Source organism: Pantherophis guttatus, chromosome 1, assembly GCF_059756535.1.
Source record: "Pantherophis guttatus breed Tessera chromosome 1, ASM5975653v1, whole genome shotgun sequence".
NCBI lineage: Eukaryota > Metazoa > Chordata > Lepidosauria > Squamata > Colubridae > Pantherophis > Pantherophis guttatus.
Genome location: NC_142063.1, coordinates 53,917,276 through 53,989,364, shown reverse-complemented (window position 1 = coordinate 53,989,364; position 72,089 = coordinate 53,917,276). Strand labels below are relative to the sequence as shown.

Here is a 72,089-nt window from a genome sequence, read left to right as displayed (position 1 = left end):
CCACAATCACACACAAGTAGATGAATAGTTTGAGCTCTGACATTGCAATGCATGTTTTGTTATATGTCCCCTGCCTGAAGGAGATGACCAGGCTGAGCCTGAGAGAGGGGTCAAACACACCATCTCCCTCACTGCCTAGATAGATGGGGTTCGTATAGTTTCTTAACCAGGCAGTGAACAAGTCAGTGTGCCTTGAACAGCATTTTCTCACAAACGTAACAATTCCCCATCCTCATAGGAAACAAACGTTCACAGGGCTTTATTATGCAGAAGTGTCAGAAGAGCCTTTTCTGCTTCGTGCTCTGTTTATACACTCTCTTCTTCCCTCCTCAAAAAATAAAATGTCCTCTGGTTCTTATTCAGCTTTAGTTCTTTTGGAATCATCGGTGCAGTCATTTGACTGTTATTTATGCTTGGAGGATAGTTTGTAATTAGTGTTAATGATATACTGATAAAGATTATGATGCCTTACGGATTTTTTTTTTCTGTTTATAATTTTTGAATACTGTAGTTTGCGACTTATCTTGCAAAAGGTTAAAGGTTTTTTTAAACAAAACATGGAAAAATATTGAAGAAGAATCTGAAGTGGTTTAGCCCTATTTACAACTATAGCTCACAACGTCTCATAACTTTAACCACAAATTTCTGAAAGTTCCAGTTGACACAAGCACACACAATAGGAAGATCCAATAGAAGGAAAACTGACAATGATGAATTACCCTCCCCATCTGAGTCTGGTTGGCACTGAGTCCTGCATATTTGTGCATGTCCTGACATTTCCCATTCATCAGAGCTTGGCTCTTGAAATTTCTTCCTTCTTTTAATGAAAAAGGAAAATGGAAAACAGTATGTGTTTCATTTAATTCCTTGAAACATTTCCAGGGATTTCCTCTGCTTCTTATTTGGGGTCCCCTTTCATAATATTTACTGGAAGGCAGTCTTTTAAGCATCCATGCAAGGTGGGCCAGAACAATATCCCTTTACCTCAAAGTTCAGCAGTTTCAAAAAGACCTTTAGAATGGAACAGGCCCAATGCCGTTTCCTTTACTTTGTTGCTTGTTTTTTTGAATATTGTGATCTGGCAAGCATACTAGTCAGCTCTAGACCAAGAATCGAAAGTAACCAGAGGATTGAAACCGCCATATCTATTAATATCATATTTTTTAAAAAACCTACAGACCCACCAGGAAGAAAAGTGTTTCAGAATTCAAACCACATCCAATTTACAGCATTGTAGAACATCCAAGGTACTAAATACAAGACTACAGTTAAGGCTGGTTTAAAATATGAAACAGTAACCAAGTGAATGCAACACCAATACAAAGAGATATTTTTTTAAAGAAACCTTGCGTAAAAATGCAAACCAGGCTGCCCTCCCCCCATGTTCCATTATCTCCTTTTTTCTCTGTGCTAAGACATAAATTGTCTGCATCTGTCACATCTGATCCTTTCAATATTTTAATAAGAGAAAGCAGAGAGCTGAAAAACGATTGAAATGATTCTCCAAGCCATGATGAGGCACTGATATTCTTTGCTGAACTCTTAGATTTGTTTGTTTGTTTATCAAATTTATATATAGCCACCCATCTCACAGGAGGTGACTCTGGGTGGCAAACAATTCTGCTCTACCATCAATCATAGTTTGTCAAATCCAATGAGCATCTTCTCTCTCTCTCTCTCCCTCCTCACCCCCCCTCTCTCTCTTACACACACACACACAAACACACACACACACACACAATCTCCTGGAGGAGAAGTTTCAGGCACTTTTCATAGATGAGGGGCTCCTAAACAGATGGAAAAGAAATACTGTGTACATGGGGGGAAAGTCATTCATTCATTCATTCATTCATTCATTCATTAATTCATTCATTCTTCCTCTTTGCTGCACCCTCCTATTCTTTGCTGCTAGAACACCTGAGACAAGGAGGTGGGCATGATTGTGTAGCTTCAGAAAAGAAAGAGTGACTACTGTCCTGCTTTAGGGGGGACAATCTTTTATTTGAAAGATCAATCTATTTAAGGGATTTCCTATCCAAGAGGAAAAATCAGACGGTCTACTTTTTAAAATTAATTTATTTCTAAATTTTGTTCTACTTTATCTTTACATTTTACATGTGTTTTTTTCCAGCACCAACATTCCTCAGAGTGGCTTACAACAGATTCCCATCAGGGGTGAAATCCAGCAGGTCCTGACAGGTTCTGGAGAACCGGTAGTGGAAATTTTGAGCATTTCGGAGAACTGGCAAATACCACCTCTGGCTGGTCCCAGAGTGGGGTGGGAATGGAGATTTTTCAATATCCTTCCCCTGCCACGTCCACCAAGCTACACCCACAGAAGTGGTAGTAAAAAAAATTGGATTTCACCACTGATTCCCATCAATAGCTAGCACCCCGGCAACAACTCAGGAAGCGCTCAGGTAATTTATTTACTATGTGGAGATAAATTATTTCTAAATGTGAATTAATACGTACAAATTAACAAATCGATTTTATGCAAAATTTAAATCTGCTCTTTTTCTGTCCTTTTTGCTAATGTAGCCTTCCTTCCTTCCTTCCTTCCTTCCTTCCTTCCTTCCTTCCTTCCTTCCTTCCTTCCTTCCTTCCTCTCTCCCTTCTTCCCTCCCTCCCTACAATGCTCATCCTAAACCATAACATAAAGATCAGAAAAACCTAATCCCAAGGATGATTCATCTTTCTTGTCTGTAGGAGGATAAGCTCCATTGACAGTTACAGATACTTGGCTGGCAGCACATTCTTGCCCAAGCTAAAGACAGAAATATCCAGCTGAGCAGAAAGAGAGAGATCTGCTGGAAGGGCTGTGCCAAGGCATCCAAGAATCAGGTTGCCTGACTGCAATGGGTGTGGTACTGACTTCCTTGCATCTTTGGAAGAAGTTGATCTCACTTAAAGCAACATCTGAGCATACTGGAGAAAGGAAAGTGGGAAGCAAACCAATTATTTTTTTTCCCCTTTTGACCCTGAATGGCAGAAACCTCTCACAGGCAGAAAGACTTCCCACTTGTTAAGCTCAAATTGAGACTGTGATAAACATATTATATGGCTTTCTTGAGCAATCCTGACTCTGTTTACTTGTTGTCTGGTTGGCTGGCTGGCTGGCTCCAAAGGGAAGCAAAACCATTCCAGATGATGATGTATGACATGTGTGCCAACTGGGGCTCCAGAATATAAATTAATTTTAAATAACCATTCCAAAATGCCATCCAATCCACAAAACAATTTGTGAGTGTACATGGAAAATGGATTTAGCTCACATTGATGGCAGCCTGCTCAAAGAATCAGGAAAACAAAAGAAATTATGGGACCAGTTCTCTCTACATACCATGTTTCCCCCGAAAATAAGACCCTGTCTTATATTTTTTTGAACCCTGAAATAAATGCTTGGCCTTATTGTCATGGTCTCAAAAGCCCCATTGGGCTTATTATCAGGGGATGTCTTATTTTGGGGGAAAATAAGTCATTCACTTCTCAAGTAAAAAAAAACCTATTAAAATGAAAAAAGTGCTCATATTACAGCGTACTGCCCTCTTTTATATGGTCTGAATTTTGCTAGGTCGGTCTCAAATTATCCTACTGTAGACACATTACAGGAAGACCTTGCTTTCTAGAGAAGACCTTTAATGCTGAAAAAGGTGGAAAGAAAAGAAGATGACCACCAGTGAGGTGGATGAACGCACTTAAAATGGAGATGAATGCATTTTTGGAAGACTGAAACATCAGGTTAGGGACAGCTCATTATGGAGAAAATCTACTATGTCAGGAGTGTCAAACTCAAGGCCCTGGGCCTGAATCTTAGGCCCAGGGTACCTGCAGGATCATTTCCTATCATCCTCCCATTGTCCGGTGCACTCACACAGAGCGGGCCTCCTCAGGCTGCCGTCAGCCAGACAATGTCGACTGGCGCCCCCCAGGGAGAGAGCATTCTCTGTAGGAGCGCCGACCGTCTGGAATGGGCTGCCCACCAGCCTCAGGACAGCCCCTGGCCTCCTCTCCTTCTGCCGCGAATTGAAGACGTGGCTTTTTCACCAAATGGGCTGAATCCATAGGGGTGATTTTAAATAATTTTAATTAATTTTAATTAATTTTAAATTGATTTTAATGTTTATGTAATTTTTTGTTCGTTCTTGTAAGCTACCCTGAGTCCTTTGGGAGAAGGGCGGCATATAAATTACATAAATAAATAAACAAACAAACAAACAAACAAATAAATAAATAAATAAATAAATAAATAAATAAATGCAAGCTCTGGTGGCTCAGCAGACTAATTAACATCCACTTACATCTGCTGCCTGCAATTACTGCAAGTTCAAATCTCACCAGGCTCAAGGTTGACTCAGCCTTCCATCCTTTCTAAGGTAGGTGAAATGAGGACCCAGTTTGTGGGGGCAATAAACTGACTTTGTATAAATATACAAAAGAATGAAGGCTATTGCTTAGTGCATTGTAAGCTGCCCTGAGTCTCCGGAGAAGGGCGGCATATAAATCAAACAAACAAACAAACAAACAAACAAACAAACAAACAAACAAACAAATAAATAAATAAATAAATCTGGCCCCTGGAGTACATAGATCTGGCCCATGGAGCTGCCCTGGAAACAGCGAAGGACCAGCCTGTGGTCCTTCTGCCAGAGAAAACGGGCTCCTGAGGGCCGCCCTCCCGACCTCCGTTGTCACTGGCAGAGGGTTGCAGGAGGCTGTGGCAGGCAAAAATGGAGCTCGGGAGCCTGTTTTCGCTAGCAGAACACTCGGGCCATCACAGGCACCCCCGACAAGAGTGAGGTCGAGCTGGCCACACCTATCCTGGCCACGCCCTACATCCCCACCCCAAGGTCAAAAACAACCCTGATGCAGCCCTCAATAAAACTGAGTTTGACACCCCTGTACTATGTGGTCACTAGGCGTTGATAGCACATCATCAATCAATTTTGAAAATCGTTAGGTAGGAGATTACATTTTGCTAACCTTCACAATTATATCTTTATAACCTAAATCCTTAATACAGTTATGGAATAGTTTTAAAACTCAAAATAGTAAATCAGTTCTCTTATCGTAGTTTGTGAATGCCTGTGCACCCCGGTAAAATTAAGAAAGAAGCAAAAAGAAAGAGGGAGGACCATGTTTTCCTTTTTACATGGCCTGTTAATTATAAATGGATTTTTGCATTTATGTGTGTATGCATGCATATATATAATATGCAATTTTCTCAGCTGGATTACATGGAACAGAAGCTGAATTTTTAATTATGTGCTGGGAGGAAATATAATTGTTTAGAGGTGTGGTCCCTTTGAACAGGTGAATACTCATTTCCTATAAGCAGTATTCGTGTCAGATAAACTTGAAAGGATTTGTGATGCTGTGAATTTTATTGTGCAGATTTTATCACCTTGTGCAGGGTGTTTACATCACTGAATTTCATTTATTTATCCTAATAATATTCATAGTCACCAGTTAGTAGTAGAAGCAGTGCCAGCTTCCTTTTTCCTGAACCGTAAGAGAATCTTTTGTTTGATGCAGTATTAATGAATTCTGTTGAAATAATTATCAGAACCCTCCAGGGCCTTGGATGTGAAAATATGATATGAGAAGTATCTTCCAGTCTTTGCAAAGAGGTCTGAGAGACGATTTGGTTATCATTGCAAAGAAAGGACAGAGAAAGGCAACCCTATCTGATTCTTTTCCATAGTCTGATGTAGTGTCAATGAATAGGTCGAGGAGAATGAGGCACAGGTCTGACCTCTGGCATAGAAATACACTTTCTCCGAGTCCAAAATTATTTACAGGATAGTTGTTGTTGGGAGGTGGGAAAGGAGGCAGGGGGAAAGCTGAAATATAAACCTAAAAAATAAAATAAATAAAAATATTTGTTAGGCAAGAGAGTTGAGACCACTGAAAAATCACAAGGTCAGGAGGAGCATACCTAAGTATACATTAGCATACAGAGAAGAGAGTATCAGCAAAAAGTATCTTCCTTCTCATAAAAAGCTGGATACAATTTTCCTTCCGTCAGAATTGGTGATATAATTACATGCAATCTAATATATTAAACATTATGAGCCTTTCATGGTGAATCAGAAGTTAAAAGGTCCAGAGCACGTTAGTATAATCGGATCCTTTTCACTCTGCTTAATACTCAGTGCATTCAAGATGGGCCACGAACAGCTACTCATGACCTAGGGGCCCTTCAAATGTGTGAGCTTCAGTTCCAAGAAATTCCATCAATGGTGATGTTTGAGTTCCATTAGAGAATTCTGGAAGTTCAAGACCACATAATCAGTGCAACAACTTGCCTCCAAAAACTGTGGGTGCTCTAACACTGGAGGTTTTTAAGAAGACATTGGACAACTATTTGTCTGAAATGATATAGGGGTTTCTGCTTCAGCAGTGGGTTGGACTAGAAGACCTCCAAGGTCCTTTCCAACTCTGTTATTCTGTTATAGCTGGAGGATGTTCAGATGGTGTTAAATGGGGTAAGTAAGAGGAAGGGAGCAGAATTTTCTTCACTAACAAATACTATCAAGGCTGGGCACCTCTATTTTATGTGGTATTAAAATAGAAAGAATTGGATGAAAGATGTAAAATGAGTTTTATTATTCTATTTATTTATTAATCAAATTTATATAGCCACCCATCTCTCCAAAGACAGCTCTGGGCAATGCATAACATTTCCTCTAACATAATGCCCAAGCAAACAACTGAAATAAAATGCAGTCATCTTCCATTATTATCCCTTCTCCAAATTCAGTGATTAAAACCTGTGATTAAAAACACAAAAAGTTAATATTAATGAAAGTAATAAACAAAAATGCAGGTAGTCCTTGATAAGAAGCCACAGCTGGAACTGACAACTCCATCTCTAAGTGTTACGATCGCTAAGTGGAAAATCATACGACAGTGATGGATTTACATCACTTCCCATTAGATCATTAAGCAAACCAGCGCAGTTAAGTGAAATATCATATGACTGCAATTTATGGTTTTACTTCCACGTTCTCCATGGCAGGCCTTGCTTTTTACAATTTTTAATGGGAGAAGGTTATCCATTGTCATTTTGGCTGTAGAAGAAGCAATACTTATTGTCCAAAGGAGCTAGCTTCTGCTGTAATAGACATACCTTGCTGTCTCATAATGATTAAGAATTACACATGAATCAACCGTATTACAACAGGTCACAGTATGGGGTAAAAATAGTCAACCCTTATTATGCTTACTAGGAAATATAACTTGACTGAACATGCTACAGTTTATTTTCACCTATACATATGCTCAAGATTGTTCTTAAAATATATGTTAATCATTTTTAGAAACCCCTTAGTTTAATTTCCAGTGGACTCCGTACTTCTAGGATTCTTGTTTTTAACACAGTTCTCTAAATATCCAATTATGATCAAAGTAGTTATGTCAAACCGCAGAAAGGGAAAGTGGAAGAAATAACTAAATTGGTAATAAAGGAATCAAGGTTTTGAAATGGTTTATTCATGCAGAAAGCGTGGTAGCTAGACAATTTTACGCTATCTTGGCAAGTTTCCCGTTCTGTTCCTAAGTGCCCATTGGGTGGCACTGTAGCACCAACTGGGTGGCTCTCCTGATCTATAGGACAGTTTTTAATTACTACAGTTATATGGAAATTTACTTTGCTGCACAGGGGGTGTGGTGTGTCTGTGTATGGAAGAAAGTGGTAAAGGCAGGCAACTGATAAAAACACAGTCAAGGGAAATTCTACTCTCAGACTATGTCTGACTCAAAACGTTCAAAGTTTACTCTGCCTCAGTACTGGCATTCTAATACTGGAATGAATTCCAGTGAGGAAAATGTAGCAGATGCCGACCAGTGATGAAGTCAACCATCTAGAATTCATAATTCCAAGGGGAAGTTTTGGAAAGAAAACTCCTTTCGTTTTCCATGAATAACTAGATTACAGAAATATCTAAAACTGATTACAGTGTTTTTAAATATTAAAGTCACATGAGGAAAATATCTAAGTGAACTTAAATTCCAAGAGAAGACATTTGAAGCAAAATCATGAAAACCTAGCTAGATTAAAGTTTGATTCCACTTTTGACAGATATTGGTCCTATTCAGTGGTGGGATTCAGCCAGTTCGCACCACTTCGGGAGAACCGGTTGTTAACTTTCTGAGCAGTTTGGCAAACTGGTTGTTGGAAGAAATCATTAGGGCAGAGAACCGGTTGTTAAATTTCTTGAATCCCACCACTGGGCCTATTGGAAAAGAGATCTCTACTGGCAACAGCAGAGATCCAGAAACTAAAATAGGAGAATACTGTGTATGACAATGGATAAACTGAGTATATATTCACAACAAAACTCTAACTGAATTCAAGCAGCAATGAATGGCTCCCTTATATACAATATATTACACTGCAAGGCAACCTAAGACATTTAAAATATGGGTTTTGGAGAAAAGAAGTAGATTAAAAAAGAATTGAAAAATGATAATGTAACTATTAAAAGCTTCTTTTTTCATTTTTTATTGTACTATCTCACTTTCGTGTATCTCCACTTTTCTACAATGTTTATGCAATAATAAAACCAATCAAATATTTTTCCAAGAAAATCAAAGATATTTTCCCTAATCAAGATTCATATTTGCCCTGAAATGTACATAGATATAATTTTACTTTATAGTCTTTCATTGTTCTAAGACAATTTGCATAAAATAAACAGAAGCATAAGTAAGCTTTCTGTGAAAAGGTTTTTCAGCACAGATTTGTCAACAACAAATCTTGCCAGATTGATTGATTCCATTTTCCGATCAGTTAATATCTTTAGTAGACTGCAGGGATGCTGTGGACATAAAATATTTTGACTTTATAAAAGCATTTGACAATGCACTTAATGACATTCAGATTAGCAAGATAATTAAGTGAAGGATAGCATATCTATTTTGGAGGATCTCAACTATACTCAGAACTTGGCAATGCTTCCCCAACAAGCTGAAAAAAGTATTGGTGGCAAATGAGATGCCACCAATACTCTTCAAAATTTCAGAATTGAATTTTGAGCAGAAACAAATATAATTATAATCTCCATCTATAAAAAGTATTTACAAATTATACTAAGTGATTATTTCACTATATTCTATATTGCTCTCATTCCATCTCTCATATTGTTATCCAGTTCTGGGTATCATACTTTAGTAAAGATATGTATATTTAATTTTTAAAAAAAGCAACTGAAAATATTTATGATAGATCACTTTTCAAATACTTGAAAGGAAGTCACAAAGATGTCTCTGTTGTTCCAAAGTGTAGGATATGGAATCATAGTTGCAGTAACATATGAAAACATGAAATACATATTTTATTAATTAATTTCTAATTAATTAATTTCTAATGATGCTTCTAAGCTGCCCTACATCCAACAGACCCTGTGCAATAAACATTAAAAGAGCACAATACAATTAAAACAACAACGTAATAGAATAAGATTCTTATGGAAAACCAAAACCAAAATAAAACCAGGATGGTTTTGGTAAAATGTGAGGTAAAACCCCAATAAGAATAGTTTGACAATGGATGCAATTATTTTCAAATATGGTTGCTCTCCTTTGTTGGAGTGTTCAAGTACAAGCCGGATAGCCATCTATTGGATGCTTTCATTTGGATTCTTGCATTGAGTAGGGATTAATTCAATGGTCTTAAGTAGCCTCTTACAGCCATGTGATTCTTTTATTGCACAGGAAGTAAGAGTTCTCTGTATACATCCTTTGTGCACGTGAGCCTTTGTTTCCCATATAAATAAAATGGGGTATTTTTATTCAAGCTCCATATATATATATATATATATATATATATATATATATATATATATACATACATACATACATACATACATACATACATACACTAGAGTATCAAGTGTTGCCAAATCAGAACAAAATGTCTGAAGATGAATGAACTAGAGAGATGTAGACAGAGATTTCTGCAGGCCTGCATTTTATTTTATTACCAACTTATTACCAACTTCCTCATGGGTGGAAGCAGACTAAGATATGGATTTTCTTTCTAGAGAGCTCCTAATTCTCTTATCACTGCTTTTGATTCAAGTCATCACATATTAAAAAAAATCAAGGAGAGAAACTAAAGAATCATTTTCAGTCTGTGCTCTGCAATGGCTAATAAAGCATAAGAGTACAATATCTGCATTAGCCTGATTAATAAAAATGATTAAGATTGTCCATCAAATGTTCCATATTTTAATTACTCAGATATTTGTATTTCACATAGATAGGGTTGTTTTTGGTCATATATTTTTGAAATAACAAATCAGCTTCCAAAAGGGAAAGCTTCTTGGTGGTTTGATTGGGAATTCTCTTGCTTAGAATTCTAATGTTTGGTAAGTCATCTTGGGTTGTTTTAAGAAAGTCAGAGTAGAAATGTTAAAGAAATAAATCTGTCAGCACTGGTGTGAGATACTCTTGTGGTCCAATGGATTTTAATGGAAAATCAGCAATTGGAAATATTCTCCATGCAAATCTTACCTAACAGCAAAACACAAAGAATGCTAGACTGATTTGGATTAAACACATATTTTTCTTTGGAAAGAATACCTATGCCAAAATACACATAAACTGGTATTATGGTAGTCTCTTGCAACACAAAATCAACATGAATGTTATAGATGCAAAACCATGAGTGGGCTGGCAATACCTTACATTTAGCAGCTACTCATCATCCAGACTTTTGCATTCTAATATATGAATCCTGACATAGCTTCTGCTTATATTTGCATAAGGAAACATATATTATTGGCGTTGATCCATAGATATCATGAAGCTTTTTTTTCTGGGTCTTGGATTACAAAGCTTTCGAGGTGAGGAAGACTTTGACAGGCTGCCCAACTTTAATAATAACATCTTCAGTTCTGTTATGAAGCTGCTACTCATTTTTCAGTCCATGATTTTCTGCAATCTTTTGTTGAGGAGCTTATATCTAGGCAAATGTTATTCAAAGCACTTTTTATTGGTTGTTCCTCTATGAAAATCAATGAGGCAGATGGGAAGAAGAAATAGTGAGAAAGAGAACTGATATATAGTTTCGAAAAATACTATTTTGGTGAATTAACAATGTCTCACTATAAGTAAACCATAACCAAATCCATTTGTAGTAGCTGTGTCATATCTCTCTCTCTCTCTCTCTCTCTCTCTCTCTGTCCCTCCCTCCCTCCCTCCCTCCCTCCCTCCCTCTCTCTTAGCTATATTTTAATTATACTTCTTGCCCAAAAAGGCTTGCAGGACAGCTCATTTTGATAATTTAGAGAGATGGTTAAAGCATCCCAACTGGGAGAGGCATTTGTTACTTTTTAAGCTGAAATAAAAGTTGTTGCTGAAAACATACAGCTGACTGTTTTAATTGACAGAAAATTTCTATTGGGTTTTTATTTTAATTGGTTTATTACTATATAATTTTAGTTTTAATTGTGAAGCCCTAGGGGAGCCTTATGAGTTAGAAAGGATAGGGGAATAGAAATTCTTCCAAAATGGCATGAAAGTGAAGCGCTTCAACAGAACTGCTATGCATATGCCCAATTTTCCTTTTGAAATCCATAAAACTTGCCTCACTGTGTATGAATCGTGACTTTGTAATTCAAGGAGCACAAAGAACAAAAATGCAATGTCTGTATAGAAGTAATTTCCACTGAATTAAACAAGACTTGCTTTCTAATCAGCAGGCATAGAATTGCAGTCACATGAAACAATTTATGCCAATTCTCATCATTATTTTTGCAGGTATGTAGCTGTGGGAAATTCAAATCTAATCCAAGAATGAATATTTAAGACATAATTCATGACCATAAAGCCAAAATGCTTCCGAGGGTTTCTATCTTAATAAAGGTTCCCTTATCTGAATCTGTCAATGATCTATACAAGTTCAGCCAATCCCCCACATTAGTATTTTTTTAATGTCAAGTCAGAACACTCCTGCATTCGTATCTCTGGCTCCTTCCTCATTTCTTCAGTTCAAGTTTTTTTTTCTATGTTTTGCACCAAAATGAGAACCTGAATGTCTTTATAGAGGCAATGCTAAGCATTTTTATTTGGGCAAGAATTTAATTTCCAGGAAAAATACATCATTTTTTACATTGTGAATGTACAGGTGTACAGTAAGCATCAATTATCTATTCTAAGGGAATAGCTGAAAGGCATAAATTTTACCTGAAGTTTTTAAAAAAAATCTTAGCAAAATACTGCTAAACATTTTCACTGTTAAATTCTTCTCTGCTTTCAGTTTTTCTCTCCTTTTTCTTTCCATTATGATCCCTTTCTTTGTTAGTTCTATATTTGTTATCATCTGTTACCATTCTGCTACATTGCAAATGACATGCAATGCACGGCTACGCAGTGAATGCTGACTAAGGATTGGCAGCCCTGAGATCTGAGTAACTACATATATGCCACAACTCTTTAGCATCTCATTCACTTGAGGAATGTGGCAGCAAAGCAGAGTCCATTTACTCCAGAAAAAGAATACCTGCTGATAATTTAACACATTTAACACATTTAACAGATTAACAGAGTTATCCTAGTAGTACAAAGTAAGATGTTTGGATCCTGATCCCCAAATCTGATCCTACAACTGGTTTACTACCCAATTATTCCAAGTCATACAGTGAGTGGATAGCTGAAGGGGAATTGAATCTTCATTCTTTCAGTTCGTCACAGTGCTTTCGATCCCACTAACTTACTGATGGTTTCCTTCTGCTTTAATTTCTAACCTGAATATCTGAGAACTTTTCAAGAATAGAATTTACTAAACATCTAAAACCAGGTGTGCTGTATACCCAATGATACATTATATATAGCCGACTACTCTAAGTACATTAGTAATATTTCTGTAGATCCAGGATCAGTGGTGGGTTGCTACTGATTCTCCCCAGTTCTTGCGAACTGGTAGTGGAAATTTTGAGTACTTCGGAGAACCGGTAAATACCACCTTTGCCTGGCCCCGCCTACAATCTATTCGCTGCCTCCCGAGTCCCAGCTGATCGGCTAGAAGGAGAAAAACTGTTTAAACTCTTGCCACGGTGCTTCAAAGGGCTGCCCTACAGCTGATCAGCGGTAAAAGGCAGTGTGGTGGTAGACCGGTGTGCTCCAAAAACAAATAGATAGACCTGTATGGCTCTGCAAGCAGTTAAAAGCCTGGTAGACCAGTACCTTGCTAAATCCTAAAGAATTGTCACATGACCATCAAACCATGCCCACAAGATAAGCCACACCCATAGAACCGGTAGTAAAAAATTTTAGAACCCACCCCTGGTTAATCCTATTATGTCCTGAAGGGTCATGTCTTAATCCCATCATCCTGGAGTTGAAGGACTTTTGTTTTGTAGATAGGCTGGCCCAATCTTTCTCAATGGGGACAAAATATCTGCTGGGGGGAGGGAGCTGGGGCTCTAAGTTTCTGTCTCCCTTCAGATTTTTTATTTCTCTTTTAGGGGAAATATTTTATCCCTCCTTTTTTAATATTTCTCAAAATATTTCATTCTTCTGGGAGCACGGTGGCTTCCCACAATATGGAGGCAGTTATTCTTTCTTAGGATGAAAGCAACATTCTCACATATTGTACCATTCTTTCTTTTGATGAAGTCATTTTAGCTCATGGATAAAAACTCCTGTTGTACAATGGAAATACCGTATTTGCTAAGACCAATGGCAGCAGTAGATGAGTGCTATTACACTGAAAACAGGCACCATCTTTCAAAGTATTTTTGCCAGTTACTCAGTTGTCGTGTTTTCTTTTTCTTCTCTCCCAGAAAAGCTTAGCAACAAGATCCCCTGCTGCCTTCAATGACCTTTGGCACAAAGCAAACAGACTGTGTGCCTCAGTGACTGTACTCTGACTGCTGGGGAGGGGAGGGGGTAGGCTGTTAAAACAGTGAAGCCCTTAGTTTGCTGATCCTTGACAACTAAAAATTGCAGCCAGACTCTCAGGCATCACGGAAAAACCCAGAATTGGGGGCTAGAATTTACATGTGAGTTTCAATTAAAACAAAGGTCTTTTTAATTGCTTTAAAATCATCTGTGTTAAATATGCACACACCCAGTATAAATAAATAAGTGCCTAACATTTTGTTCAGGCTATTTAATATACATTTATACAGTACATACAAACAGAGACATGCTTGTACTGACATCATAAAAATCAAACCAGAACTTTTCGTGGAATGGATGAAGCGTATCATAAAAATAAAATGTTCATAAACTATGTGGTATGTTTTGGGAATATTCTTTAATTTAACTAAGAAATATTGTGTTAAAAAACTGACCTTCCAAACATCCAGAATGAAAAGTAGTTTTAGTCTAGTTTAAAAATCAGCAGTCCGGAACCAACGGTTTTCTCCCTAGAGAACAAAGAAAAGGCGGAGGAAAATATTATAGGCACAAAGTCATGGTAGTTTTTGATAACCAAAATATTAGGATTCTGGTGGCACCCTTTCCAACTAAAGTTTGATTAAAAGGCATAAGCTTGCCTCTAGACAAAATGGGTGGCCCTCAAATCAAATCAAATCAATCAACAAACAAGCACACTTCTGTGAAAGCTACAGCTATGATGAAATGAGCTGTAGCTCACGAAATCTCCTACTTTTTAAAAATAAAATCTGTTAGTTGGAAGAGGTGCTAAAAAACTCCTTCAGAGTGAAGAACAAACAGATAGTAAAGAGAGAGGGTGGACAATAGTAGCAAGAATTTAAAAAGTACTACCCATTTCTACCTCAACAAACAGCCTGAACCTGCAGGAATGAAGTCAGGAAAGCTAAAAGATGGCTCAGAATGAACTAAGACTTGCAATAGATGCCAAAACAACAAAAACAAAAACAAAAAGTTTATATCAATATGTAAGGAACAAGAAAAAAGTAAAGGAAATGATTGGTCTACTAATTGAAGAAGATGGCAAGAAAAATGATGGACAGCAGGAAGAAAGTATAACTGCTTAATACCTTGTTTGCCTCTGTCTTCACACAAAAGGAAAAAAATAGTTCAACCTACCAAAAACAACACGTGAAAGACAGAACAGGAATGCAGGTCAAAATGGGCAAGAAATTGATAAGAAAACACCATGCTAAATGAGTTCAAATTGCCAGGACCAGATGGATTACTCCCAGAGTTCTGAAGGAGCTGGCAGATGTAATCTTGGGATCACTGAGCCAAATCTTTTACAGTTCCTAGAGCATGGGGGAAGTATCAGAAGACTGGAAAAGAGCTGATGTGGTTCCAGTCTTCAAAACCAGACCAATTTGCCATCAAAGCCCAGGAAAATCCTGGAAAAGATAAGCAGCAGATTTGTGAGCATCTAGAAATGAACAAAGCCATTACCAGAAACCAGCGTGGGCTTGTTAAAAACAGACCATGCCAACAAACCATATTGCCTTCTTTGATAAAGTCACTAAATTAGTGGATCAGGGAAACACTTGAATATAGTATACTTAGACTTCAGTAAGGCATCTGACAAAGTAGACCACAAGCTACTTTATAGTAATATAGAATAATGTGGGATAGCATCATCTCCAGACAGATTCACAGTTCGCTGACCAACCACATTTGGCATGTAGTCTTCAATGGAACTACATCTACATGGAGGAAAGTATGCAGTGGGGTATCTCAAGGTTCTGTTTTGGGGCCAACACTCTTCAAAATATTCAATGCTCTTTGGGTGAAAACTCACTAAAGAGAGACCCTGGAACTAAAGAGAAACTTCCTGACAGTGAGAACAATTAGCCAATGAAATAGCTTGCCTCCCAGAGAGGTGCACCTTCACTGGAGGTTTTCAAGAAAGGATTGGGCATTTGTATGGCATGATGGAAGGTCTTCTGCCAAGGACAGGGGGTTGAACTAAAAGATCTCCAAGATCCCTTCCAGCCCTATGATTCTATGATTCCACTTGGTCGTTGTCTCACACACACTCTCCCTTATCATGCACATATGCTGCCATAGATAGAGGGACATAACTCAAACAGTAAATATTATGGAAGATGCTTATTTGTTTATTTATACAATGTCTCAATTGCCAAAGCTACTCTAGGTAACATATAAAGAGGAAAAGCAATTTAAAACAGGCATAAACATAGCTAACAATAAGAAAATACAAAGCAACAACTGAAGAAAAATGGATACCCTTCCAGGCATTTCCTATCACTTGCTGTTTTGTTTGTTTGTTTGTTTGTTTGTTTGTTTGTTTGTTTTTTGGTTTTTTTGGAGGTAGGCAGTGTTACAAAAGTAGTTATTGAGACTTTAAAAAGAAGGAATATGTGCATTCCCTGGTCTTCATGAGGCACAATTTTTCTGTAGTCTGTCCTCAAAATATCAGATATGTAGGAGATAAACTGCTACACTGATCCTGGGTTAGGAAAACATTATTGTGCAGTGCTTATCACCAAACATTATACTCTTAAGGGAAATCAAGGAAGACAAACAAAAGATTAGGAACTAGGATGATTAATTTTATTATTAATTAGGCTGTTGGTTTATTTATGTAACCAGTGATGCGCATAGCTTTGTAAAGGCCTGTAAAAAAAAATGACTTGGTTACCCTTAGGCGCTAACAATCTGAATTATATACATACATAAAACCTAAATGCCTATTTATATCTATGAGGTAGAGAAGGGTTTTTTTGAACCTTCCCTGTACCAGGGGGTAAGAATCAGCAATGGCAAAAGTACCACTTAGAGCAATGAAAACAGAGAGTCTGAGGGGATTGGACCCACTTATATGCATAGCCATAAAGAGTTCTATTTTGGAATAAGCAAACCTATGCAGAGCAGAGAAAAACATAAGAAATACTAGGCCACATAAATTAATGGTGTGGAAGGAAGGAAGGAAGGAAGGAAGGAAGGAAGGAAGGAAGGAAGGAAGGAAGGAAGGAAGGAAGGAGCTAAAACAGGTTTGTGCTAACACCGTTCATTATGTGTTTCAACTCCCTTTTAACCTTGTAAATAATTTCATTTCTACTACATCCATATACCATTTCACACATTACCTTTTCCTTTTTAAACTTCTCACTTCTATTTGTAATAATCTTGTCAAGTCCATTTTACCAGGACTTTCTCAGTCTTTTCCTCTTAGAATGGCTATTATGGGGAAAATAGGAAGCAGAAGTATTATGTTCACTACCTTAAGTTGTACAAACTAGAAAGCAGGATATAAATATAATAAATAAATAAAAATATTCATTCTTCCTTCCTTGGCTTGGAATTTAATCCCCATCAATCCTCACTAGGACCAAACCACCTCAGTGTATTCCTTATATTGCTCACTTACTTTTGTATTCAATCCACATTCATTTAAACCCTTCCCTCCTGATTTTATCTCTTTATTTTACACCTCTTAAGAACTCCATTTCCATTGCATTCAATTTCCTTTTATATTTTGCAAGACATAACAAATTCTCACTTCCATACTATAGTTATGTACTTATCCATAGCCATTGTGACTATTTTTGACAGACATTTATTCTTTGCAACAAACTACATATTAACTACTACTTTTGTACCAGCCCTTTTGCACATTTTAGAACTTCAACATCCATTTTCCATTATAAAATTCACCCTCTTCCCCTTGCTCTAGATTTTTTTGCCATGTATGTATAACTTCAATCCATTGTCCATGTCAAACCAGCTACTGCTTTGGTCTTTGATATATTATTATTCAGATCAGTATTCCGCACTGCATCAAACTGCTTAGTTAACATTCACAGAGGTGAAGCATCACCTGCCTGCAAAACTGTACATACATTCACATTCCTAACCATCATACCTCTTCAAGCATTCTTTATACATTAATCTACAAATAAATAAAACTACAGATATAGACATATCCATTTCTTACTCTCTGCTTTTTTATTCTCACACATATCTTGCCTTTTACATTATATTCTTATCACATTCAGCCACTAATTTTATACACCACCTAGTCACTTGTTGACTTGGGCAGCTATAGAAATCAAATTTTAAAATACAGTAACTTTCCAGCAAGTTTATACAAAACATTTCATGATTCTAATCTGTTAAATTTATCACTACCTCTAAATGAAATAATATATAATAACTCACACTCATATACTTTTTGATGACTTACTGAATAACAAAAATCTGATTTGTGCTCACCCTGTCCCACAAAATCCCACTCTAATTCCCAAATTTTGTTCACTGTCATCTCTTGTACCCTAGAATACAATAGTGGGTTTCACTTACCTCCACTACTGGTTCGGAAGTGTGAGTGCATGCGCAGCGCTTCGGCACATGCGCAGAGCTTCTGTGATGATGTCCGGGCGGTGGGCGGAGCCTCCCATCACCGCCACTACCAGTTCACCCAAACTGGTGCGAACCAGTAGAAACTTGCCACTGCTAGAATATTGTTAAACAAATTCCCAGGTATACCTGATCAATTAATTCCCCTGTAGATTTATATTTATTCTTGCCTTATTTCCTTTTGTAGAAGGGAACAATAATGTCATTCTTCTTATCATTCTTATTATTATTATTATTTATTTAATTTTTATACCGCCTTTCTCCCGAAGGACTCAGGGCGGTGAACAGTCAGAATAACATACATATAATGTGAAATAAAAACAATTTAAAATAATTAAACCAATTTGACTCATCAGTTAAGATCCTCAGCATAGAATTTAGACAATTTGAAAATTTATGCCAGCCCGGCTTGGTGAAACAGAAAGGTCTTCAGTGCATGACGGAAAGTACGGAGATTTGGGATCATTCGTATCCCTGGGGGTATCCTGTTCCAAAGGGTAGGTGCTCCCACAGAGAAGGCTCTCCCCCTGGGAACCACCAGTCGACATTGCTTTACTGACGGCACCCTGAGGAGGCCCACTCTGTGGGAGCGTACTGGTTGGTGGGAGGTTATTGGTTGCAGAAGGTGGTCTCGTAGGTACTCAGGTCCTAAGCCATGGAGCATTTTAAAGATAAGAACCAACATCTTGAAGCGCACACGGAAGACCACTGGGAGCCAGTGCAGCTCGCGTAGGAGAGGTGTTACATGTGAGCGCCATGTCGCTCCCATAATCACCCGCGCGGCCGCATTCTGGACCAGTTGGAGCCTCCGGGTGCACCTCAAGGGGAGCCCCATGTAGAGAGCATTACAGTAGTCCAGTCGGGAAGTGACGAGGGCATGAGTGACTGTGCATAAGGAGTCCCGATACAGAATCATGAGGTACAGAAACTATTTTCATACATATTAATCACATTGCACAGCTATTCCACTTTTTACTCCGTGTTTTAACATTTCTACAGTTATATCTTCTACACTGCAGCTTTACTCCACACTTTAACATATCACTATAATTCCCACAGAAATCTCTAAAATACTCTTTTTAGCATTCCCTCATTTTAATTTCATCCCAAATGATTTCATCATTTTTATTTCTAATTCCATTCACTCTGCTGGAGATTTTCTGTTTAACTGTATTCAGCCATTTCCAAAATGATTATTTCCATCAAGATCTCTTTGAATTTTCTCTGCTTCATTAATCGCACATTGTACATTATGTTTCATAGCTTTAGCTGTACTTTCAATGCAGCATTTCCTGCTAATGGGAAAGACAGTAGTGGTCAGTTTTTGACACATTTTGACCAGAATGCCTAGTACAATGAAAGCCAAATTTCATCCCAAACACACTCACTTTATTCTATGCAAGCTGAGTTCTATAATGTACACACATATACTCTTGCCTGCATCCTATCAACTAAGAAATATATGTTGTAGAGTGACACACATCCAGGATACAGATTATATGCTAAGCAAGAGGTCTATAATTGAATCTCTCCCCACTTTCCCAAACACTAAGAAGTTTCCAGACACAACGGTTGGTTAGAAGTGGTTTCTACTGGAAGGAGAAATTAGTGGAAAGTAATGTTATTTTTGCAATGTTTGGTTTATATACACAGAGCGTGCATGGAATCATTCAATACAGGGGTGGGTTCTACTTACCTTTACGCAGTAGACTATAAAATACTGTATGATTGTGCAATAAAAGCTGGAAATCTCATCTCCTACATCTATCTGAAAGTAGGGAGACACAGCACAAGGTTTCACCAGATGACTGAGCAGAACAGGAGTACACAGGATGAGCAATGATTCTGGTATCCTGGCTCCAGATGAATTTATGATATTAAATTTTCATACCACCACCTGAACTGAATCCAGTAAAAATGCAGCTGGAGTAAAATACCAGGATTACATGCTCCACCGAGCAAGTTCCAGTAAGAAATCTGTCTGCAGCCTTTTTATCTGATTGAAGTTTTTGAGCTATCTACAAAAGCAATTTCAAGTAGACTGAATCATATGTGAAATGTTTTTGCCATCTGTTAACTTTTTGTTCCTGGTGATATCAGTGCTAGCGGATGAAATCTATGGGGGGAATACATAAGATATTTTATAGCATCCAAGGTCAAAAAGAAACTGAACACTGAATATTACACCATGTTTAGGACACGTGCCAACACATATGACATTGCTTGTGTATAAATTCCCAGTTTGTCATTTAAAAAGTGAAAAACAAACCCTTTACCAAATGATAGCACAAGCAGAGAATTGTAGAACAAGATGTACATATGCTTGTTTGCCCTATTTTAGCAGAAAAAATAATTTTATAGATAAGTCCACTTGGCTTAATCATGGAACCAGACTTTTTCTTGCCCGGGTTTCTGACACCTAATTTGATTATTGGAGCATGTGAATAAAATTCACTTGCTAGCTAAGATAAAGGTAGGTGTGTATGTCAGGGGTGGGATTGAAAAATTTAACAACCCCTTCACTGCCCAGTTGCTGGGTGGGTGTGGCCATGGGGACGTGACCTACTTGGCCTCCTGCACCATGGTGGGGGGGCATTTTTGCCCTCCAGAGGCTCCAGAGGCTTTCCTCGAGCATCTAGGAGGGCGAAAACAGCCTTCCCCGGTCTCCGGAGGTCCTCCGGAAGCCAGAAATGGGCCCGTTTCCAGAATTCCGGTAGGCCCGTTTTTCACCCTCCAGAGGCTCCAAATCTTTCCTCGAGCCTCCAGGAGGGCAAAAATGGCCTCCCCCAGGCACTGGAGGCTCTCCAGAGGCTGAAAATGGGCCCATTTCCAGACTTCCAGTAGTCCCGTTTTTCACCCTCCCAGAGCCTCCGTGCGGTCCCTGCACTAAACCTCGCATCCAAAACAGGCAGCGTGGAGACTCCTGGGTAGGGCAGGGAGGGGTGGGCGGGGTCAGCCAGTCCTTGGAACAACCAGTTCAGCGAACCAGATTAAAATTAACATCCGGTTCGCCTGAACTGGTCCGAACCGGCTGAATCCCATCCCTGCTCTGTGTGTGTGTGTGTGTGTGTGTGTGTGTGTGTGTGTGTGTGTATGTGTGTGTGTTTCTGTGATACTCTCATTGTCATGACTTTTAACTGGGTGAAACAATGCATCATAGAGCAACAATTTTTGAACCAAGGTACCTCAGATTGTTTAGCTTACAGAGTGCATTCAAAATATGGGACCCATGACTTCCAAGGCAATGAAATTTGGGAAAGTTGTGGTTGCTGTTGTGCTGCTCTCATGATGCTCATTTTGAACAAGTTTACCAACCACTCTTGCAATCCATTATTAAGTCCCCCATCCAACAGGATCCATTTTCCTACTTGCCTGGGAGGAGAGGGGAGGGGAGGGGAGGAGAGGAGAGGAGAGGAGAGGAGAGGAGAGGAGAGGAGAGGAAAGGAAAGGAAAGGAAAGGAAAGGAAAGGAAAGGAAAGGAAAGGAAAGGAAAGGAAAGGAAAGGAAAGGGGAACAGGGAGGAATGAACCTCTCTTCCTGAACCAACCCCATGTGCTCCTCTGACCTATGGCACTCCACACACATCCTCCCTGACACATGCCAGCACCACTCTTCATGCCTTCCCTACCAGCTTTCCACGAGGAAACTTAGTGAAGCAGTCAGCAGAAAGTCAGAAGTCACTCCTGGTTCACATTGCTTTTTTTTTTTTGGTCACCTGCAGTCATTCTGTTATTCTGTGTAGGTAAAGAAATATCTCTGAAACAATGGCACAACATGGATTGGGTTTCTAGTATGGATATATGTGCACATATTTGTGTGCAGTGTACCTCAGCATCACTTCATGTTCAGTGGTATGGCTTGGTGAAGGTTACTGCAAAATCCCCATTTCCTCCCAATCAGCTCGGGAGGCAGAGAATAGCTGGGGGTGGGGCCAGTCAAAGGTGGTATTTACCGGTTCTCCGAACTACTCAAAATTTCTGCTACCAGTTCTCCAGAACTGGTCAGAACGTGTTGAAACCCGTCTTTGTTCATGTTGTCTATTATTAACATTCCACTATCCTTAGCCTGCAATTTCCTGAGGCTTCAATTCAAGATATTCAATTCCAAGCAGAATATTGTCCATATGACTGTTGTTATAAGAAAGACACACCAAAATAAAAGAAAACAAATAATAGAAACTAAATGAATTCACAGCAAAAATAATTGTTAAATGGCTATCAAAATATTTTGCTGAAAAGATGTTTTGCATTTCTCATTAAACTAAATGTTATAAACTAGTATTTGCTATTTATTCCGAATGATTTTAAATCTGTTTCTATGTTCTTTCTGAGATGGTACATCCATTTCCAAATAAACTCTATTCCTTCTTAGAGTATGATGAGGATAATTTGTCTAATCAGGAAAATAATTTCTAATACAGTGGGTTCCTGTCATTACTATCAGCATCTTTATTCCTCAGATCGTCAAGCAATTATATTTGCCTTCCATTATACTTATGACTTATCAGGACCACTCCCTGAGCTGCTTTGGCAAAATTATTATCCTTTAAATTCTATTATTGCAATTAAATTTGAACTCAAGTCTCCTAAGTCAAACCAAAACATCCATCTTTGGGGAGTATATTGCAAAATAGATTCAGTGGTCCGTATAAGGAGTGAGGTGCGTGGGCTAGAAACAGAGAGCAGACAGAGAGAATTGTCTAACTAGTAGCTTGCTTTCATGATACAATAAGCCAAACCCAGCTGTTATTTTCTTACATCTCGAACTGCTTTTCCTGACTATAGAAGGTACAGTCAGCTCCCAGGAATCCATGTTACCCGCTGTAACATCTCGCAGCAGCTGAAACAGTGATGAGTCAGCAGGCTGGTTCTCACTGGCAGCTTGCTGATCCCTGGCAAGAACATCAATCCAAGTCCTGCTGCCTCTCTTCATCAGGTCAGTGTTTCTTGCTGGCACCAGCAAATAAATTCCTGGGTCTTGCTAGCCTTGGCTCAGGAGAGCACCAAAAGGAACTGAGCATTGCATCCCAAGCATGTCTTTTTTCCCCTTCGTGTTTGTGGAAAAACAACCTTAAAAAAAAAAATCAAAACTAAAAAGTCAGTGAGCATAGAACAATAAAAGAACTCAGCTTCAATAACTGTGGAATAGATATGGTATACTTTTGTTGGCCTTTGTGCTGGAAAACAACAATGGATTTCAAGGTAGCCTGGGAACATGGCATTATATCATTGAAAGATGTGTTTATTTTATATAAAATCTAAAACTAAAATCTTGACTTGTATGTATTCATTTGATTTAAATTACAACTGGTGCAATGACTTGGACTGATCCTGCCAATATCCTTCTTTTACCATATTACAACTGCATGAAAAGTTTAAAATATATTTTTCTCAAATTTGGAGAAAAAAATCATTCATGGTTCCCTGTTGAAATAGGCACATGAAAAGTTGTGTTAAAAGAAACCATTTTGTTGCAAAGATGCATCAAAGTGGATTAATATTTCTGGCTAGTGGTGAAATGCTCCGAAGTCTGCTATCGGTTCGCTGTACACGCATGCGCAGTGCACACCAAATACATGCTACTGCGCATGCACGTGTGGTGCATGCCAAATGCATGCTGTGTGCGCACATGCGCAGTGTGCACCAAATGTGCGCTTCACACGCATGCGCACCACAGGCGCTACCATGCAGCGGTGAAAAAGGAGGCTTAAGAAGCCTTTTCCAAGGTAAGTGGAACAGCTGCTTTCTAGCGAATATAAATCGTGTGGCACAGCTGATTGTCGGAAATACCGGTTAGTCCAGTAATTTTACTACTGGTTCACCTGAACCAGTAGCTTTTATTACTACCGGTTCGGGTGAACCGGTCCAAACCGGTAACATTTCACCCGTGTTTCTGGCATTTAAAATCTTCAGTGTTTCTCTTTTACAAGCAAGAGAACACCAGGCTAATACTGTATACAGATTTCTATTGTATGGCAAAGAGCAGTCTAAGAGAGCAACCTAGAAAACAGCATGAAGCAAAGTGAACCAAACATTGATTATCATGGTAATGAACATAGCTACAATCCATCCAGCAACCATGCATAGTCCATTTAAAGAAAACAATTTAGATTTTAAAATCTGATTATAAAGGAACCATTTTTTTTCCTAGTTAGATCATCTATGGGTTATTCACTGTCTCCTAATGATACTGAAAATACATTTTTTGACGTTTATTTAGTAACATAATTTCAATCCTGTCTACTTCAACAAACTCAGGGTGGATCATAGAAAATGTTTTAAACTAATTAAAACATAAGAACATTAAAAAGCAACCTACACCATACACCCAAATCAAGCTCTAAATGCTCATCAGAGTATTTTTTTATTCCAAATTGGAAAAAAAAGGAGACAACTGGAACTTGGGAACAGTTCATTCCACTATTATGGGGCAGCCATCAAGAAATCTGCTTCTAGGCTTCCAACTTCATAATCTTTTGAGGAGGACTTAGAAGTGAGCATTCCTTCCTGGGTTAATCCAATCAAATAAACAGAATCTTTTTGGAGATAAGTAACTATGCTATGAAAGAGTAGGATAAAATATTTTAACTATGTAATCCTACCAGAGAAGTGTCTCATGAAATGAAAAGATGACATATTTATTCATCTGCCTTCTTGAATATTGATTGATTGTTCAATTATGTGCTATCAAGCTATCAAGAGTTTTGACTCTTAGAATCCACATAGTTTTCCTTTATGGCAATCTCTCCCTAACTTGACCTTTTAGGTTTTCTAATGGTGTACCCATTGCCAATGTAACTGAGTCCATCCACTGCTGGTCCTCTTCTATTTACTTCCACCTTTCTTAGCATTACAGCTTTTTCCAGAGAGCTAACTTTTTACATAATGTGTCTGAAGTATTATTATTTGAGCCTGATTGTTTGTAATTCAACTGAGAACTCTGATTTGAACAAACTCTGCTTGATCAATGACCCATAGGTTTGTTTTCTTGGCTGTCCAGTGTATTCTGAAGAATCTTCTCAATATCAAAGTTCAACACCATTTATATTCTTCCTGTTGTGTTTAAATAAGTCCAACTTTTGTTTTTCCATAGTTGCAGAGAATACCACTGCTTGCACAGATCTGATCTTTGTAGATTGACACATCACAATATTTGAATACTGCATCATTTTTAAGGCCATCATGGCTGATTTACCAAGTGCTACTTATTGACAAATTTTGTTGACTATTTGTTTCTTTACTGTTGATGATTTGATTTTATTGAATTTCTATTGATCACAAAAGGCAGAAGCTATCTACAACTTCAATGTCTTTATCATCAATTCTAGTTGTTGTACCTGTTAATTTGGTCTTCTTTACATTTTAGTTCCATTTTTTCCACAATGCTCCTTTACATTTTTTAGTAGACCTTACAGATCCTTTGAATTTTTGGCTATTAAGGTCAGTTTATCAGCATAGCACAGCTTATTTCTCAGATTTTAAAACCATACCATGTCAGTTCATTTATTTATGTAATAATTCATCCTGTGTATTTATTCAAGATTAGCCTGAATGCATATGCATATAGGATTTTATTCAGAAACAATTTCTGCTGCAATCAATAGGACCTCCTCTCAGGTAAGTTATGTCCATGTTATATAAGTTATATAATATAAGTTATATATTTACATTTGTTTTCTACTCCATTTCTCTAAATTAGTCTATAGCTGCATTATTATAATATCTCCTCTCAGGCTAGTGGGAATCCAAAACTTCAATAGCAAGGATTTTTATAACTGATCCAATGGAGAAGGATAGAATCATCTTGTGAGGTTTTATTTAAACTATTTCTGCTTCTGTGTTTGGCTTTCCTTCCCCACACATTTCTTTAAAAACAAAGCATGTACATTCATAATCTGCTTTCTCAGCAGAAGTGGTGGCCTCATCGCAGGATCTCAAGTGTCTTTCTTCAGACTGGGAAATGAGAAAAACATACATGGCTTGGAATGAGCCAGGAAAAGCCTATCTGTCCCCTGGCTTTTGGAAATGCCCGTGTATAGTTACAGTTTAATCTTGGAAATGTCAGACAGCTGTTCCTGGTTGCTAGGAAACCAGAGCACATTATGCAGATGTCAGAGACCTCAAATGTCTGCCGGAAATTGCAGCCTGCCTTGTGTAAGGAAAGATGCACATTTCCCTGTCTGGGGAGCTCAGCAGGAACCCACCACTCCCCACCACCCCCATTCACCCACCCCACACACATGCCATTACCCCAATCTCCATATTGAAGGGGGAGATGGCTGCTCTGCCAGACAACTCAGTACATTCTGGAAAATAAAACTGCACACAAAAGAATTCAAAACAGAAGAGGTTTTCTTAGCTTAAGGGTGGAGAGGTGTGGGAGGGAAGAACTTAAAAGGAAAAAACTTTACAGTTGGTAGCTACAAATATAAATTGGAGATATAAATATATTTTGGCGTGTAGTAGTTAACCTGTAATATGAAGGCAAAAGCGACAGTGGATGGTATGTGTACTGAATTTTAAACAGTTCTACATTTTGTTATATTTAATAAGCTTAAATAATGAGACAGTAAATACGAACTTGTTGAAAAGGCAGGTGGAATTTTTTTTTACACTTTATTAATAACATCAACAAAAGATACAGGTTTAAATGCAACATCTTTTGCATAATAATATCCTGGATTTGAATGAAATTTCACCATGCAACATTGTTCAGGTACCACAGACACTTGACAATTTAACAAAAGTGCATGCTGATAATTGTCACCTGAATAATTTCTGAGGAAACTTGGATTATTGCTAAACCTCTAAAAATCTTCCCTCTAAGAATAAAGCTTTACAAGCACATGGAAAATAAAAGCCAGAACGCTCCATACACAGAGACTCTACCACCCTAGCAAATCAATTATAAATGGATGTTTTCGGTTTCTTCTCTTTGGTGGGTTAATGAGGGACAGACCCAGAATGAGATCTTTCCCTATAGTTGCCCTATTCTGGTCAAACATGCCATCCTAGAAATCTTAGGGTTGCACCCTCCTGCCATTTTGCAACCAAGGCTCACCACTTCAGTAGTGTTTTTGAAGATTAAAACAATAAATGGATTTGTTTTGCAATCCTTCTGAATGTGCCATTATTTTTTGAGTTAGAACTACTAGTAGGAATACAATTCTTTAATCCCGTTATTATTTATTTATAGTCTTCTGTTTTTTATTCTTTCCAACCCTACAGAATGTTGAAACTCTGTAATGGATTTCAGGATTTGACTGTACCTGCTTGTATAGCTGTACAATCTTAAGACAGCTTGCTGAAAACTGAAAAAAATGAAACCAAAGGGGTTTTTTGGGGGGACGGGGGAAGGAGAGGGAAAGGAAAGCCAGGAAAAGAAAGACTGAGTTTGAAAATGGGCTAGTACAACCCAGGAATTAAGGAAAAAAGCAAAGAAAAAAAATCTCCAATACATCCCTATGGGAGATGCCAATTCAGCAGTTCAAAATTTTGCCGATTATTCCATTCTATGCCCCCTTCCTCCCCTCCCCCAGTTATAGGAATCAGAACAGAGCTATTTTGAAAGCTCTGCATGTTTTCCCTACCTTGTTATCATCTGATGATAGCCACTCCAAGACTTTGGAGCAACATGGAATACATTTGTTGGTAAGTACATAAATGCATTGTGCTTGTGTACCACTCAAGCTTAGAGAGATGACAGGAAGATACAACCATTATTTCAGTAGAATTGCTGCAATATCTTCTAAAAGTACCATAAATAAGATAAATGAGTATGTGCGATTAATCCAGGCAAGGAGGAGAAATAACATGGTAGAAAAAATGTAAAATGCCATAAAAATGGCAGATACAATTCCTCCCTGCCCCCTCCAACATCTCCAGAAACACTTCCAGAGAACATAAATCAATGACAACCAAGTATCACCCATGCACAAAAGGAGCAAATGAACTCAGACTCACAGAGATACATTCTCAGCAGAGATATATTCCTGCATCATTAACACACAATATATCAAACAATATCACAGTGTCCCCATTCATCAGCCCTAAAGAGCACAGGCAATAAAAACATACTATTACCAGTCTCCAACTATCCTTTCAGGTAGGAGTTCAAATTCCCTGTACATGGAAAGGAAAGGAAAGTATACAAGAATACAGCATTAATATACTGCACTATAGCTATTGTTGAGTTAGAAAATACACACAGCCCTTCTGGGACCAAGACTCAAAATTCATGTAAGGAGGAAAAGAGGTTTTTTTTCCCCCCCTAAGCAGGGAATAGGAAGGAGTAGCGCATACAACAAGTGATTTACAAACATATTTGGCAATAGTCTTCTGCATTAGACATAAGATTGAAAAGCAGATTGAAGGATAAGCTCTGTTGGAAGAAATGTCCATCTGGGTTCAGTTCCAAGTGGGGAGAAAGACACTGGAAACATGGAGGCTATTTGGAAAGATGGTTTAATGGTGGACAGGACCACATGGTTTGAGGTCCTGGGCAAAATGAGCACGTGGAAGAGAGAGAGAGAGATTTATACCCAGAGGTGGGCTGCTACCAGTTCGGACCGGTTCACCAGAACCGGTTGTTCCTATTCTGCACGGTTCAGAGAACCAGCAAATCGGACCACCAGCTGGCCCCAGCTCATCTGTTTTTCGGGCTGTTTTCGGCCATTTTCAGGCCATTCTTGGCTGGATTTCGGTGAAAAATGGCCTGAAAAACAGCCAAAAAACAGGCCGTTTTCAGGGTGTTTTTCCGGCCAAAATTGACCCAAAAATTGGCCTGAATATGGCTCAAAAAAACCACCCAAAAATGGCCATTTTCTGGGCTCTTTTCAGGCCGATATTTGGTCCAAAAATGGCCTGAAAAATGGTCTGAAAATGGCCTGAAAAAGCTGGCTGCAAGAGGAAGAGAAGCCAGGTGTGCCAGACCCAGATGTGTCCCGGGTGCCCTCGTCCCAGAAGCAGCAACCTCACACTGTTCCCCTCTCTGCTAGCCCCTTTCTTCACACGGTATCGCCCAGCAATGGAGATGGAGAGGGAGAAGGAGGCAGCGTTTCTGTGTGCTCCCGTTTCTGTGTGGCACTCTCCCCTCAATGCTAGCAGCCGCCACTGCCCTCTCCCTCTCTGTCTCCGCTGCTGGACAATCCTGTGTGAAGAAGGGGGCTAGCAGAGAGGGGAGAGTGTGAGGTTGCTGCTTCTGCGATGAGGGGACCCAGGAAGCATCTGGTTCTAGCTTACCCAGCTTCTCTTCTTCTCGCAGCTAGCTTTCCCAGTCTAGCTTGACGCAGTCTCTCTCTCTTTCACACACACACACACACACACACACACACACACAGAGAGAGAGAGAGAGAGAGAGAGAGAGAGAGAGAGAGAGAGAGAATGAGAGGGAGGGAGATATGTTGGATCTTTCTTTCCTCCCACCCCTCCACCGTAGACCCCTGGATTTCTTCCCCAACACTGCCTGTCCCATACAGGTACAACCCACACAAGTGACATAGACTTGGCCACTCCCACTCAGTCACATGACCCCCCCCAGCCAAGTCCCATCCAACCACGCCCACCCAGCCAGCCAGTGATTAGGGCAGAGAACCAGTTGTTTAAAAATTTGGAGCCCACCACTGTTTATGCCCTCTCTTAGGCCCCACTTTGGAGCTTCCTGTTCCTGTATAAGAAATGTATTCTGATTGGTTGTCAGACTCCCATGGGGCCATACAAGGGTAACTTTGTAGGTTTTCTTGAGTCCCAAGCTTGGTTGAATGGTGCTGAGTGAAGCAATCTCCCAGGTGCCATGTTCTGAGTTCTGTTGCTAGATGGGTAGAGGGCTAATCCTATCATGTCCTGTGGGCCATGTCTTAATCCCCTCACCCTGTAGCTGGAGTGGGGGGGGGGCAGGGAGCTGTTTTGTCTTTAAAACATGTTTCTCCTTTTCTCATCCAAGGAAATATAATATTCTGCCTTTTTAATATATCCTAAAATATTTCATTCTTCTGGGGGGGTGGGGGGGTGCTAACTTCCTTCAGCTCCATTAGGAGAAAGAGGCATAAGGGGACAAGGGGAAAACTGTAAAATGGTAAAAGAGGACGAGTTTTGTAACTTGAAACTCATGCTGCAAATACTATAGAGCAGTAAACCATAGAATAGAATCCAGAATCCACAACCTAAAGTTAAAAACTTGACAATGTGGAAAGGAATATCTTTCATGTAATCTCAAAAGATTACAATAATCCACTCACAAGTGATCCAAGTCTCAGATATTTAAACTCCCAGTATTTACAACAAGCATTGGAAGCTGACTGGGAATGATGTAATTGCAGACTCAAGACATCTGGTTAGGAAAACCTGCCTTGGCCAAATTAGTGGCCAAGAATATGATAATAGTGCTAGGAGATAATGATTTTAGCATTAGTCACTTGGTGATTCTTGGCTAATTAGGCCAAATAGAGAGGCAGATTTGCTGACCCATCTAGTCTCATAGGAGCAATGTAATATGTCCAAACAAAGATCAGGACTCAGCAGGTGTTTAATGAGGTACAAGAATGTTGTGTGCAAAAGGAATAGTTTATCATACCCTGCTTTCTTTACTTTCTTTACTTTTAATTAAAAAATCTGAAGTTTAAAAACATATTATCAGACTAGCAAATTTTATCAAAAGTATCACCTATTAGTCCCCTTGCATTTTACCAAAATCGTATAGAGTCAACTACTGGATACACAGGAAAAGGCATTATTTCATATAGTTCCCAGGCTATCAAATATACTCTCTAATGAGATATGTTTGGCTTGCACTATTTCCCTATTTAGGAAGATAAAACCATAACCAGGTACTTTAATTATTGCTTTTAATTATGATTTTAACTGTATTCATTTTGTATTGTTCGTCCTATATTTTCTGTTTTTTATTGTTATGCTACCTTGAGTATTAGAATAAACAGAAAGGTAGAGTATAAATGCAATAATACTAGATTTTTAAAAGGAACGTGGCTTGAAAACAACTATTTTGACAATGACAATGCAGATTAAAAACATATCCCTGATGTTTCCCTACCTCCAGTATGCCCTTCTGAAAGTATGGATTTTATTTCCCAGAATTCTCAGCTGTAGCCTTGATGACTAGGGAATTCTGAGAATTTAAATATGATCACATATTAAAATTGGTTGATTGATTGATTTTACTCACTTTGTATGACCCAACTCCCAACTACTCTGGACAGTTCACAAGAAAAGTGAAAACAGTACAGTAATAAAAGAAGCAAAGAAGGTGAGCATCCATATTGTGAAGACTACTTTAATGGTTACATCATGAAGTGCCATCAAGTGTTTTCAGCTTCTAGTAACCACATAGATTTTCTCCATTATAACCCATCCTAGGCTCTCTGAAGTCTCCCAACAGGGCACTCATTGCCATTATAACTTGAGTCCATCCACCCTCTTCTCTTTCCTTCTATCTTTTTCCAGCATTAAAGCATTTCCATACAGCTAGGTTTTCACTAACGTGTCTGAAGTAGGATAATTTGAGCCTGATTTCTTAAGTGACAACTCTGGATTGATTTCTTTGTTGTAAATTTGTTACTATACATAGCTATGGGGTTTAGTTCTTTTTAAAATACTCTATAGAGGTTTTATGCTTCCTTAGTTATGGTAAATAATAATAGCCAGCACTTTCAATTGTGCCAAGAAACCGTCCAATTCAGATTATAATACCAAACTCCCAATAATAAAATTTGGCAAAACTCTAATTAGGAAAAACCCACCCAATGGAACGTGCCGGCAGATGCATCTCTTTAGAATAGAATAGAATAGAATAAATAGAATAGAATAGAATAGAATAGAATAGAATAGAATAGAATAGAATAGAATAGAATTTTTTTATTGGCCAAGTGTGATTGGACACACAAGGAATTTGTCTTGGTGCATATGCTCTCAGTGCAGAGGTGGATTTCAGCAGGTGCTGACCAGTTCTGGAGAATCGGTAGTAAAAATTCTGACTGGCCCCGCCCCCATCTGTTCTCTGCCTCCCAAGTCCCAGATGATCAAGAGGAAATGGGGATTTTGCAGTAACCTTCCCCTGGATTGGAGAGGGAATGGAAATTTTACAGTATCCTTCCCCTGCCATGCCCACCAAGCCACGCCCACCAAACCATGCCACGCCCACCAAGCCACACCCACAGAACCGGTAGTAAAAAAATTTGAAACCCACCACTGTCTCAGTGTACATAAAAGAAAAGATACGTTATGTATCTTATGATGGAAACACTCTCCTAAGTTTGTTTCCCAAATGTGTATTCATACCCACTTGTGTTGACTCTGTTACCCGGGAATCTCAAATTTCTAGCAACCGGCTCATTTTGCACCCACTTTAATAAAGAGTGAAAATCACAGCGGTTTCTCCCGTTTGCCCCCCCGCCCGCGGCCCAACGCTACAAACTGGCTCGCCGAGCCCTTTGCCAAAGCCATCGTCATCGGGGTGGTGGGGGGGAAATAAATGGGCCAGGTAAAAAGAGCGCTGCGGTTGCCATGGTGACGAGAGCGAGGGAGCAGAGTGATCGATAGGCTTGCGTCGCCTCATCTGGCTGCCGTCCACGTGCTGCTACGGAGCGGGGAGCAGGGAAAGCGGCGGGGGAGGGAGCGAAGGGTAATGAAAAGCGAGAGCCGGGCAGACGGGGCCAGAGATTTGATATGCAGCCGCCTCGGCCGCTGCCGCTCAATCAATACACCTTGTCGGCTAGCTAGCGAGTAATTGGCTAGCTCCAATTTTTGCTCAAGCAAAACAGAGAAAGAGCTATTATCTCCCTAAATCCTCCGTGTCACACCCTTCCCCTCCCTGCTTTAGGTTTCTGGTGGATTCATTCACCTGCTAGATTTGCCACTCTGGACCTCCTGCAAAATCTTTCTAGCCAGATTTGGTTCCCCAAATAAGAGCATTTTTCCTCTTCTTGGGGGCTGCATATCCTTCAGCATGGCAGCCACAAGAGCAAGGGAAGGTGGAAAGCAGCTGTGGAATGAAAAATAGAGCCCAAAACGGGTGGTGCGCCGTTTATTTTCTCTCTCTTCCTTCTGCTTCATTCATTCTAGCTCTTTTTGTGTCGTCATTGCAAATCAAAGTGAAGTCTAAAACTGAATACTGACAAAAATTGCAAAACATAAGAATTGCCTTTTAAAAATAAAGTACATCAATTTATTTCACATTTTGATAGTTAACTGCTGAGGTGAGGGAAGAATCTATTCTAAGCTAATAGGTGGGCGTGAAATTGTTTTAATTACAATAAAGTGTTTGTAATACACGCGCACACACACACACACACACAGAGAGAGAGAGAGAGAGAGAGAGACTAGGAATTTTCTCATCCTGGGGACAATATTGCAGATGGAAGAAAATAATTCGCATTGTGCAATATACAGTGATGCAGCAAAGTAACATTATCATGTGATTAATGGACTCTATTAATCAGGAGAGACAGTTTCTACCAACACAGTAAAAACCTGGGAGAAATATTAGGTAGCAATTCACTGTCTAGTAAATGGATCAGCTCCTCAGATACAGGTGAATTTTTATATTGTACTCAGTTGACATTCCCAGAATGAAGATTATTTGAGATACAAATGGCCATTTCTAAAATAAGTGAGTATCACAACAATTTTAATGGCAGAAATGATAAAATAGTTTTGCAGGCACCCTAGCAATTAATCCCATTGCATTGGCAAATTCAAGTACTTGAGAAAGTTTTTAGCAGTACAGTATCTGCCCCTGTATGCATTTGTCGAAACAGAGAATTCCAGTATAGGAAAGAAATACACACTCATTCAGCATCAATGCCTCAACCAAAATTCCCAAAGGAGAACAGGAATGGTAAGAAGTAATATAGAAATCCAAAGAACCCTCCAAGGATATGGTTGCCACATATCAATACACTTTTTTTTTTTGAATGGTGCAGTAGGTGGAAAATGAGAAAAGGAACACCGTTTCCAAACAGGGAATCATTAATCTGTCACAGCAGAAAAACAACAATTTTGGAATGCCCTACAAACCTAAATGATGGTAATAGTAGTAGCAGTACTTTTCATGCGCTTTGAGTTTTCCAAATTTTCACATTACTTGTTTCGGCTTTCTGAAAAGCAATTTGAAGGTGTTCTATGCTAAGAGCAATAAAGTAAGTGCATTTTGGTAAATGTATCAGATGGGATTTTTATTTTTATGTGACGTGGGAATGCCAGGTCTATCTCTTGCTTGTATAGAATTTGCACATACTGTAAATGTACATTCTCTTTTATGTTTTTCATTTGATACTAATCTGTTCATATTTCCTGCAGTTTAATGTGGGGAGATATTCCTCTTTAAACTAAGTTTTTAAAAAGGAATTTTTTTCTGTAAAAGTTGTTGTTAGTTTAGAATTCATCTCTCACTAACAGTTTTTCATTATTACCTTGATTTTTTAACCTATTACCTCTTTTTTTCCTCCCTCTAGTTTTGTTGTTATGCTGCATGCAGAAATTTGCAGCTTAAGGCTACTTTAGAAGCCATTGATAGATTTTAATCCTGCATCATAAACTTTCTATATCCTCAGCAGTATGTACTTAGAGGATTAGAATAACAATGGACGATAATATTAAAGTGTTCTGGTTTACAAAACTGGAACACAACATACCTTGAAGGATAATCTTCTCCATCCATATTCTTTTCACCTCAAACAGGTAATGTAGTCCAGCCCTATTTCACACTTCAATCTCTTCTGCCTTCTGTCTCAGCTGCTCAGTTATTTGCATTCAGATCCCTCAGCTAAATCCTTCCCTTTCTCTTCTCTACCCTCATATTCCTCCTCAGTTAATTAAATAGCTCTCCGTTCTATTTGAATTTCTGTAGGTAATTTCTATTTTATTTTAAACTACATATCTCATTATTCTAGTCTTTGGCTAATTCCCTGCCATACAGCTTTTCCCCACTGGTATTTAACTATGGCATAAACATGCCCAGCAATTTTTTTTAATGATATAATGTCCTGATGTTCCTTTTTTACAATCCAGACCAGGGGTGGGTTCTACTTACCTTTACTGCCGGTTTGCAACAGGATTGCACATGCGCGCTTGTTTTGCTCTCTTGCGCACCTTGCTTCTGCGCATGTGCAGATCACTTCTGATGATGTCAGGGTCAGTGGGCGGAGCCTCCTGTCAGTTTTACTACTGGTTCTATAGAACCGGTCAAAACCGGGAGCAACCCACCACTGATCCAGACCTATACCTAAGGCAGTTTAAAGTCATGCCCAGTGTTCTGGTGTTAAAATAGTGTTTCACAACAAACATGGGTATAATTTATCACAAATCACCAGTTGTTTTGCAGTGTCACAGGTACAGAACCATACAATGTATGAGAAGCTCAACAGCTAGTGGATAGTGGCCATTTTAAGCTGGTATAGACTCACCCAATCTCCTCTAATTTCTGTGCACTGTCTTCCAGAACTATTCTATTTTGGATAGTAAAAGTTCTTTCAAACCAGGCACTGTCATAGCATCTACCAGATCCACAGGCCAATCTCAAGACTTGAGACCTAGCTCAATGTGATCAGAAATTGACAAACAGTAGTAAATAGAAATTGCTGGTATGTATGTTTGTGTGTGCACGCACGTGTGCACATACACACACACTGGCATCCGTGTGCATGCAGCAAATCTTCAAGCCTTCTAATTCAGCTATGAGAAAGAGAACTTAACATTTCAGGGCTGTTGTTTTTCCCTGCATTTATATTTCAAGTCTTTTTGCTGTTGTAAATAGAACATTAAGATAGGGAGACTTTCCTAGCTGCTGGGTCTCAAACAACTATTGCTATAGTTCCCAACAATCCCTACTATTGGTTATGCTTGCTGGGCTTTAGAGTGTTGTATTTCAGAGAGAAAGCTTCCCAATACTGGAAGGGCACAGTTTTCTTGCTTATATTTTAAGATAAAGAACTTAATTGACATGTATTATTTGGATACTGTGTGTTGCTTTTGTTTTCTTTCCAACACAATGGAACATTGGAATGAAGTTATAGAAAGGATTTTGGACTTTCAATCTGTCTTCCAAAGCCAAAATGGAAGGGCACCAAATTTGGTGTGGTGCAAGAAGCCTGCAAATGAAAAGTGGAGGTAAAAAAAAAATACGACTGTATGCAATGGAAACTGCACCAATCCTGTTTCACTCCTTTATTTTTGTTCTATTTATTTTTATTTGTTGTTAATGCCATTTTTTTTAGTTAAAGGAATTTATTATTGCTGTTTATCATTTCCATTTATACCAGTCTTAATATTTTTGGTATATTATACATTGTGCAAGCCATTGAGAGACACTGGATTGTGGCATGGTACAACTTTAATAAATACTTCAATTCCAGAATTGATTCTTTGATACATCCTTGTGAGAGACGGAATTCAGCTAAAGTGTGGAATTGTTCTGTCTCAAATGTCTCTTAGATGAAACATCACTCCAGATTTCCCCATGTATAATAATGGCTGTGACCAATTCTCATCACAGTTCAGCCCAAATGCAACTTGATCCAAAGAGAATCCAGAATACTCAATATATGCCAGATATTCTGGGAAACTCTTTATTAAAATGTGATCACTAAAGATCAATCTCTGCCTACACCTGATAAGCTACAAACTCTTTTAACCTTGTCATTCATTACTTTCTTACAAACTCTCCAATGTTTCACTCTTCACCTTGCTCCACAGCTAACATATATTTGTATTGTCAGGATCTTCATTTGCATGTTTACAGTATCATGAATCAATCCTATAACTACTATGTATAAAACAGTAAATTTGTTGTGGATGGTAAGAAACCATGAGTTAATTCTGTTTAATTAGTGAGATTTCAAATTTCATATCCATGTCTCATGAGGTCAAATCCTGTCAACTGCTCTGTTCCATGTATTCCACCCTGTGGTCTCCAATGCAGCACAAATAAACATACAGATACAACATGAGGGTAGAGCAGAAAGAAACACACAAAGAACACATATATACCTACTGTGATTAGACCCCAACACGGAGACATAATATGTATATGCATATCCTGATTAGTGCTTGGGAAGAAAGTGCTCACAAACACACACAGATGCGATCCATTATTTCACTTCATAGAAGAAAATAAAGATACTCTGTTGCCTCTGCTGGAAATATGTTGGAAATAATTCATGAACCCTTTCACATAAATGAACCAGTTTGGTTTAGTGCAGGGGTGTCAAACTCGCGGCCCACAGGCCGGATGCATCACGCCATGGCCACACCTACCCCATTTTAGCGAAGGGGGAGAAAGTTGCAATATGTCACATGACGACAACGTGTCGTCGTGAGTTTGACACCCCTGGTCTAGTGATTAAGGTTACTCAACTAGAAACCAGGGGATCACATTCTAGTCTCGCCTTAGTCACCCAACCCAAAGCCGGTTGGGTGACTGGGTCAGAGTCAATCATTCTGAACCCAACCCACCTCACAGGGTTGCTGTGGGGAAAATAGGAGGAAGGAGTACTAAGTATGTTTGCCTATATAAAAAATTAATGAAGGTGGAATAAATAAATACATTTTAAAAAGGCACATATTAGGACTACCAAGTCTGGGTTTCAAATTCCCAGAGGAGCACTAGATGGCAGGGAAGATTTAGTTTTCTGCATCTCTTTCCTGCTACCTAGTTGTCATCCTAATTTTTGCAATCTGGATTTGGGTGTCTTTTTGCATGGAAATGTATAATTCTTTCCCTTTTGAAATGTCCTTCAAAATTGTTTGAATGGGAACTATTGCAAAATTATTTTTGGCTAATAAAAATAGTTGTTTAGGATTTTGGAACTGGAGTAGTTGTTCAGTGGAGCTTTGGCACTAGCACTGTTTGACGGTCCCTTGTGCTTATTGCTAACTAATCTATAGTGAAAACCAGGGTGGATTTGATTTAAATCACAATTTAAATCATGATTTAAATCACTAGTAAAAAGGCTTGATTTACTTTACTTTACTTTACTTTTTAGATTTGTATACCGCCCTACTCCCGAAGGACTCAGGGCGGTGAACAGCCATGAAATAAAACATATCAATACAAAATTTAATATAGAAATAAAACAAGTTAGATAAATTCTAACTTAAATTAAACTCGATTTAAATCATATTTTTTAAAGAGCAACTGTCATCTCTGCTACTCCTTTGACCCACTATTGACTCACCAATAGTCCCAGTGTTGCAGAATATACAGCCTCATGCTACATAACTAAGCTCCATTTCATGCTGAATAAACTAAATTATTTATGTATCTTAAATAGAAAACTATCTTACGATAGATTTTTACCCCAAAAGTTTTTTATTAAAATAAATTTGATACAAATCAAAAAAATCCAATTTAAATCAAAAAAATCTGATTTTTTTTATTTTTTTTTAAAAAAATCATTGATTTTTATCCACCCTGGTGAAAACAAACAAAGAGATGATATTAAAGACAATCTACATATTCCATCCAACCACATTTCCTCTTCTAAATTAAACTCTGTGAATAGTGCTTAAATAGTCCAATGTTTGGGAAATAGAGAAAATGAAAATTTACATATATTACAGGAAGGGAACAGAGAATCTTAAGATACCTTATATTGTATGTTTCAAATTTGACATGGAGAAATCCTTCAAATCTCATAAACAACATCTCAGCTGTTAATGATAGACTTCCCTCCTTTTTTTTTTTTTTTTTTTTTTTTTGCAGATTTCTGTACAAACCTGAAGAAAAGGTTTCATTACTTTAAGGAATATAGTTGGTAATCTTAATCTGAGTAATGATGCAGCAATAATTTTATTTCAGGCTTCTGAAGAAATCTGAAAAAAATGGCCTGCTGGAATGAATAACAGGAAACTGCTGCACTTATGCAGCATTTTTTCTGAATCAATTTGGAGGAACAGTATCCTTGCTTGAAGTGCTCTGTAATGTGTATTTGTGAAAGATACTGAAATAGCAGAGATAAATTGTCTATGCTATCTGCTCTAAGAGACTGTAAAGGGAAGCAGATTTTTCCACCTCTCCCATATTATTATTATCACTTCCACCCTACAGTCACAATTCTTCATGGTTTCAGCAGTCCCCAGGAATTAGCAAAAGCTTTGTGAATTAAAAGTGCCTCCATAGATGCTGGAGGGTTGACATAATGGACAGATGGAAGTTTGACAGCTGAGCTATGGTGGAAATAGCACAAAAACTTTTAAAAAATGATTGAATGTGTCTGTTTCAAGTACTTTGTCATCTGTTTCCTTCCTGCCTCTTTCTTTGATTTCATCACCAAAAGATTTCACATCCCTGTTTCTTTCAACAACTTTTCATTCTCTCTCTCTCTCTCTGTTTTTTTTTTAAAAATATGTTTTATATATTACTGGCAAATTCCTGTCACCATCAAAACTCTAGCCCCCTAAACCTAAGCTTTTTTCTTAAGATGAGCAATTTCTGTTGAGTTCTATGTGTGAAAATAAAGAAGCTATGAGATACCTTTGGTCAAAAGGAACCAAATGGTCTCATTCCATAGGATGGCTTTTAAAAAAAAGACTTTCTACTTAACCCAGGTAAAGGGAAAGAAAAGCATTCCAACTCAGTTACTGAATGTCACTAAAGCAGAAGAGATTATACAAGTAGGTATGAAAAAAGAAGAATCTTTCAATGGGAAATCTGATAAAATAAACCCTATTGGAAACAGTAAAACTGAAAGCAAACTAGTCAAGCTTCCATTCCCCAAGCTAGTGCCTTTCAGATAAGTTAGACTACAAAATCCATCAATGCTAATCAATAAGCCAAAGGATGTTTTAAAATGGGGGGGGGACCCTTCCTTCAGAAAATGATTAGTGCTCAAGAGAAAAGCACTGATCTATTATCTTGGTTCAATGATGCATTACTCCCCAAAAAATATGTTTACAAAAACAAGCATATGGCACCTATCTTTTCCACTGCTGAGCAGAATCATCCTCTTGGATAAAATAACCAGCTGCCTGATATCATTGTTAGAAATACAGCAGATGTATTTCCCAGCAGGCACCTGACTAGACATTATATATTTGCACTGCACTTAGCAACCTTAGCTAATGCTATGTGAATCTTTGAAGAGGAGCTTCACTTATCTGGAAATAAAAAAAAATCCTTTTGAAGCAAATCTGGAAAGTGAAGAGATACCCTAGTTTGCTATAATGGAATAAATGGGAATGGGGTGGAGTAAATAATGGAGAAAAATAGCATGCTTCCACAAAGCATTTTGCTATAGGGAGACTATATGATGCATCTCTGCAAAGCAAACTGTGTCATCAAAATAGCTCATTACAATCCTTGACCCTATTACAATGCCTAGTTTTGTATGCCTGAAAAAACTCTTTTATCTATGTGCCATTCATATTGTAACTCTTTAAATAAAGGCACCTTCATTTGAAGATTTGGACCAATACAAAATTAGTTCCAGATATGATTTATCAGTTGACATTTGTCTATTTCAAAACCTGAGTTGGCTTTTTTGACGTGCCACATCAATTTATTTGAATAGGAGAGAAATTAACTATATGTAGCTCAGGGTTGAAGAATGGAGTCCTTGGTGCTCTCAGAGCTTGGCAGAGATTTCAATACCCAACATCATCATCATCAATCTTTCAGATTTATTTGAAAGTAGAACAAAGCTAATCTTTTGCAAACTGGAGATTGTGGTAGTTATTGGATTAATAAAATATTTCATAATCCCTACTTTTAGGTCCTGGGATGAAAACTGGTAGGCCAATATTTGAAATACTGCATTCAGTTCTGGTCACCACAATACAGAAAAGATGTTGACACTTTAGAAAAGAGTGCAGAGAAAAGCAACAAAGATGATTAGCATTCTGGACGAACAGTTACGGGAACTAAGTATGTCTACTGGAGCAAAGAAAAGGACTAAAGGTGTCATGATAGCAATCTTCCAATATTTGAAGGGCTGTCACAGGGAAGAGGGGGTTAACCTATTCTCCAAAGCACTGATGCCAGGACAAGAAGTAACAGGTTGAAGATTATTAAAGAGATATCCAACCCAGAATCAAGGATAAATTTTTTGACAGCGAGAACAATTAATCATTGGAATGGCTTGTCTCCAGAAGTTGTGGAAAACCTCACTGGAGGTTTTCAAGAAATTGAACACAATTTGTTTGGAAAGGAATGGGATCTCCTGCCCAAGCAGGGAGTTGGACTAGAAGACCTCCAACTCTGTTATTCTGTGTTTTAACTATTTCTTTACTTATTTATTTTAGCAGTTACAACAGTGGCAATGTCTAGCCAATTTCAAAAAGCTGAGCATGATCAGATCAGATTTTATTTATTTGGGAGACCAACAGGAAATCCCAAGAACTATAGACCAGACTAAGAAGTTGAGAAAGTATCCTGGGAGAAGGCAGTTTTAGTTCACATCTATATTATAGCCAAGAAAGTTACAAAGGCATGTTTATTGTCACCAAGAGTTGAACAAAACTTGGTGGTGTTGATTTTTATTGGCTTAACCTTTCTTTTCCTTTCCTTTTGAATGAAGTGATAGGGAAGGCTTTTTTTCCCCTCCCCACTTCTTCGGGACTCTTGACAGCTGAGGGAGTGAGCACTAACTGAAAAAAGAGTCATTCCCATAAATTGCTAGGGTGCTGCCCTAGAAACCAGGAGACCATGAATTCTAGTACAGTTTAGGCACAAAAAGTAGCAGGGTGACTTTGGGCCAGTCACTCTCTCTAGTCCAATCCACCTCACAGACTTGTTCTGAAGACAATAGGAGAAGGAAGGAGTAGTCAGTATGTCCACTTCCTTAAGTTATATATAAAAATAATAAAGGCAGGATTTTAAAAAATCTTTTAAAAAATGCTGTAATTTGCAGGTATTCAGGAAGTCCTGCAAATTGAATTAATTTGTAATTAAATTAGAACCAGATGAATTTCACACTGCCCTTCTTTGCTTGTGATGGGAGGCTGCATGTTTTTATACTGTTATTAAGCCATAATATTATGGTCTTCACTTGATGACCTTGCCTCACTGTAGCAGAGCCAGATAGATATAAAAGAAAAAAATTACTAGCAAAGAAATAATCTGTAGAAAGAGAATGCAAGCAACAAACAGGCCTGCATCTCTGCAGTCAGAAAGCCACATCTAATAGCACTACAGCCCAGATAACTTTAAAGTGGTTCTTGCGTTGCTATAGAAACAACATGTAAGAGTACCACCTTCAGGATTCACTCAAGGGGCCTTGCATTTTAGATTACATGCTGTATAAATTCCAGCAAATATATTTTTTTGAAAGTGAAATCAAGAATCTCGTGCCAGGACATTCACAGTCAGTGTGAGAAAAGCCTTGGAGATTAAGTATTTCCTTTATTTCATCCTTAATATATGTCTCTTACGGTATAACATTAAATCAGTTGTATCTTGGCAACTGGATAGGGAATTCTGGGCGTTGAAATCTACACATCTAAAATTGTTGATGTTTAAAAAACACTGCTCTAGAGCACCCTTCCCCAGATATATTGTGTATGAGGTTGAGAAACACTGAATTAAACAAAATGTTGAAGAGAATGTTTTGCACGGAAAAATTCCTAGAAGAGTAGTACCCCACCTACCCCTCTCTTAGAACCACTATCAGTTTCTCTTTTATTATGATGGGCATGATGCAGATCAGGATTTACTGTACTTCAAAAGTGCAACACAAAATCTGAAAACTGATTTGTACTGCCTTCTGAAAGTTGTCTCTCTTTCAGCCCCAACACTAAATAATATTTGTTTTGGGTTGAATCTAAAACAAGATACAGTACATTGCCTATATACTTTTGTACAATAAAACTAGTTATTTCTAGAAGTGTTTCTATCGGGATCGAAAACTGCCTGTTGGGTTGCTTTGATGCAAATAATAATCACTAGATCGTTAAAAAGGAAAGATGGCATGCAGTCTTCATGGCAGAGGGAAGCTTTATCAGTGTGTCTTGAGCTCAGAAATCAGTCAGCTGTAGAAGCCTTGGGGAAAAATGGGCTGGCTATGCACCCTTGACTTCTGATTCTAAGCTGACTTTTATATTACACTAAAGCATTTCAAAACTGCACCCAAATTTTAAAAGACTTGAGGGAAATAGGAAACCTATTCACCATAAATCACCATTCCAAGCTATGAGATTTGATCCCTAGCAAATGTTTAAGTCAAGACATCTGAGCTCAGCATTATCAGGCAGGCCCCATCCATATTTCACTCTTACTGCATTGCGAATTGAAGCAGCAGCAGGCAAAGGAAGGGGAAAAAAATGGGGGGAGGGGGGGAGATCGACAGTTAATTGGAAATGTTGCATCTGCTGCATATGCAAAATACATAAATATTTATATCCTGAGGGCTGACTTTTGGATGTGCTCCTAAGTAATAAGAGAAAATTTTATTTTGGAATAAGAATTCTCTCCCCACTCTCTCTATACTGTAGTAAACATGAACAGGGTATTATTATTATTCCCTTGAATGGGAGCTCTCTGCCCTATGTGTTCCTTTTGTGAATTTGGTCCAATTGACTTCAGTAAGAATCACACTGGATTTTTATTTTGAACAAGAAAAACAAGCCATAAAGAGATGGATGAAATCCATGTATAAATATGAGGGGTTGCAACAGGGAGAAATTATAATGGCTCAAAAGTGCCTGCTGATTTATTGATTTGGGGGGAAAAGGGTGGTTAATCTTTTTTTAAAAAATCTATTCTAATCAGAATAGGGATTCATCACTAGATAACATCCAGTGTTTCATCTAGAAACAAAAATCCTCATCGGCTATGATTTAAAAATGCTGCTTATTGAACAAAGGAAGGAAAAAGCAGGAGAATAGCATTTCTCCTGAGATCTGTGTAGCCCCAACATTACTGAGCTTCAGAAAGATGCAGCCTAGGAGAACTTGGGGACAGATGTCTCAGGAAGTGCTCCACCTAGAACGTGGTATATAGTTTGAACAGTCTATTTTCCCTCCAGTAGAACTGTGTGATGCCTATTATGTAATTCACTTTTATGTATATTTTTAATCTTATGGAATTGGATAGGTTAGAACCTCATGGAATAGGATATAAGCCGTTCTGTTTGAGTTACAGGTGAAATGGCATATAAGCCCAATGAAATAAATGAATTATCCCTTGTGAGATATTTGGCCTAGGAAAAATTATTTAAGTAAATATGAACATATAATGTTCTGTTGCATCATTCGAATTAAAATTGTTCTGAAGTGATGTATTAGTTTACATAACTTTCAGCTGTCCAGTTGTCACCCTTTCACTGAACATTATGCAGGTTACTAATTTATTATGGCATCAAGCTTTTGGAGACCATGCAGTATAAACATGTGAAAATAATACAAGATAAAGATAGAGATACAATATGATATATGATATGATATTGTTGAAAGAAAGGAGGCCATAAGAATGGTCTATAGCAGTGTTTCTCAACCTTGGTAGCTTGAAGATGGGTAGACTTCAACTCCCAGAATCCCCCAGCCAGCGCTGGGGAATTCTGAGAAACACTGGTCTATAGGGACTACAGTATGAACAAATTCATAAGATGTAAAGAAGTTTTTGTCCTGAACATTGAACTTGACTTGAACATTGTTTGAACTCTAAGAAATATAGTTAAATCTTCTACTGAAAATTAATTCTGTTGCTTCAAGGAATGTTAGCCTTATATTTAAATATTAGGCCAAAGCCAATAATGAGAAGGAATGACATGCAGGTAAAGAGGTGGATCGTAGATCATTTAATACAGCACTCTTCCCATTTTTGTACTGAAAAGAAAAATGCCATGGATTGCTGTGGGATAGGTGAAGTTCTTTTTCCAGCTCCCAGCAAGCCTATCATTGTTCTGAATGTATTTACAATTATTGAGTATCTCCCAGCAACCCCTTGTTTTGAAGAGAACCATGGATCAGGATTCAAGACTAAGATTCACATGAGATTAAAAGAACACAGAGGAGGAGGAAGAAGGAAAGGAGGAGGAGCACGGATGGGGAGAGCTTTGGGGTGAAATTAATTTTTTATATTAATTCCCTTATCATTTTATCTAATACAGGGGTGTCAAACTCGTGGCCCATGGACCAGATGCATCATGTGCTGGCCAGGCCCACGCCCGGTTTAGTGAAGGGGAAAAAAGTCATGATACGTCTTATGACGACGCTGTGACAACACGAGTTTGACACCCCTGATCTAATATATACCAAATCATTTCCAAATGAACATATACCTTCATTGATAAATATTAAATAACTATTAAATTAATAATCAGATTTCAGGATGACACCAAAAACTCAAGCATCACTAGCTATCTCTTAAATATAGTGTCTATAGTGTTTTAAAACTGAGAAAACATTTCAAGAAATTGATTGTGTAAATTACCTATTCCCTGCTTCCCTACTGTTAATCATATTAAATACATTAGTTTAATGATAAACAGAAGTGGCAAGCCGAATATATTTATAGTGTGGTTAAGAACACAAACTTATCATAGTCTTACTTCACATCCATACCGATGACAGGGAGGGAAATATACTTATTTTCTTCCCTTCTTTATAGGATCTTCCCCGGTGTGGTATGTTTTATATCAGGAATGTACATCCTCCATTTGTTCAAGTGCCAAAACAGAATTTTGCACAGTATGTCAGGGACAAATGTACATATATAGAGATATATTGATATATAGATATAGATAATAACTCTCAGGCTATTCTCTTTCAAGATAAGCTGTGTTATTCAGTGTGCAGGAAAAAAAGTAAAAACAATAGGCAAGAGAGAAGAATGCTAAAAAGAAATTAGCTAAAATGATTGGAAAAATGCCATTATTGTTCCCTATACAGTGAGATGCACTGTATAAGGAACAATAATGGCATTTTTCCCATCATCAAGCATAGATGCTGTCTTTACACACATTAAACGAGCAGCATACTCACTCCAGAAATAAAACAGAATCATCTTTTAACATGTATCTTGTTATATCTGTTACATTTATAGTCTTTATCATTTTTTCAGCCTTCCCACAACTTTTAAGACTTCCTTTTCAGAAATTTCCTTTTCCTTGGACTCCTAACATTTATAGCAATCAGCCTAAACTGCACAATTCAAACAAGGGACCAACAATTGTTCCTATCAACTCTGAAGGGAGACTCTGTAGTTACAAAAGGGATCCTTTCCATTTAAACATGTTTGCTGTCTCTTTCTCTTTTTTTGCATCCTGATTTTCAGGCTTTGAGATTGCAAACCCCAACAGCCCAAGCCAGTTTAGCCAGCAATGTAATATGATTAACAGTGTAACATATCTGCAGGGTACTAGATGGAAAGGCCCAAAAGAAGAGTCTTTCATGTCTCAATTGTATACATGAGAAAAGAGGAGGGTATAAGTTAAAAAAATGGTGCCTGCCCTGTTTTATCATATTTTGGCCATATCACTGTTTGGATCTTCAATTCTGACATTGTGGACTTCTTTATTCTGCTTAATTCCATTCATTGGGGCTGGTGCTGCATACAGATCCTTTCCTCCCATAATCCTTTCCTACGATTTGCTTCTCCCCCCCCTCTAACACCCCCCCCCCCAGTTTTTCTCCCTAATACTCAGCAGCTCAGGACAAAATTTTATTTTTATCAAACAAAATTTTCCTATGGGATTAATTCTTTGACTTTCCATTTTCTTCCTGTTTCTATGGAAACTGCAACTGGTTCATATGTGTCGTAACCATAGCAACCATTATGGCTGAAGTAGATGGTGTGTGTTTTAAAGATGCAATTAAATAAGAATTAGATTAGCATCACTCATGCCATGTGTGGAGCAAAACCTGCTGCGGCTGTTACGGGTTTGATGGAGAGACTATTTTTGAAAATAATCATACCCTTTTCCCATTTCTCTCCAATTTTTATTCTATTGGTAAAACTAGACTTTGTCTTTTTTCCAAAAAGATGAGCAGAAGCAGAGTAAATGGATGTCCCTATGTTACAGACAGAAGCTGCTAGTAAAACACCTTCCAGGATAGAGAAAAATCAGCCCTTTACAAATAAAAGCAAGAAATTACTTAGGAGTGTAGATTCTAAGTTCCTTAATTCTCTCACTCTCTCTTAATGAATGAATACCTGAAAGGATTAAATTCTCCAGAATTTATAATGATTACAAATGACACACAGAATGTGTTCTGAACTTCATAAAATTAACTGAGAATGCTTTCTTAGATCACATAGGGGTAGTGATTTTTTTAAAAATCATCAAAATAATTTCCCAACCAATAATTATTTAAATGATTTTAATCCATTGAAATATTCTAATGAGGGCTGCAGTATCTTCTAATGGATTCATTAGTGCCTGCCTAGCATATTCTCCTAATTCTTTTGACTTTGATCTCAAGTTTTCCCATCTACATCTGAAAGATGGAATTCAGTCATAAAATCACAGGATTAAAACATTCTGTACCCTGAATGCAAAGGTTGCTGTTGTGGACCATAGATTCTTCTATATTCATTTTGGTGGGAGAAGTGACCAATATTCAATTGGATAGAGCTGTGCTAGGAAGCAGCTGTCCATCCCATTTATTAAAACCCTGATTCCCCAGCCAAATTTGATTGAGTCTAAAGTTGAGCAAAGCGATGGTACTGGAGGCAAAATAAAGCTATGCCAAGGGCATTATGAAAAAGCATATTTATTGTCAAGTAGATAGTAGTTACAGAAAAATTAAGTGATTGGCACACAGAATGTAAGAAAATTGGCTTATTCTGAATTGCTATGGCTTTGAACACTCATAGAAAGTGTTTTCATTTTGATAAGGAGAACTGCCAGTTTGGTGTAATGCTTAACGTATCAGGCTAGAAATCTGGAGAATGTGAGTTCTCCTTCTGCCTTAGGCACAAATCCAACTGGCTGACCTTTGGCCAGTCATTGTCTCTCAATCCTGGGAAGAAGACAAGAACAAAAATGTTGCCACGAAAATTGCAGGGACTTGTCCAAGCAATTGCCATAATTCAGTAGTGATCCTAAGACTACAAAAGCAAAGAAGTACCAATGAGCACGAGTAGCAATATTCCTTGGTGTTTATCTGCTTTCCTGGCTTAACTTTTTGAAAGTTTTAAAAATAATACTTAATATATTTGGAAAGCTACCGTGATATAAAGCAAAGAACTTCCAAGAATGTATGTAGACACCATGAGCGTATTTGAGGAATAAAAATGGAAAATGATTGAAGCCTAATATTTTGTTTGGGCCAGAAATAAGAAAAAGATAAACAGAGATAGCAGGGAGCATGAATATCCTAACCAATCACAAACAGTTGCCTTCCTATGATTCAAAAAGTTTTGCTTGCTTGCTTGTTTTGCTTTATATCCTTTGGCCATTCTAAAAATATGTTTCTTCTCAGGTCACTGTTGTTGATTTATGGTGTACATAAGTCTTTCCCAACATGATGTGCTCTAGGTTTGTAGGAACTACAGCAGCTATTCTGGCTGAAAATATTGGCGCTTCTCCCTCCAAAATCTCTGGAGAACACAAGGTTAGAGAACCCTAGTCTATGTTTGGGTTGACTGGATTCTGTTTGGGTTGTCTGTAACAGTGGAAAAAAACCCAGTTTTGTGTATTTTTCATATATATCTTTTATAAATGTCTTTCTCCAATATGGCACCCATATAAGTGGGCAGCAAGGCTGAAAAATGTTGGACCTTGTCAGGCCAACCTGAAAAGCACTAGTTTGGGAAGAGTTGTTCTAGATTCAGGTTCACAATTTCTCACAAGCTCTTCAGCAGGATTTGTGTACTATCATGTATAATACTAGGATGGTCCCCTTACTATTATCTCTGCTGCTTTTGATAGCACCTTCCCTTGCAAGAAATTAGCAGATGTTAGCTTCTCCGAGCCTGTTGCTTTCCTGACACATGCTTCATTAAATATTTGCTTCAGATCAGAGACAATTTAAAATGAAGATATTGGCACCCTTAAAATATGAATCTTCTAACTGAAGAAGCTTCTGGATTGTTTTTGTCTTCAAGGTCTGCAATCTCCTGAATTCTCCTGAAAAACATCAGTAGGAGCATTTTTAATATTAGGATATTCTTCAGTCCACAAAGCAAAGTTGCATTTATATCTTTAATGTTCTTTGAAAAACAGAGCTGCAGCTAAATCAAGCTGGTCTAGTCCCATCTTGCAGTGAGCCACTTGGCCACAACAAAATATTGATATTGTCCTTCTACAATGTCACTTTTACCCTGAGCTGGTATGTTCCAGAAATATTGGAACTACCATTACCAGATTTCTCAGCCAATATGGCTATCAGTAGGAAATTCATGGAATAGGTGACTCAATCCATTCTCAACATAATCCCTTTCTGTATTTCTGTCCAGAAGGTGCTGTGAAAAAATGAACCTTACATTTCTTGCCTGTAATGAAAGTTTGCATAAAGTTCTAGTTAATCCATTATCATATCATCTGCATATCATCTGCATCAACTCATTTTTTCTGAACATTGAAGGTAAGGAAAAAACATCGTAACAGTAAGAGAAACTCAGCAGTAGCACTAACTACCTAGAGAAGTCATGGGCTCCTCATCATTGCAAAACTTCAGACAAAGGTTGGATAGTATTCAGTCGCAGGGGCTCTAATTAAGATTCCTGAATATAGCAGGGGGTTTGGTCTTCATTGCCTAAATGGCCCCTTCAATTTCTTTAAATCCAAAACATTCAGATATTGTTTAATAAATAGATTCAGAATCTGCAATGTTCCCATTGTCTATCCTTTATCCTGTTTATGGACAATGAAAAATAAGAAGAAATAGGGAAAAAATCCCTATCAGGACAGTATTTTCTGTTGTCAGTGCTGAAAGTCTTTGTTATTGTATGTTTTGGAGGACAGGAGATTTGCATCTTACTTGGTAGTGCAACAACAAACAGGCTTGTTTCGCCAGTTCTTTTTAAAAAGTGATTTCTTTCTACTGTTTTCATTTCATGCTGTATTTAAAAGTATACCCATGTACAGTATATTTCTCTACATGCAGTAGGAGGTTTTTAGTACTTGTCCTTTAATAACAGACTGAGCTAGATAGACAATCCAAACTGAGTGAATTATATGGGTGCAGACAGGCTAATATACTCTGCATGTGAGTGGTGAGCACTGATTTATTTATTTTTTTTAGATAATATCTGTTGGCTCTGAACATGATTCACTGCAACAAAGGGCTTGGAAGATAAGAATGTACGTTATTCAGGAGGGGGAGCTATTCTTCCTTTCTGTGTATTTACTAACAGCTGTTTTCCTTTCCCTTATATTTTATCTTCTGCCTTTGTGATGAAAATCTACCTAGGTTAGCTTGATAATCGTGTATTTTACCTCCTGGCATCCATTCTGTGGTTTATTTCTATCTTTTCTTTTTTCTTTTCTTTTTAATGAGCTTAGTTTTCTACATATCAGGGGAAGACCAGGTTGGCAGAGAGTGCTGTAAAACAATGTTTATTGGACAATCAAATTAGACTTATTGCTCCTGTAAAAAGTGCTTCTATTAGGTGACATCTATTCTGCCAGCTTAGTCCATCAAGGTGTTAAATTTATAAATAAATAAATAACTTTATTATTGTAATAGCAGAATAAGCGGGAAAGAGAAAAGGGCTCACCTATTCCTCAGTGCTTTCATACCTACTCTTTACTATTCTGTTTTACAACCTTCTAGGTAATTCTGATGCATTTCTGCCAGAAAATTTTTTGTTTTTGTTTTGTAGCATTTGAACCATTATATTGAGAAAATACAGTGTGAGTGATCAGAAAAGCAAGAGGAAAAAAACCAAAAGGAAGAAGGCATGCAAAGGTCGCCCAAGTAAGACTTTTGGCAACAGTACAAGATACATACTACAGCAGTACAATATATATACAGAGGAAATCACAAAAAGAAAGCATATCCTTAAAAATACCATAATCAAATTAACCCATGTAGAAAATTCCAGTTACACTGCATCATAGTATGTTTGGAAATTGGAAAGAGACACTTTATATTCCAACAGTGTAGGAATCCAGATTAAAAAATATCCCCAACCAATGATTGTTTATCTTTTGGCTTAAACATAGATGCATTGAAATTAATCCTAGCTTATGGTTTTCTTTGGATCTAGCGTGCTGGTATTGACGTACCTTCACACAATGTCCTTGTTGTAGATATCAAGGGGCAATTCTTGATAGTAAACATTAGCATGCTGAAGTCGTATGTCAAAAATATAACTTCCTCAGCAAAACATGGTATGCCACTGCTGCTGTACTGCAGAAAACTAGTATAAGACCAAGGTGACCTTGGTTGAGGCAGAAATCAAGCCATGAATGCCTGTTTCATACCTTACATTGTTTCCATTATGCCATAAAAGTGTGTTCACCTATTGCTTTTCCCAATATGCTGTTTCCTAGCTCTGCTGGCTAGGAAATGTGGAAGTCAAAGTTGAACCCATCTGGAGGGTACCAGATTTGGGAAGTTTGATCTGTTCTCTCTCTAGGCCACTGTTTCTCAACCTTCACAACTTTAAGACTTCAGTTCCCAGCATGCTGGCTGGGGAATTCTGGGAATTAAAGTTCACACATCTTAAAGTTGCCAAGGTTGAGAAATACTGCTTCGGGGTGTTTTTTTGCTGTTTAATTTACTAGGGAAATGTGTGCCAATGTGTGCGTATGTGGGTTTATTTTTTATTTTTTTGCTTCAGAGAAAGTTGATCTCTACTAAGAATGTTGTCTGTAGCACAATCATCTTTTTCTTGATAAAAAGAAAATCTAAATTTGCTGGACCAGAACTCCTGCAATCTGTAGCCAGAGTGACTGAACAAATGTTAAGTGTTCTCAGGCAGAAAGGGGAAAAGGGAATAACCTCTCGTTCCCCTGCAGTGTGTTCCTGACCTTGTCTTCATTTAAGTAGCCAGTGGGTTTTTATTTCCCCTTTGCAATATGATGAAAACAACTGGAACATAATTTGGGATAACTGTTATGTCACTTGTATCAGCCTCTGGAAAAGTTCAAAGGTGGACTACTTCATCTGATATCTCATTACACAGTTATTCAGCATTTGAGGACTTGCAGCTGGATGAAAACGTGTGGCCTCAGTGACAATATGGAATTATATCTGTGAAGGTTCCATTCACCTATACAAACCCCAATTTGATGCTATAGCCATCAAGGGATGAGCGTGATTGTATGAAAGAAGCATTACTCTTTGTCCTGACATCAGATATTATTCCTCCTTTTCAGGATGCAGCAAATGCCCCGTTTGGCTGACTGAGCTGTTAGTCATGTCTCAATGAGATACGGTGAGATAGTGATGATACCGGCATTCTGCCTGCCTTTCATCTCTCCTTGATTTCACATTGAGAAGCTGCAAGCAAATGCAGTATGGCAATTGCTTTATCCAAATTCTACTCAGCATTATTCATGCATTTCCTCATCAGTAGACACATTTTGTTCACTTTCATTTAGCCCAAAACCTGTAAACTGCTGTGATTCTTTCAGTTTTATATACTTTATTTTCATCATTTTTCTTTCATTCAGACAGGTGCGTGTGGGGGGGAAGTGTCATTTGTTAAAGAAGAATATTTTCTCCTAATCCTGCTCAGAACCGTTCCTAACCAATGTGTATCACGTATCTTCAGGGGAGTGTATGACAAAGTGCAAGGGAAAGGACAATACAGTAGCCTGTGGGGGAGCAAGGAAGAGAAAACCTGAATTATTTCAGCCAGCTCCTACTAAGTATGCAGCATTTTATCTGCAAAGGAAAACTATAGGGAAGATGCTCATGGATGTGCATGTTTTTTTTTTAAGTCAGTGCATAAGGTGGACTGCACTCAAAAGAAAAAAAAAAGTAGCTGCATTATTTTAGTGGGACTCACTAAAGTGCCCGATTTTTAATGTGTACCTGTGTGAAGATAATGCCGCCATATAATCCAATGGGCCAACTGGGTTTTGCCTTAGCTTCCCTTTCTCCAAACAAAGAAGTATAGATTCGGGGAGACGGGGTGGGGGGAGAGGAGGGAGTTGCTTTGTGATCTCTACAGTTTCTAGTTATTTTGCAGGAAATGGAGAGGGCTGCCAATTTGCTGTTTCTTTCTCTGGTATTAAATTGTAAAGCCCCCCTGGGTCTTCCAATGGGCCTGGCTTCTATCTTCATCACTGGAGCAATGATATTGCACTGCGGGGGGGGGGGGAGAGAAAACCACACACACACACACACACACACACACACACAGCCTTCTCAGTTCCCAGGGGAACAAACTGCTCATCAGAAGGACCCGTATCCAGGCAACCAGCCTCCCCCTGCCTGAGACAAGCAGGAACAGCTGGGAAGTTGGAAACAAGGAGGAGATGCTCCTGTAAAAAAAGTGGCGGGGAGGGACAACTGGAGGAGTGGGGGGGGAGAGAAAGTTGCTATTTTGGGCTACCTCTTTCTGCCCAATCACACATACAATGTTTACCCCAGCTATAAGGGTCAACACTTAACCAAGATGGTGTGTTTGTATGTATAATATTGCTCTGATTCTGGCAAGATATGACAGTTTCACACGCCTGGAAATAAATACCTTTTCTTTTTTAAGGAAAGGAAAGGAAAGGAAATCTATCTACGAGTCGGGAGAAATGCCTCCTGGGACTCTGAGGATAAATTCATAGAGTTTCAAATTCCATATGTGAAAGAAATAAAGTATTTCCACCAAAGGATTTTCAGGGAAATGTGCCCTTAAGCAAAGCGTATTTTTTTCTTTCCCTTGCATGGCTTCAGCTGAGTATCCTCATCAGGGTAAAGGCATTCAGCTCAGAAGGCCCACCTGAAAATTAAGAACCTTATGGGATGATGGGGGAGGGGAAAGAAAACGAGAGGGAACACACAACCCGTGTTATCATCTGAATATCAAATTCTTTGCTTTTGTATCATTCCACGAGGCACAGCTTAATAAGGACACAAATGACATGGAGAAATTCTGTCAGTGAGAGCAGGAGGGAGTCAAACTATTTTCCAAAGCACTTGAAGGCAGGAAAAAGAAGCAATGGAGGGTAACTACTCAAGGAGAGACCCAACTTAGAATTAAGGAGAAATCTCCTATCAGTGAAAACTATTAAGCAGTGAAACGACTTGCCTCCAGAAGTTGTGGGTGCTCCGTCACTGAAGATTTAAGAAGAGATTGGACAGCCATTTGTCTGGAACAGTGGTGGGTTTCAAATTTTTTTACGGTTCTGTGGGTGTGGCTTGGTGGGTGTGGTATGGCTTGGTGGGTGTGGCTTGGTGAGCATGGCAGGGGAAGGATACTGTAAAATCTCCATTCCCACCCCACTCCAGGGGAAGGGTACTGCAAAATCCCTATTTCCTCCCGATCAGCTGGGACTCGAGAGGCAGAGAATAGATGGGGGCAGGGCCAGTCAGGTGGTATTTACCAGTTCTCCGAACTACTCAAAATTTCCACTACCGGTTCTCCAGAACTGGTCAGAACCTGCTGAAACCCACCTCTGGTCTGGAATGGTATAGGGTTCCCTGCTTGGGTAGGGGGCTGGACTAGAAGATCTTCAAAGTTCCTTTCAACTCTGTTATTCTGTTAGCAGACAAGCAGCCATTATATCTTTTGGTGTCCAAATAACAGCATTGCTTGAAAGGTTATGTTGGGAGAAATGTCCATCTGGGTTCAATTCCAAGTGGGAAGAAACACACTGGAAACATGGAGGCTGATTGGAAAGATGGTTTAATGGTGGACAGGACCACATGGTTTGAAGTCATGGGCAATCGAGCACATGGATGAGAGAGAGAGAGATTTATACCCTGTCTTGTGCTTTGAACTTGCTTCCTGTTCTTGTGAAAGAAATGTATTCTGATTGGTTGTCAGACTCCCATGGGGCCATGCAGGGGTAACTTTGTAGGTTGTCTTGAGTCCCAGGCTTGGTTGAATCTTGCTGGGTGATGTAATGAAGGAGCTTTGGGCAATTCCTATTATGGCTTAATGGCTTGGTCCTGGTTTGGATCTTGAGTGAGGGCTAATCCTATCATGTCCTGAAGGTGAAGGTCTTTTGTTTTGTAGATAAGCTGGCCCAGCTTTTTGTCTTGTAGATAGGTTGGCACCTGTCTTTCTGGGGCTATTTAAAAAAGGTGGGGGTTGCTTTCCAAGAGCATGTTTCTCCTTTTCTCATTCAGGGAGGTATAATATTCTGCCTTTTTAATATTTCCTAGAATATTTCATTTTTCTAGGAGAGGGGTGAGTGCTAACTTTCTACAGTTAATTGCATGACTAAAAAAGCCTTACATTTACACTATATTCTCCATGCAGGTTTTGTCACATAAGCACAAATGTACATTACTATTTGATGAAATACAATTAACTTTTCATTATTTTTGTAAAATATTTTGTAATGCTATGCAATAAAACTTGAAAGAATTAACAGGCTTTTTCATGACAATAAATAAGAATTAATGCATTTTAAATAGAGTACTCTATGCTATTATTAGCTTTTAGGTGAATATATGTAGGTAGCATGTTATTAAAAAAGCCATTGTTCAGGAGCATAAGAAAAAATAGGTTTTGGCATATGATGTGAAAAATATTTGTATTAAGGGGATGATGATTTGTACACAATGTTCAAATCTTCAAAGCTTACTACATCTATCTATTTCAGTATCATATATGATATATGATTTGACAGATGATATAATTCAATATAATAATATGGAATCAATTATTGTTATATTATTTTGAGAGGGTGAGTAAATGGCTTACTACCAGTGGTGGGTTCCTCCCGGTTCGGCCCGGTTCGGCTCGGCCGCTACCAAGCCGGTAGCGGTGACAATATGATCTGAAATGAGAACATCCTAATGTTTAAGTCAATTGCTTTTTAACCAATTAAACAAACATGTTTCCAAGTACAAAATATAACAACCCTAATGTGCAACAAGGCTTCTCCTAACATGATATTCCTCATATGCTCAAGCTCTTTAAATCTCAGCTGATCATACAATTCAGCAAAATCTCACATGACATAGTACCTCATCTTTTTTTAAACTGATTGTTAGCTGTACCAAGTAATTTTTTAAAAAGAAAAAACCCCAAACCAGATAAAAATGGCACAGATTTCCCTATGACAGTTATATAGGGGGAGTGGCATTAAAATATATATTGTCCTTCTGCAAACATTTGTGGGTCATGTTAGATGGAAGTGGTTTTGCATGGTCGTGCTCATGAAATCACCAGAAGCTGAGTTGACTTGAAGAGCATGTTATTTTATGCTATTTTTCTAGAGGCCCATGGTAGAAGGGGGGAATACAATAAGTTAAGATAAGTATTAATAAAGACACCTCTTACTGGGAAAAGGAACTTAGATGTGGAAGAAGGAATGAAAATTGCTTGCCACCTTCTTGCATTCACAGTGTAGGAGTGTTATTAAGAATAACATGGACACTGGAATCTGTGACCAGCCATTGTGTTGCTGATGAAGATGTGGGAGTGTTTATCATTTTTACTTCATAGCTGCTCTTCACATCTCCTTTGACTGTGTTATTGACACTGTTGCCAGGATACTTTGTGCTCCTTAATTTTGTCTTCTTTAATAGGTGACATTGAGGAAACATCTATTATACTACTTGCACTTTATCCTCAGAGTGTTCTCCTTCCCTTGTTCCCTACCTGCTGCAACTTTGTGTTACGTGTTGATGTGTCTTTGTGTATGGACATGACCTTATACAAGTCAGAATGAATGATTATGGGTAAACATGGGAGGAAGAAAAGGGATTCAAGACAGGGGTGGGTTCTACTTACCTTTACTACCGGTTCGCATGGTGCCTGTTCTTCTGTGCATGTGCAGAAGCTTCTGAGCATGTGCAGATCACCTATGGTGACCTCCAGGTCAATGGGCGGAGCCTCCCGCCGGTTTTATTACCGGTTCTTGCGAACTGGTCTGAACCGGGGGCTGATTCAAGAGTTATTCCATTTTTATGCTATTGTTAGATTTAGCATAAGTAGTAAGAAGCAAAACAAAGCAAATAATGCCACTATAAGATCTGGCACATAGGGCCCTCTTAATTAAAACATGTTCTTAGTCATTTGTTTTTTACCATTTATTCATTTCTTTTCTAATTTTAAGTACATACTTCTGAATCCCTGCCCCCTCAGAAAATATGCACATTCCTCTAAAGATCATATGTGAATGATATGCAGAAGCTTATTTGTGTTATTCCATACTTTTCCACCACTTTTTGCCACTGGCTATACTGTGCAGGTTCTGGCAACTCTGATAGGGAAGTACTTCTGGGGGATTTCCCCCTCTTTCCTCTTTCCTGATAACTGAGAGATCTCTTGCAGGCCCTGCGTCTTCAAACACCTTGCCCACATCAATGTGCCCTTCCACACTTTTCTGGTGAAATTCTACTGACAAATCCACCAACTGGCTAGTTGGCTCAGTGGCTAAGACACTGAGCTTGTTGATCAGAAAGGTCAGCGGTTCGAATCCCTAGTATAGGTCTCCTGCGTGAGCAGGGGGTTGGACTAGATGACCTCCAAGGTCCCTTCCAACTCTGTTACCTGTTACCTAACTGCCTTTGCCAAAATATATAGATTGACAGGCTTTGGCAGGAACATTCCAGCACTAAAAATAAAAGTATTGGCTCAAGTATGAATGAGCCAGAGACCTTTCACCTACCCCATCCTCTTCTTTCTGCAGTTTATCTTTCCCCACCACATACAAACAAACATATGCACCGGGTACAGCAATCACCAAGAGGACAAATATTCCCAGGAGAAGTCCAGTTATAGCTCCTGATCCTTCCCCTGTGGTTTTCTGCTGCCAGGAGCTACAGCTACTGAAAAACAGTGGCACAGAAAATAGATACTTCATCCCAGAAACAACTTTAGAGCAGTTCTTCGAAACATGTTGGAGTCTAGATGAAAGACAGTGATTGAATCATGTCCTGTATTAATCAGAATGTATTTCATTCTTTCTTTGATTCCTGTATTCAGAGTATATATTTGCCCACCTGGTAACTTCTGGATCTGTTGGACTGTATCTCTTCTCATCCCCATCAGACTTGTTCAGTGGTCAAATAGAGATGGTGGCAGTTGTAGGGCAACACATATGGAGGGATCTAGTGTGATAAACGGTGATTTAAATAGTCCTGTTTTTATCCAAAAGGAAAATGACTGTGAAGTTAAGATGACTCCTAAAACAGAAAAATGAAACAGAAAAAGCTTCCACAGTCATATTCTCAGCCAATCTGAAATATGCCTATTATTTTAAAGGTAAATTATTTCCCCACATTATTCAAATAAATTCAGTGTTCAAGTACCTTCCTTGCAACATCTTTGTAGTCACATTAGAAGTCTTTCACAGCTCATCTTCTCCACTTTCAGAAGGACACCTGTTTGTTAGGTAATGATGATTCTCAACATCCACATATACACCCCTAGGTTTGTGATGTTTGAAGATGTATAAAGGTGAATAAGCTTTGGTTAATTAAAATAAACACTCAGGGTTGAGCAATGCATATTAGACGGCAGTTAGGAGATCATTGGCATATAATAATTCTTTTTTCAGCAAATAGTACGAAATTAACCCTCACCAATTTTAGAGCAGAAGATTCAATGTAGTTTAAGACTGGAACCCTTTGCTTATGGATTCTGCACTCTGGTGCCATAGTAATTCTCACATCTGAATAAACATTCCCAGCCATGCACTGTGTGCTACTAAATATAAACATGTCAAAAGACCTAGGAGGTATTTTTTTAAAAACAAACATTATTAACCAAATTCAGCAAAAACATTTTACAGAATTCATGTTAATATGATTGGTTCAGATAATCTCAGAATAACTGTAGAATACCAGATTTGGAAAACTCAGGTTCTTTTGCCTGGCTGCACATTTGCCAATTTAGAGACTGTCTCCATCTTCATCTTCCAAACTTCCATAAATACAGAAAGGGCACATTAGTCTTCTATAAGGGAATGGGCAATTCAAAATTTCTGTAGTATCTTATTTAGTTTTGAGACTGTTTTGAGTCACCAAAACTGAGCTACAGATCTTAATCTTAATTAATCTTAATCCTCCCATCACCTCCATAACTGTTGTCTAAAGACCCCAACCTACAAGAAGTTCCCCACCCTTATCCTATTGAGGTGATTTATAGCATAACAACATTTTACAAGGAAACTGTCATTTTTTGAAAAGTTATATGTTGTACCTAGAAATCTTTTGTAATCTTTGTCTTTCTGACTGGTCCCACTAAATATCTGGGAAAAGCTGTTATCAGTGAATGATATGAGAGATTTCCTTAGGAACAATTTTGTATTTTGCAAGTTTTCCATTTTGTATGAAGCCCAAAATCCAGACAGCAGTTATCTGCAAAACAAAACCAACCAAATAATAAAAACAGATCTATACGGACTGTTATGCAAGTCATTTCCCTAGACTATTGCACTATTAATAAGAATCTCTGTAGCTACGTTTCCACTGTTCCATATGGTGATCTGTGATGTCTTGTGTATTAAAACAGCACACCTGAATCCTAAAAAGAACTGATCGTTTGGAAGTCTTCTGAAGGTACATTCTTGCAGAAATCACTGTCATTTTTATCCACTGGATAGAAGCTCCTTTCTCCAGGTAAAGTACCTGTCCTAAACATAATCCTTTAGTGGAATGCTACAAACAATCTATGTCAGCTGGCATCTGAAGAGTTGGAACACACTAAATTGTTCTTCTGTCCATATTTGCACTGCCACAGACTCTATGCAAATCTCTTTAAGCTGCTTCTGTAGGAATGGCATTTGTAAGACAGAGTCCCAAGATGTGGCAGCCAAACATGGTGTTAGTGATTATTTTCTAGCAGGTAATTTGAAGCAGATTGTGACTTCATAAAGGAACCGAGCATCCATAAAGAGAGATTGTAACTGCAGTAAATTGGCAAAATTCCACAACCTAATGTTTTATTTTTTAGTGCAACAAAATGAGCATCAGTGGAGTAGGGTAATATATCTCTCCTGTTTAGGAAAGTGAAATATAAAAATCCATTATTTATTGAGCGCCATCTGTATGCTAGGCACACAGAACTGACAGAAAGAGGGGGAGAGAATCTCTACAGCCTTGGCTGCAGGAGGCAATTATGTCTCACAATTTTTCCAGCACTAAAGGTAAAGATAGTTTTACAGTTTGCTCTAAGAATTATATAGGACACTTATGCTATGGAATGCCCTGTAGAATAAAGCTAGCAAACCAAATGCATTTAATATTCATTGATTTGGCAAATCCTCCAAATAGATATGAGGCAAATTCTATAAAATAGGGAATACAGTTTTAAAACTAATCAGTGTTAATCCTAATCAGCCTACAAACTGCAAGGAAACACCTCTGCATTGAGGAAGGACATGCTTCATGTTTTTTTTCCATTTGGTGGGAAAAGGGGAATAAAACACATTTATGCATATAATGTTTATGAATTAAGAAGTGCACACAAATACACACTATGCATGTGTGATCTATGCCCTACAAATGGCCATGACATATAATGCTCAGAACCAGAAAGACTTGTCACTGTATGCTCCATCCTAACCTTACTCATTTTAAAGCTATAGATGCAGCAAAGGTTACCAAGATTTGGTTCTATCCAAGCTCTGGAAGCAGGTGAACATTTGCCTCAAAGGGTAAATAAGCAATACATGTTCTGGAGAAAATTTTCAGCCCTCCAAAACTGAGCTGGAAAAGATTTCTTAGTAACCCTTTGTCAGGTTTCCAAGTGATGAAACCCATTCAAAAAGAAACAGTCAAAGTTCATTTTCCAAAATAAATTTCTTTTATTTAGGTAGCCATCAAATTGGCAAAGTCTGTTGTAATTCTGGATCTGACACAAACTGGAATTACACCACATAATATTGTAAGTTAGAAACATCCCTCAAAAGTCACATTCTCCAATAAACACTCAATCCACATTTACTGGTGTCTTCAAACTCCACCTTCCATTCTCACCAGGAGCAGCCTCTGATCCCACGGAAAAGAAAGTCACCTAGCCAAAACAATCCTCACTATCTATTTGCTCCTTCCCCCCCCTTAAGAATGTCATCAGCCCCCCAAAAAAACCCTTACATAGTAAAGAGAAAGAAAAGGAATAAATGAGTATAATGGAGAGCTAAATAAAATGGCTACACATATGTCAAATTTGTGCTCGACACCCTTCTTTTGAAGAGCTAATCTTAGGAAAACTGGATATAGAGTTCAAACGTTCATACCCAGTAGTGTAGCCTCTTACAGTATCTCAAGAGTCCTCTACTGCAACAGTTTGTCTTCTAGAGGAGAGGTGGAGGTGGCTTTTCAAAGCAGTCCTTGACCTGAGGCTCCCCCACCCCCCATTTCCTTTGCTATGGAGAATCATCTTTGAAAACAATTTCAAATTGTCTTGAGTTGCTCAAAAGACCATCTGAATTTTTCTAGACTTTTGGCAAAGGACCTGGATCATTTCTAATTGGGGTAAAATAATGGAGAACTTATCCATCTCCAACCATGATCTGTCAAGGTACACATAATCATGTGACTATCGATAAGCTTAATATTCCTCTCCACTATTATATTTCTCTTCCAGACAAGCAGCAAAATCAGAAAATATTATTGAACCCCATTCATGCTCAGTAGGTGTACAGTATTTGGCTCCCATGTTGTGCAGTTGTTGATTTTTCAATCATGAATTAGATGAAATCTGACTGAGGTCAATAAAGCTGAGTTCTGCAGCAAAGAGAGTAAAAACCAAAAAAGAAAAATAAAGATTTTCTTTAAAATGAGACTACTTCAAGCTGTGAAACAAGCAGGAGAAAACATCACTTTGTACAGAACCATGCATGAATGTGTACATTCATCATTTGAGAAGATTAGCATCAGTGATTGTTTTTTGTATTTAAAATCTTATTCTCACTTCCTGTTCATTACAGCAAAATATGTCATGCTATCTTTTTAGGGGACACTTCTTGATGTTCCTTTCAATTTCTAAACCTCGTTTGAAGGAAGGTATCCCTTTGTATGCAGAAGGGTCTGGACTTGGAGCTGATCAGCTACAACTACAACTAGGAAATACTGCCAGCCTATTGTCCTGAGCAAAAAGTACAAGATTGCTTTCTCCAGCTTCACTCCAGGAATGAGGATTGCTTGGCACCGCAGTGGCATGGACTGAGCAGGGGCTCCTGTCAGCCCTGTTTAATCCATGCCATGGTGGTACCAAGCAACCCTTGTTGCCGAGTTTAAGTCAAGGCAGCAAACTTGTGTAAGACTCCATGCATAGCATGAGCCCAGAATATCCTGGTAACCAAAGCTATTGTTACTATTATTACTATGATACATTGTACACTCAGCCAGATGTTCACACTGCATTTTGCATTTTTGTCTGCCTATGGAGTCCTTCTCAAAGATCTGAGATAGGCAGATGTGGATGTTTGATGATGTTACAGATAATGTCACAGAATGTAAACTGTCCAAGTAAAGCTTCCTTTTGCAATTGACTAATGGTGAATTTGTCAATGCCAATGTGCTCCAATTGTTTTGGAATTGCATCCAAGGCGCCTATTACTCTTGGTACCATATTTGCTTTCTTTTGCCACAATTGTTCTATTTCTATTTGCAGGTCTTTGTATTATTATTATTATTTAAACTGAATTTTCTGTGCACACTTTATTGACTGGGATTTCACAAGGTTTAGAGAGTAAGGAAGATGAGCTTAATGGAGATATGTAGAAATAGTTAACTAAGCCAAAAGAGCTGAAGCATTTTATACGCCTAGATCAAGATAATATTTGGAAGTGGTTCAGACTAATACCTCCCTAAATCACTGAACTATAAGAAGGAATCTTGCTATCAGGCTTACATGATTCTGTTGTTATAGTCCATCTCAATAAAAGTAGTTTTAGCTTTCCTGTGGAGTTGATTTCCTGGTATTACTTTGGGGGAGGCATCAGCCTGGCCACCTTTAACACAATCTCACCCATCTATACATGAATGATAACGATCAGTGATTTCTTACTGGATGGGAAAGAACTAACCACATTCTTCTCCATTATCTTTGTCAGGTCATAGAAAAGTTGTTAGGAGAAAAAAAAACATCTAAAAGTACTCATGGTAATATACTTATTGTAAATGGGAAATAGTTCAGTTGCTGGATTTTTTCCAATCCCATCCTTTTTCTCAATAAATCTCACTAAAGAGATTCTGTGAGACTCACGTTTGGAAAGAATCATTTTGAGTTTGGGGCAGCTGCCAAAGTGACTGATAAAGATAGCATCCATCCCCAGCCTCCTCTCTAACAACCCTCATCTTCAGAGCTATGTAATTGTTGTCAACATGCTTTCCAGCTGATTCCAGGAGGAAGGGATGCAGGCAGGGAGATTAACATTGTTCTGGAAAAAGGGACTTCCTAAACCACTGCTAGAGCTGCAAGATCTAAGTTATAAAATCCTACAACCACTCAATATAGTAGAGAGCAGAAATTTCTCCCACACATTTTCCCCCTCTGGTGGTTTCCTGCATCTCTCGAAACAGCATATTTCAATTGAACCTATTAACCAGGGGTGAAATGCTCCTAGTTCAGACCGGATTGCCCGATCTGGTAGCGAGGGCAGCGGGTGGTTCGGGGAACCGGTAGCAAAAATCCCTGCCCCCCCTCCCATTGCACAGCTGAGCCGCACAATCATCAGAGGCTTTTTTTTTAAAATTTTTAAAAGCATTTTTTTCTACAACCTCTTTGGCCGAAAAAATGCTTTTAAAAGTTAAAAAAAAAGCCTCTGATGATCGCACGGTTCAGCTGGGATCATCAGAGTCTTTTAAAAGCATTTTTTCCACAACCGCTTCGGCCAAAGAGGTTACAGAAAAAATGTTTTTAAAAGGAAAAAAAGCCTCTGCCGATCAGGCAAGTCAGCTGGGATCGTCAGAGGCTTTAAAAAAGAAGAAAGCCTCTGCCGATCAGGCAAGTCAGGTGGGATCATCAGAGGCTTTTCAGCCGAAGAGGTTGTAGAAAAAATGCTTTTAAAAGTAAAAAAAAAAAAAAAAAAAAGTTGGCCATGCCCATTCAGTCATATTACGCCCACACCAAGCCACGCCCACAGAACCACTAGTAACAAATTTTACATTTCACCACTGCTATTCACACAGTCAGTGCTGTGTCATAACATGATGTGCATGTGTAAATGAGCTCCAAATGTTGCCATCAAACTAAAGTGGATTGATATTAAGAGGTTCCAGAGTCATCTTCTTATAATATTATAGTTTAAATAGCTTTCTTGATTAAAAATAAAAAATAAAAGTGGAAGGTATCATAACAAATGATACAGCTAACACCAAAATCTAGGAATAAATCCTCTTTTGCCAATGAAGCAAATGTCTGGAATTGTATTTAAATCCTTTCATTTAAGCAGCTCTGAACTCATTTATCACTCTGTTTTGTTTGAAAAATGCAGTAGCTATCCTGCATCTGAGGCTTCCCCATCAAACTGTAAGTTGAAACAAAGGACCAGCAGTGTGTAATTTGTTATCTTTTCTCACCACTGTTGCTACATCACAAAGGCATAAAATCAAATCACTAATGAGAACAATTTTATTTTATTTATTAATGAATTTTTTATGCTGCCCATCTTCCCTATAAGGTGACTCTGTTATTTTACAGATTATAAAAAGATAAATAGAAAAGTAATTAAAATATCAAAACTATGCAGATTAGAATTTTGAACTATACAAAAATAGGATTAAACAATGGCATGAAGTCTTCATTTTTCAGTCCCACTGTCTGTTTATATGATGATGAAAGCAACGTCATATAAACCCAGAGAAAAATTTATTGCTGGGGCATATTTGTGCCATAGTTAAGTACAAGGAGTGGGAGATACAGGTATTGGTTCAAATATGTTTGCTTTGGGGCAGCATATTCTTACTACGCTGTAAGAAAGATTCAGACAAACTAGAATATGTTCACAGAAGGTCAAAGAGGATAATCAGAAAACTAGGTTTTATGAAAAAAAAATTATGGGAACTAGTTTATTCTTGAGAAGAGACAATCAAGATAACTTAAGATAGAACTTCCCAAGTATCCAAGGGGTATCGCACAGAAGAAAAACTATTGTCTGTCATCTCTGAGAGCAAGACATAGAATTATAATCTTTCAGGAAAGCAGATTCTGGTTGGATGTTAAAAAGAAAAACCATCTAACAGCAAGAGTAGTTTAGGACAGTGGTGGAATCCAGATCTTTTTACTACAGGTTCGGTGGGCGTGGCTTGGTGGGCATGGCAGGGGAAGGATACTGCAAAATCTCCATTCCCACCCTACTCCAGGGGAAGGATACCGCAAAATCCCCATTCCCTCCCCACTCCTGAAAGAAGGATATTGCAAAATCTCCATTCCCTCCCCATTCTGGGGCCAGCCAGAGATGGCATTTGCTGATTCTCCAAACTACTCAAAATTTCCGCTACTGGTTCTCCAGAACATGTCAGAACCAGCTGGATTTCACCCCTGGTTTAGGAGCGGGAGAGCCATCTCTCAGGAACTACTCCAGTTTAGATTCCTGTATTAAACTGGATTTGATTTCATGAACTTCAAAATATGGTAATGAGCCTCCTTATTCTGCTGTGTGCAGCCCTAGACTTCTGCCCCAAACTCCTGCTTTGAAAGCACCACTGACTGCAGAGGGACTTTCCTCCAAGCAGTATGCTGAATATTTCAGCTTGTTATTGTTTCTTTTTTTCCTTCCTAAGTAAACTTTTGACAGGTTTGACATCTGATGCCTGATGCAGCCTGCATGCCCTTAGAGGAGGTGGAAAGGCAGTCCCTGCTGTGCAAAGAGGAATGCAAATTCCTAGCATTTACCAAGGTAAATTGAACAATGTCTTTCTCTCGTCTCTTCCCTCCCCTTGCAGTGTCTTCAACAGAATGGAAATGTGCAAGGGTGGGAAGTAATGGAGAGAGCAGTGTCAATGTTAATTACTTGAAACCAAGACCCCAGCAGTCATCTTGTTGACTAATTTGTCAGTGGCTGCTGCTGACTAAGCTTTGGGGAAGCCATCTTGAAGAGAGGAACTCTTGCGTACAGTGGAAAAAAATGAATAGCTTTATTGTTCTATCCTTCCATTATAACATAGATGTATAACCTGTCATCCCAGGACCTACTTGGAGTCCATTAGGAGTTTGTGCTGTTCTCTTTGTCTACAAAGTGTGTTTCTGTATGTATCAGTAAGCGTAGAAAAGAAAGAAAATGGGAGAGATTTATTTTAGAGCTGGGAATTGATTGTGATCTGAGGGCATAAGGGTCACTACAAATGTGTGTGTTAAGACTAGATAAAAAATAATAGTGTTACATTAATATTTAATTCAGTTAGGTTTTTTTACAATGAAGTGTGTTATTTATTATATTTTAATTAGAATCTTCCACATAGACAATACTGATTAAAAACATAATGTGCCGCAAATTCATAAAGCCAGTAGCAGGACATAGGAAAACCAGAAAGTAGCAGTAGCAAAGATCTAAAGACACTAAAAGGGATTAAATGCCTGGGAAAATAAAACGATGTTTTACCTAGCACGGAAAAGACCCCAATGTCAGATAAGCATCCATGCGAGGAAGGTTCCAAAAGATTTCACTGGAATTGAAAAATGTTCTTTTCTAATAGCCATTTGCAAAGAACCAGTGTGGAGATTAGGATCCAGGTAAGAATCTGAAGAGGTTTCTAGGCAATTTGCAGGATTTAAAGATTTAAAGGATAAACTTACTGAATCTAAACATTGATTCACTTAGAGGTTGAAAATTGCCCAACAGCTAGTCAAAATGATTAGTGCACAGACATATTGTATCAACCAATTTCCAAGCTTTTGACACCTCTCTCAAACTCACTATCTTGGTCAACTTTAAGCCAAACCCAGGCATGGTTGAAAATTGGGGACATTAATGGTTTGCTTATGTGGCTATGCCGGTTTATTGTTCTAGTTTTGCTTTGTTTTTGTTTTTTTTCTTCCTAGTCCTCTGCTGCCCTTTGACTCACTATTCACTAAATTTTAGTTTTCCAACTTGTATTTACTTGGTCTTCAGGTGAGAAAAGGTAAAGACGTGGCTAAAGAAAAAGCCAACTTTGTGTTTGACAGCTGCCCTCCCCAAATCTGAGTGGGTCCTACTGGGTTCATCAGATAGTGGAAACACTGCCTGGCTGCCATTTTTAAGTTCTCAGGAGCAAGGCCCCATCACTTTAGAAGATCTGTGAAAATCAAAATTATGGTTAGATCTCAGAGTTTCATGGGCATCCATCTCCTGTAACCTCAATACTCAATACAAAATGCCAGATTTTGACACCACCCTCTGGAGGGGGGGGGGAAACTGGACTTTTTTCAGACAGAATTTCATCCCCTGCAAGGCTTGTGCACTCCGTTTGCTTTCCTTAGGACCAGGGGTGGGCTGCTGGGGGTTTACAGGGGTTGGAAGAACCTCTAGCTAAGATTCTGTGCAGTTTGGAGAATCCCCAAATCCCACTTCTGTTTAGCCCTGCCTATCCCACCCCACCCCTCCCAGAAGTCTCCACGTGGCCTGTTTTGGATGTAGGTAAGTGCAGGGCGTGTATGGAGGCTCGAGAGGGTGAAAAACGGGCCTATCGGAAGTTTGGGAAGGCCGGAAACAGGCCTGTTTGCAGCCTCCAGAGGGCCTCCAGAGCCTGGGAAGGCCATTTTCGCCTTCCTGGAGGCTCAAGGAAAGCCTCCGAAGCCCTCCTGCACCGCCATGGTGCAGGAGGCCAACTAGGCCATGCCCACCATGGCCACACCCACCCAGCAACCGGGCAGAGAACCCCTTGCTAAAATATTTGAAACCGATCCGTGCTTAGGACCTTAGATCTATGACCAACACAAGGAAAGGCAGGAGGGAGAGAGAAACTTTACCCAAACTAATCTAGTTTCTTCTCTATCTTCAGCTTTTTCTCTCTTACCTCAACACCTGGTTAAGGATGCAAAGAAGGAAAAATGGCACAATAGATTGGTTTTCAACATCTATACAGAAAAATGTTGTTGGAAGAAAACTCTAGTTCAGTTCCAAGGTGGGAGAAAGATGCTGAAAATAAAATGGAGGCTGGAGGCTGATTGGAAAGAAAGGTCCATTTATTGATGAACAGAACCACCAGGGTTTGTGATTCTGGTGCAACTGACCAATTGGTTTGGTGAGTACATGGATTTTTATAAGTTTCAGAGCTGCTGCTAGAGGGATTGTGCAATGTCTGAAATGCCCTTAGGAGATTGTGTAATGTAGTGAGCCCTGTGCCTTCTGCTAAATGGTAGTGGGTTAATCCTATTATGATCTGAAGGGTCATGTCCTGTTCTTAATCCCATCACCCTGGAGCTGAAGTTCTTTTGTTTTGTAGATAGGCTGGCCCAGTCTTTCTTAATGGGCACACAATACAGTATCTGCTTGGGGGGTGTGCTATTAAGAAAGACTGAGTCTGCTTTCTGTCTTTAAGAGCATGTTTCTCCATTTCTCCCGTTGGGGAAATATAATATTCTGCCTTTTTAATATTTCCCAAAATATTTCATTCTTCGGGGAGGGGGGCTTCCCACAATGTGATTATCCTGGTTATAGCTTGAAGCACCTTTTCCCAAACCGAGAGCTTTTCATGTGCTTTGGACTACAAATCTCACTGCACCAGTGTAGCAAGATTTGCAGCACAAAGGATTTCTTTTTTCCTTTTCTGCAAAGATTCTGTACTCCAGAAATAAAGATTACAGAGCTCTTGTTTGCAGCCTTCAGCTCTGCATTTGCTTGTAAACAGAATAGAATCTGAACTGGCCTATTTTTAAAAAGCCTGCTGTCCAGACAACATGACAAGCTAATTTGCTGGATAATTTGCATCTCAGGGTTGACCATGGTCTCAGGCCTTGATTCAACTATACTGTTTGCCAGGGCTGATGGGTTCATTGTTAAGTCACAAATGGAATCTGAGCAGACTTCAAAAGCAGAAAAAGGGCAGCAGACATCTGACTCAGAGCGGAGAAATCATTTGCTTCCATACAAGAGCAGCAGGAAAACAAGCGCCAACCTGAATTCCATGTGCTGAGGGAATTAGAAACATCACTAACAACCGAGAGCTGTGTCTGGAGAAAGCAAATCTCTGAACTTTCCTGAAACATTCTGACATTTTCTTCACTTACTGCTGCCAATTTTGCTGCTACTTCAAACAAAAGTCTTGGGATTGTACCCAAAGAAAGGTCTAGCCAAGAAAAGCAACTTAAAACATTGTGGAAAACCAAGCCACCCTCTGTATGAATCCAGGCTACAACCATTAAAAAAAAGAAAAGAAAAAAAGAGGTGGTGTCAAATGTTGTGAGTTGCATCCTTCACCATATTTTAGGGGAGGAAAACCACAAAGAACAACCATGGGCAGGCTGAGTTTCTATCCCCTGCGGCCCCTCCTGATCCCAGATGCCAAAAAATAATTCGCATGCTTCCCTACCACTTTGAAGGAACAAGTACATGAAGACCGCAGAGATTTGACATATTTTTTTAAAGAAGAAAAAAATGCTCTCTCAAACCTCTCACTAAAATTTCAAGAAAGAAACCCCTCCCAGAAAACCTTGGCTCCATGCAAGGTCATCTGCTGGGCAGGGTGATCAAAAATGTCAAGATGATAGTCACAATTGTGGTTTCAGTCACAAAGTTGCCGTTTCCATCTTGAATCTTTTTTCTTCCATAATGGACCACCCTTAGGTCCAATAGTTCATGTCATCCAACCTGATCGTGCTTGCATCCACTGAGGCCTTTGCTACCCCTCTGAAACCTAGGCCCAACCACTAAAATCTTTCCCATCCTAGCTTAAGAGACTCGGCATTTTGCAAAGCACCCAACAACTCAATACTCTGACTCCTGCTGCATAAAGCAACTGTTTCACCTTGGCTAAAAAAGTATGGTGGGTTGCATTTTTTGCTTATGTTTTATTTTAACAAGCTTGTGTAAATGTGAATTTTTTTGTTTTTTGTTTTTGTTAGCCTCTGAACTAGATGAGTTTGAAAACCTAATTTTTAATGGTTTCATCCTCTCACCACTGGAACATTGAAAGGTTTTTTTTAAAAGAAATAAATCAAACAATTGGCTAAATATTCTTCATCCAAATCCCACAAAAATGAAAATTGGAACTCCTCCCATTTTTTTTTATGTGAGAACCTTCCAGCTGAATATGGTCCCAACTGAGAAGCTATTCCCAATTCTGCCAGTCAGTCAATGCCTAAGAAAGGAATGCAGAGCATGGCTTGTGGCATCCTTTCTGAACCCCCCCCAAATAGACCTGCTCTAGGGCATATGATGGGGAAGGGAAAGGAGGGGGGGCTAGAATGGAGGAACTGGCAAAATTCCATGCAGAGGCCCATCTGCTTCTCCCATAGGAATGCAGTGAGGATTCTTTATCCCAATTTTTTCTCCACTATTGCTGGCCAGATCTGGTCCATTTTAAAACTCAGTTTTTCTTTTGCCAACTGTCAAACCAAGGTTCATGGCAGACTGACAGTGAGGTGGCAGTTCTGACAAGAGTTTATTCTCTGTACCCAGTTTGGACCAGTTCCATTCTATTTTCAAAAAGTTGTAATTGCTGATGAACAGACATACAGTATACTGTAGAACCAACCTGTTTTTCATTGTCTCTTTCCAACATCCTCTAGGGGCAGGGAAAAATGTTAGTAGGAATACAAAATAAAATGTTTGCATGTGTGTGCACAAACAATCACACATCCATATTTCCCCACTGTATTTCATATAAATGTACCACTTGCAGTAATTAAACTAGATCTAAAATGGATTTCTTTTCTTTTCTTTCAGTAAAAATACACAATCTGTGGGCAAGGCAAGTGATAATGCATGTTGACATCTGTGTTTGTGTGCACACACACTCTCTCTGTCTCTGTCTCTGTCTCTGTCTCTCTCTCACACACACACACACACATACACACACAACACACACACTCACTCAGCTAGGTGGCAGCATGTAGCCAAGCTTGAGCTTACAAATCTTAGTAGGGTTGTCACTGGCTAGTATTGGAAAAGAGACTGGCTGTCAGGTAGAGTCAGGACTTGAATTCGGTAATAAACTAGAACAGGCAATGGTAAATCACTTCTGCAAATTACTTTTGTACTCCTGCCAAGAAAAGACATGGTGACATCATCAGGAATCAAGCCTAATTCACTTTCTTTCATTCACACCCATGCATACTCCACCCTCCACACAGACATATTATGTATATATACCTACACATATATTACCCACACTGACAGTTTCAGGACCGATTATGAATATGTGGTCCCTGTGCTTAATATTTATTTAAATATTTTAAGATACAATTTTTAAATCGCTTGTTTACTGAAATAAAATCAATCCGGAGCTAGACAAAATCCATCTTAAATTAAAGATGTATAATCAACAGCAGCCAATGCTCTCCAAAAGTAGAAGTATTATTAACTTTAACTTTTCAGGCTTCTACTTAACATCCTTTATGTTCTCACTTTGCATCCTAAACGGATAACAAGTCAAAGTTATTTGTTTACAAAAAATGCTCATTATGAATAAGCAAAGTCAACTTAGAATCAGGTATCCTTATTTTATGTTTTTGACACAAGCAATTTATAGGTAGTAAAATATATAAACGACCTTTTTGATCACAGCATTATTTTTATTTTTATTTATTTATTATTTATTTGTCAAGAATGTATTAGGTAAGTATATAAGTATAAGCATGGATTGGATACATGAAATAGATACAAATAGAGGAAACATTAGGACAGGGACGGTAAGCACGCTGGTACGCTTATGCACGCCCCTTACAGACCCCTTACAGACCTTAGGAATGGGATGAGGTCA

At 38.6% G+C, this 72,089-nt stretch overlaps 1 long non-coding RNA gene across 1 annotated transcript; it reads left to right on the top strand.

Moving 5' to 3' along the window:
- Positions 1-25,873: 25,873 nt before the first annotated feature.
- LOC117665855 (uncharacterized) lies at positions 25,874-62,737 on the top strand. Its single transcript, XR_009621282.2, has 3 exons — positions 25,874-25,898; positions 59,755-59,861; positions 62,200-62,737. It is a non-coding gene; the product is annotated as an uncharacterized LOC117665855 (long non-coding RNA).
- The last annotated feature ends 9,352 nt before the right edge of the window (positions 62,738-72,089 follow it).